At 33.7% G+C, this 72,089-nt stretch overlaps 1 pseudogene; it reads left to right on the top strand.

Annotated features, from left to right (window-relative positions):
* The first annotated feature begins 47,923 nt into the window (after nt 1-47,923).
* Nucleotides 47,924-49,375, top strand: LOC101715504 (tRNA-splicing endonuclease subunit Sen2 pseudogene; annotated as a pseudogene).
* The last annotated feature ends 22,714 nt before the right edge of the window (nt 49,376-72,089 follow it).

Raw genomic sequence — 72,089 nt, forward strand, 5'->3', positions numbered from 1 at the left:
CTCATAGGCTAGTAAAATTATCCTAGAAAAATGTAAAGATTATTTTTCAAAGAAATAGAGCCATTACTTACCATGTGGGTTTTCCTTTTTATTTTCTGGGTATCTGTTTCATTATCTATAAATTTTTTCTCAGTTTCACAGTGACACTGTTTATGTGGGTTGTATGAAAATAACATTGACATCCTGAAATGGAATGTTGTATATAAATGAGATGTGTTATTTTTACAAAAACAAATTATTTTGGAAAAATGGGAACATAACCACTTAAGGGGTGGAACATAGCAGCTGTTGAAGAATACACTAAAGAACTACAGTACAATTGGGAAGAGGGTGCAGAATCTGCTGTCTAATTTTATTTTTCTAAATGAAATTACTAAGAGAATTTAGTTCTGTAAAACAGCACAATTATCTTAATAGGAACTGGCCAGGGAACAAGGGTTAATAACCTCATTTATTTCAGGGTCTTGGTCTTAATTTGATACCATAAAAAAGAACTGATTTACACATTACAAAAATGAAGCATAGATTAATAATACACTAATTTTGCCAGTTTCTGTACAAAATTTTGGCTATTTTCCTACAACTAGAGGCTAAACCATTTATTCTATTGAAGTAAAATTTATCATATTCTCAAAGTTCATAACCTTAAAATGTTAGTTGGCAGAATAGTATGAATTTCAAAAAGACAGCAAAGATATAATGCAGATGGGTGATTATAATTCCTTCTTTTTCAATCCAGATGGACTCATGCAATCTCTGGTAGAAATTTTCTCTTATTTTTTCACTCTAATATCAATTTCATCAACCAAAAGATATTCAAGAGATACAGGCTAATTCAGTATTGAGAAGGAAATGGGATAAATTTTACTAGGAAAAGAGGCTTAGAAAGAGAATTGATTGGGTTGAAAGCTTAAAATTTATAGGTAAGAAATTTTAATTGCATTATATATGGAATAACTGTTAATATTTTTCAATAATTGAAATATTCAATCTGATACCCCCTTCTCTCTTTCACTACATAGATCTTTTTTCCCACATAATTTAAATGTGCATACATTAAAATATATATATTATACAGCTGTAATATGTTCCACATGATTTATTAAACTGAAAAATAGGAATTAATATAGTTTGATGGAATATTTTTTTACATTATAACAATGTAATGGATGATATGAGTTACACTTTTTCAGTATATGTATATAAAATATATATAATTTATACAGTTATACACTATATATAAAGTGTACATATATAATGAACATATATGTTAACATGGGCAAGAAAATAATCAGTAGCTCTGTGACTTTAGATACTTTAAATTGTATCTAATTTGGTTTTCATTCTTGCATAACAGATACAATGGCATCTTGAGTTTTAAATCAAATCATTTATTGGAGCTCATTTAGAGGAAGAAAAGAGGAAGACAATCACATTCTTGGAGATCTATTTTGGCAGTAAAACACTACTGGTCAACAATACTCCTGTTCCTACCTCTTTGTCACATGAGAAGAAATTGCACTACACAGTAGACATGGTAGTTAGATATCCCCTTTTCCACCATGGAAAATCTGGAGGCCTAGGCTATTAGGGTTGTTTCATAATATGGTACTGTTCCCATAAGCTTAGGTGCCTGAGTGGCCACAATAAACATGGCTGTCAAATTATTGTTGGACATGTAGGGTGAATGAGAAATTGAATGCTTTTAAAAAAATAATCAATTCACTGAGGGCTGGCATTGTTGCTAAACACATCATATTAGCCCTTATTTACTTTTAGACTAATTTGGATATTATTAAGAGCAGGTTGTATACATAGGTTAACAGCTAATAAAAGATACAGTCAGAATTGTAAACACATAAAAATAAATGGAATCAGAAGAACATAAATGGCTGTCTTAATATGGAATGTAATTGATTGTCAATCTGTTTTGCCAAAAAAAAAATAAATATGTAAATAGCCTTTGTAATAAACATAAAAATCCTCATATAATTTAAATTAGGTAATTCATTTTAATCTACTTTGAAAAATTTACAGGAGAATTTTATAGGCACTTTCATTGCCCATCTTATTTCCCTATATGTTCTGAAGAAAGGTAAGGATCATTAACTTTTTCCAACACACTAATAAATTTAGCATAGATCCAGTTGTTAACAGATGTAAGTAAGGATTGAAATATGGAGCATTTTTATATTCATGGTTATATATTTTACAGTGTAATTATATATTTTTTGTATTAAATTCTTTTATTGGTACATTGTAGGTATACAACACAATTACATTTCTCATTGGGAATTATACCTTTACATAATGCATCTTGGCTCTTATTTTTTCCCCATTCCTAGCCCTCCCTTCATGCCCTCCACCCTTCCCTATTTACAAAGACTTTATTGCCATTTTTTCCATTTCTCATCATTTTTCCTTTCCCTTCTTTCCTTTGCCCTGCCCCTCCCACTACCCCTACCCCTTTGGACCTTTTCTTCCTATTTTACATTATTGATTATTCATTCTAATAATTGGTACATTTTAGGAATATAATATAATGACATTCATCATTGGAAATTTGCACCTTTACATAGTCTCTCTTGGTTCTTGTTTTTCACCCTTGCCCAGCCCTCCCGTCAACCCCTCCAATCCTCCCTATTTACAAAGATTTTGTTCCTATTTTTCCATTTTCTCATATTAATCCCATTCCCTTCTATCCTTTCCCCTAGCCCTCCCACTTCCTTCCCCTTTGCCCCTTTTCTTCCTATTTCACATTACCTATTATACATTTAATCCTTATTTACACTTTCAGTTTCTCACACCCAGTGTAATTATATTATTGGGAAATATCTACTTTTCTATATCCAAAGAAAAATAAAGATTACAAGAAATGATTTCATCAAAGATATTTAAAATTTCTTTTTATGAAACTGAAATTTATGAATCAGATCTAGATGCCCACGACAAAGTATTGAAAGAAAAAGCTTAGATTTTGTTAAATCCAAGATGTGGAAATACAAATTTTTAACTAATCAATCTTCAAATTACTGATAGTCTATTGCACTGGAACCTAGATTGATATACTCCCATTTATTGATGCAAATCCAGCCAAAGATTTTGGTTATTGTTGTGAAGGAAATATTTTCTGTATTTTTAACATCTCATCCTACCTCAGATAAAAAATTAAAATTGATATTTGCAAGACAAAAAAGTAATGTAGTGGATTTATTATTTTTTTAATGAGAGTGATTGCCTTTTAGGTCAATGTCAAAAATAGCACACTGTTAGGGTCTAATAAAGAGTTTCTCCTAGTAGCCCTGGCAGGGCTTCAGTAGAATCACAACTTGTCTCCATACTCAAATGGAATTCATCCATAAGTAAGTAAAACCTATAAAGCTATTTGGAGGTTGAAAGGATAGAAAAAGAAGGGGTAATGAAATAACAAAAGCCAGTCTTAACACAACATTGCATATGCTATGGACCTACTGAACCATGAACAACATAGCTTCTGCCTTGGACCCAACAATTCTACATGTGCCTTTAAATTTTTCCTACTTACTCTTCCTCAACATCACCCCAGTAGAGTATAAGAAAATCAAGTGTTACAGTATCTATTTTGATACAGTGTACTTTAACATTCTCTATATAAATCACACCATAAAGTAAGGGGTGAGGTAGATATATTGGGAAACTAGTGATATGAAGCTGCACATTGTTTATACACAATGGTCCTTATAAGTGCTCAGGTTTGTAACATGTGCATAAAGCATGGAAACTAGAGTATATCTAGAAAGCATTTCTGTGTATTCACTATTGCTTGGTTGGCTAAGTAAACCTCAAAACAAAGATATCAAGATTTCTCATGCTAAATGTATATTCACTGTCTTAGTTACTTTTCTCACCTTGCTGAGACAAAATACCTGATACCCAATGTTAAAGGAAAAAAAAAATTAACTCAGAGTTTGTACAGGTTTTAGTTAATAAATGGCTGGCTCCAAGGCAGGGTGGATGGCAGACAAGCATTGCAGAGGAGAAACAGTTCATGGTGGCAGAGCATAGCAAAGCAAGCAAGCAAGGGTCAACCACAGCTATTTCCATCCCTTATATCTAATCCAGGCTACTTAGGGTGGGTAACAGTCACACCCTTAATCCTAGTTCCCTTGATACTAGCATTGCACCATGAATCAATTCCAAGATCACCTACTCTATATCCAGCCATCTCTGAAAAAGCCCCACCTATGACTGCATGAGCCATATCATTCACTTTCAAACAAATTTTGTATTTATACTTTGTTTTTCTTTTTCTTCTTTTATTTTTTAAAACTAATTTTATTGTTACATTTTAGGGATACAATATAATGGCATTCATCACTGGAAATTTGCACATTTACATAATCTCTCTTGGTTCTTATTTTTTCCCCATTCCCCTGCCCTTCCTTCAATCCCTCCATCCATCCCTATTTACAGAGACATGTCCATTTTTTCATTTTCTCATATTAATTCCATTCCCTTTCTCCCTTTCCCCTACCTCTCATACTTCCCCTTCTCCTTTGTCCCTTTTCTTCCTATTTCACATTATGAATTACATCTTTTAGTCCTTATTTATACTTTCAGTTTCTCAAACTAGAGAAACTATGCAGTGTTTACACGTGTGTGCTATTTATTTCAATTAAGAGTATCACCTCAATGTGCAACCATTTAGCTATAAATGTCTCTAATTTCTTATTTTTTTATGGCTGAGAACTCCATTTTATTAAAAAAAAAAAACCCACATCTTCGCTATCCAATCTCCAGTTGATGGGCAATTGGTCTGCTTCCAAGCTTTAACTATTACAAATTGTGCTGCTATGAACATGGGTCCACATATATCACTGTGGTATGAGACTTTTAATTCTTTGGGGAAGATACTCAACAGGGGAAGAGCTGGGTCAAATGGGACTTCCAGTCCTAGTTATTTGAAGTATCTCCATATTGATTTCCACAATAGTTGCACCACTCTACACTCCTCCCAGAAGTGGAGCAGGGTTCCTGTTTTGCCACAACCCCACCAGCATTTGTTATTGGCTGATTTCATGATAGCAGCCATTCTATCTGAATGAGGTGGAATCTCAGTGTTGTTTTCATTTGCATCTCTCAAATGACCAGTGATTTTGAACATCTTTTCATATGTTTATTTGCCATTTCTACTTCTTTGTGTGAGAAAAGTCTGTTCATTTTAGATGCTCATGTATGAATTGGGTCTTTAAACTTGAGAGGTCTGATTTTTTTTAAGTTCTTTATATATTCTAGATAGCAGACCTTTGAGGAACAGTAGGTGAAAATTTTTACCCACATTATGGGTTGTCTCTTCACACTGTTGGTGGTTTCTCTTGCTGTGCAGAAACTTTTGAATAAGAAGAGATCCCACTTGTTGATTGTTCGTGCTAGTTCACAGGCGACTGAGGCTTTGTTCATAAAATCTTTTCCTAAACCAATGTCTTCAAACGTTCTACCTAATCTCTCTCCCAGCTAGTTCAGTGTTTGTGTTTTAATATTTAGATCTTTAATCCATTTTGATTTTACTTTAGTGTATGGTGAGAGACATAGGTCTAGTTTTAATCTTTGGCAAGTTGAAACCCAATTTTTTCCAGCACCACTTATTAAAGAGGCTATCTTTCCTCCAGTGTGGGCATTTGGATCTTGTGTCAAAAATGAGGTGATTGAGCATGTCTGGAGTTCTTTATGAATATTCTAATCTGTTCCACTGGTCCTCAGACCTGTGTCTTTGCCAGTACCATGCTGTTTTTATCACAGTAGCTCTATAATATAGTTTCACTTGCAGATTGTGATACCTCCTAACTTGTCTTTGTTGCCTAGAATTGATTTTGCTATTCGAGGTCTGTTTTTTCTCCAAATGAATTTTTGGATTGTTTTCTCAAGGTCTATGAAGTGTGCTGCTGGAATATCAACTGGGATTGCATTGAATGTATATAGCAGTTTTGGAAGTATGCCCATTTTCACTATGTTTCCTCTTCCTACCCAGGAGAAAGGGATGTCTTTCCATTTTCTGACATCATCTTCAATCTCTTTTTTCAGAGTGCTATAGTTTCAATAGATGAGGTCTTTGATTTCCTTTGTTAGGTTGATTCCTAGGTATTTCAGTTTTTTGGATGCTATTGAGAAAGGAATTGTTTGCCCTATTTCTCTCTCAGTGAGTCTCTTGTACATGTAAAGGAAAGCTATTGATTTTTTTGTTGACCTTGTATCTAGCTACTCTGCTGAATTTGGTTTTTAAGTCTAGAAAACTTTTCATGGAGTTCTTGGGGTCTTCTAGAGTATCGTGTCATCTGCAAATAATGACAATTTGATTTCTTTCATTCCTATCTTTATTCCTTTTATTTCTTTCTCTTGTCCAATTGCTGTGGCTAATTTTTCCAAAAGTATATTTAACAGGAGTGGTGATAGTGGACATCCTTGTCTTGTTCCTGATTTTAGTGTGAAGGATTTCAGTTTTTGACCATTTAGTATGATATTGGCTGTTGGTTTTTCATAGATGGCTTTTATTGGATTGAGGTAGAGATCACTTATTGCAACTTTTGTAGGGTTTTTATCATAAATGCATGTTGGATTTTGTGGAATGCTTTTTCTACATATATTGAGATGATTATATGGTTTTTGTCCTTGGCTTTATTGATACAGTGTATTACATTTATTAATTTGTGCATGTTGAACCATCCCTACATCCCTGTGATGAATCCCACTTGGTCAGAGTATATGATGTTGATGATCTTCTTCATTCTATTTGCCAGTCTTATTAAGGATTTTTGCATCTATCTTCATTAATGAGATTGGCCTGCAGTTTCTCTTTTTCAATTGGGTTATTCTCTGCTTTGGGGATCCAGGTGATGCTTGCTTCCAGGAATGGATTTGGGAGTATTTCTTCCCTTTCAATTTCATTGAAGAGTTTAAACAGGAGTGGCAGTAGTTCCTCTCTAAATGTCTTGTAGAATTCAGCTATTAAACCATCAGGACCCAGGGTTCTCTTGGTTGTTGAGTTTTCAATTATGTTTTCAATTTCATTGATTGATATTGGGTTGTTTAGAATTTTTAGGTCTTTTTCCTTCATCTTTGGTAATTCATACTTATCTATGTACCATTTATTCTCTATTTCCATCTTATTGGCATACAAGTTCTTGAAGTAGGTATTGATGATCCTCTTGATTTCTGCTGGGTCTGTTGTAATTTCACCCTTTTCATTCCTAATTGCATGGATTTGGACCTTTTCTTTCCTTTTTTTGATAAGATTGGCTAAGGGTTTGTCAATTTTGTTTATTCTTTCGAAGAACAAACTCTTGGCTTCATTGATTTTTTGTATTGTTCTCTTAGTCTACATTGCATTAATTTCTACTCTGATGTTTATAATTTCCTCCCTTTTGAGCTTTGGGTTTGTCCTGCTCTTCTTTTTCTATAAGCTTGAGGCTCAGCATCAGGTTGTTTAATTGGGCTCATTCTGATTTCCTAATATGCATATTCACTGCTATGAATTTCCCTCATAAGACTGCTTTCATTGTGTCCCATAGATTCCGATATGTTGTATTGCCATTGTCATTTAAATGAAGGAACCGTCTGATTTCTTCTTTAATTTCCTCTGTGAACCACTGGTTATACAGAAGTGTGTTGTTCAATTTCCATGTGTTCATGAAATTTTTGCAGTTTCTGTTGCTATTGATCTCCAATTTCATCACACTATGGTATGATAATATACAGGGGATAACTTCAGTTCCTTTGCACTTACTTAAACATGTTTTATGAGCGAGTATGTGATCTCTTTTGGAGAACAACCCATGTGCAGCTGAAAAGAATGTATATTCTGATTTTGTGGGGTGGAACACTTTGTAAACATCTGTTAAGTTAATTTGTTCAAAAGTTTGATTGAATTTCAGTATTTTGTTGTTTATTTTTTGTCTAGTTGATCTATCTATTTGTGACAGTGGTGTATTGAAGTCCCCCACTACTATTGCATTAGTACTTATTTGGTTTTTCATGTCCATTAGTATTTGTTTTATACAGTTGGGTGCACTAGTGTTTTGTGCATATATATTTGTGATTGTCACCTCTTCCTTTTGGATTCTTCCCTTTACAAGGATATAGTATCTTTCTTTGTCTTTCTTAATCAGTGTTGGGTTGAAATCCACTTGCTCTGACAAGAGGATAGCTACTCCTGGTTTTTTTAGGGTTCCTGGCACATGGAGAATTGTTTCCACCCTTTAACTTTCAGTCTATAAGCTTGTATGCAGTATATTTTTGGATCTTGCTTCTTGACCCATTCTGCCAGTATATTTCTTTTGATTGGTGAATTGAGACTATTAACATTGATGGTTATGGTGCAAATTTCCAATGATGAATGTCATTATATTGTATACCTAAAATGTATCAATGATTAAAATGAATAATTGATAATGCAAAATAGGAAGAAAAGGTCCAAAGGGGTAGGGAAAGTGGGAGGAGTAGGGGAAATGAAAAAAGGGAAAGGAAAAATTATGAGAAATGGAAAAAATGGAAACAAAGTCTTTGTAAATAGGGAAGGGTGGAGAGGATGAAGGGAGGACAGGGAATGGGGAAAAAATAAGAACCAATATACATCATGTAAAGGTCCAATTCCCAATGATAAATGTAAATGTATTGTATACCTAAAATGTACCAATAAAAGAATTTAAGGAAAAACAAACAAAAAAACATTGATGGTTATAACTGATACATGTTGACTTATCATTGCTATAACTTTTTCTTTGTGTTGGATTCTCTCCCTTTGCATTCAATTTCTTGTCCCACCCAATGGATTCATTCTGCTGGGCTACCTGGGGTTGTGATCCTTTTTTCCTAGGATATTTTCTAAAATGTTTTGGAGTGCTGGTTTGGTATTCATGAAGTTCCTAAGGTGCTCTTTGTCATGAAAGTATCTTATTTCTCCATCAATTTTGAAAGATAATTTTGCAGGGTACATCCATCTGGGTTCCAGGCTGTTTTCTCTTAGGGCTTGAAATACTTCCCTTCAGGTTCTTCTTGGCTTGAGGGTTTGTGTTGAGAAGTCTTCTGTGATTTGATGGCTTTTCCTTTGTATTGATTGGGGTTTTTTTTTCTCTAACTGCTTGTAGAATTTTGTTCTTCAGTTAGGTTTCTGAAATCTTAACTATTGTATGCCTAGGTGTAGTTTTTTTTTTTAGCATGGCTAGTTGGAGTCCAGTGTGTCTCAGTTTTCTGTATGTCAAGTCATTTTCCCCTGCTTGGGAAATTTTCTGCCATTACTTCTGTGAACAGTTTTTTTTTTAATTTTTTATGTCATCTGTAGTCTCTCTTGTTTCTTCATTGACTCTGATCAGTCTGGTGTTATTCTTCCATGCATTGTCTAGCAGCTGCTGGACTGATTTCTATTGGTCCCTTACTATTTTAAAAAAATTTTCTTTACCTGGCCACTAATTGCAATCTTATCTTCCATATGTGAAATTCTGTCTTCACATTGGCTTATTCTGCTGCGTAAACTTTCAGTGGAGTTTTTAATCTCCTGGAAATCTGTTTACATCTGTTTTATGGATTCTATTTGTTTCCTATGCTGGGATTTCATCATGTTCCTCAGCTCCTCTATTTTTTAATCTGTGCCTGCTCTAGACTTCTTAATCATGTCTCGTACTATGAGCACAATCTCTGGTGTTTCCTGAGAAATTATTTCTGATTTCATTTTTTCCAGATCCTCTTTATTTGCCAGTTCAGGGAGTCCATTTTGTTTGGTATCAGATTGTTCCATCTCATTTTCCTTTGGGGTTGCCTTAGGTGATATGGTAGTCTGGTTTTGAGACTTGTTGAGGTGTCTTCTAATTTCAACAGATGCATCCTGCTGTGCCTTTGAGGCAACTTTTTGCTTACCTGGTGTTCTTCACTTCTTAGCCAGCCACTGAGCAGTCTTTTCTCTGCTGCTCACCAGTACATTAATTTCTGAGTTCAGAATAGTAGTCTTCTGGATCCCTGAGCTGACCTGTTGTCTGGGTGGGCTTCTGGCTGGGGCCTGTTCACATTTGGGATGGTATCTAGGTCTGCCCCTGGCTAGGGCTCCTAGGTACCTATTGTTTTTGAGGGCCTTTGGCTGGGGGCTGTGCTCCCCAGCTCCTGTTGTGTAAGAAAGCACACAAGAATGGTATCAGGGGAAACCTCTGGCTATTGCTTGTGCGGCTGTGTAGCTCTGTTCCAGGTGGACCCTTGGCTTATGCCAGTGTGTCCCAGCCTCTGGGGTCAGGGTGGAGGCCCAGCTGGGATCTGCTTGCAGCCCCACTGCTCTGGTCCACACTGCTGCTTCCCTAACGAAGTTGGTCTGGTGTGCCTTTATTGCAGAGATTTTCTTCACTTTTCCAGTGGGCTTCAATTTTCATCAAGGAGTCTCAGAGAGGCCCTCTTTCTGCTCTATCTTCTGGAGCTCAGACCAATGTCCTTTATGACCCATCCAACTCTGCAGTGTAAATCCACCTGCTTTGTATAATTAACCCATTTACTTTCAGTGTTCCATTTTTAGAATGCCACAAATAATGGAACAAATTAAAATTTTTTTCTCTTCAAAGTCATGTTCCTTGAATTTTTCTAGGTAACGTTTGGGAATTTCATGTAAAAATAAAAAGAATAAAAATACTACAACCTTTGGCATGTATGAGTTAAAATAATCTATTATTATGCAACAACACTGCAATTCTATAAAATTTCAACCAAATTCATTATTTTGTCTGCCTTCAGTAAATGAGTATATAACAAAATTAAGGTACTTTACTTTATCTTCTACTTCAAAGAATAAATGAGAGAAAGCTACACTCAAAATACTTCTCTATTTTCTACCACTTTTTAAATCTCTTTTTGCCTATCTGCAGACCAAAGGGAAGTAATAGGGCTATTAATCATACTAGTCTTAAATGGACACCACTGTCCTCTTCTGACTGTATTTATTGCTGTGTTGCCAAACCTCTTTATGCCTCATCCTCTGGCTTCTTATGGCTTTCCTAATTCTCCACACTATAAATTATTTAGCACAAGCATATTATGCATCTATTCAAGAATGATTGTTTAGGTTAAAAATCAATATACAGATGATCTTTTAAAAAATCTGTGTCACAACAGAAGATAACAGAAAGATTATAATCTGTTTTGTACCTTGCACAAAAGTGACTATCAATGGCCAGTTAGAAATCACTTGTAAAATCATTTGTGTACTTAGCAGTAAAACATAATCACATCAAGTCTCCAAATTGAAAATAGGTTTGTATAGAGGATATAAATTCACCCTCTAATAAGAGATGCTTTTGAAATCTCAGATTTGACAGACAAGAACAACAGAATTACAGTCAATTTTTTGGGCATTCATGCAACTTTATACCTGACACCCATAACTTGAAGGAGAAAATGGTTTACTTTGTTCATGGCTGTAGGAATTTCAGTCTATGATCATCAAACTACAAGGAGAAACATCATGGTGGAAAGGCATGGTGGAACAAAGTTGCTTAATTCAGGGCAGCCAGGAAACAGAGCAAGGAAACAGTAGAAGAGAGAATAGAACTAGGTGCCAGATGTAGATCCCAAAGTCATACTTCCAACCAATCTAAACAGATCCAGAAGTGTGCTTTCCTAATCCCATAGGTGGCTCCCTAGCCAATCAAGTTGACAATTAATCTTAATCATCACACTATGGTTTTCAGTGACTGAAAAAGGTCTTTTGGCTGTCGCCTATTCACTTATAATTAAAGATGTTCCAGAAGAAATTACATCACAGATAAAATTGAAATGTGCCAAGTACCCTCATCATTGCTCTAAATCACAGTATTAAATTGCTTCATTTTTTTGTGTGTTGTTTCCCATAATTGTATTTCTTTCTTTCTTTTTTAAAAATTAATTAATTGTATTGGTACATTTTAGGTATACAATATGTTGACATTCACTATTGGGAATTTGTACCTTTACATAATATATATTGGTTCTTATTTTTTCCCCATCCCCCTACCCTCCCTTCACCTCCCTCTACCCTTCCTTATTTATAAAGGCTTTGTTTCCATTTTTTTCATTTCCTCATATTTATTCCTTTCACTTCTTTCTTTTCTCCTACCCCTCCCACTTCCTCTTCCCCTTTGGATGTTTCCTTCCTATTTCACATTATCTATCATACATTTTGATCCTTATTTACACTTTCAGTTTCTCACACCAGAGAAACTGTTCAGTATTTACACATGTGTGTCCTGTTTATTTCACTTAAGAGTACAACCTCAATGTGCATCCATTTATCTATAAATGTCTCTAGATTCTCACTCTATAAAATGGAGTACTACTCAGCCATAAAGAGTGAGAAACTAGAGACTATAGCCAAATTGCTTCTTAATGTGTTGGAAAGACATAACCCAAGTCAGATAATTTGGGTGACCTAAGCAAGTAGTTTTCTTTGGAAACCACAAGAGATATTTCAAGTCCTTTAAGTGTGTTTAGTCACAGTTTTCTTTGAAAGAGCAGCCTCCAAATTGTAATTATTGCTCCTTTCCCTAACTGAATGCCAGGTTTCTATTCTACCAAATGCACTGACTTTGGAATTTATAGCATGATACTTAGCCAACAATTAAGCCTGTCCCAAATAGTCCCACCAGACAGTGCAGTAGAAGGAAAATACACTACTGAATCATTTCTGACACTGCAGAGGGCATATTTGATAACAGACACTCAGCACCCTTGAGATTCACATGGTTACTTATTTTTTTTTCATTTTATGTTAATTTTTAATTAATTATATTGGTATTTTATGTTAATTTAAAAAGAGACGGGGATGGTTGGCTTCACTCAGCTGAATCTTTCTTAAAGAGGAAAAATTAGACTGTAGACAGATTAAAGAAATGGCTTTGCACCTACGAGAAAGAAATTTAAAATTAAATTTATATTCTAGGAAAGCAAGGAATAGATTGCAATAAAATTACTTATAAGGATATGGAATCAAAAGTGACAGTATACAACATGTGAAGGACAAAAAGTGATTTTAACATTTACTGCCTGGACTAGATAGTTACATTTTTAGATTGGTTCTTTTTAATATGCGATCTAGTGGCAACTGTGATTTTGCTTACAATTCCCTGTAATGGCTAAATGGAATTAAATACAAGAGTAACAGTTCTTGTAATATAAAAGGTAAAAAGAGGGCAGTTTATGATTTCAGAGTTTCACATGTCAGGAAATCATGACTTTTTGAAAATGGAGCTTTGCTTATTCCTATGTTGATATGTTCAGTAGAAATATAGAAATGAGTCAATTTTCTAAATATATTGCATCAAAACACTTTTTGATATAGTTTTTTTCCTTTCATTTTATTTTTCTCCAACTAAGCAGTAAATCATGTTCAAATATACTAGTGGAAAAGATAAAGATGATTTTACTTGCTCCCAGATTTTGTCTTCTAGAAATGTCAGATTTAAGGACTGAGAAATAATACCACTAAAAAATATGAAACAACAGGAACACTCCACCACCACTTTAATCACCAATACCATTTCTGACTTTGTAGTATCAGCTAATACTTATCCTCCTTACTTTGTATCCTCATTTTTATGAATTTTTGAATGATAATGTGTTTTTCACATTAGAATCTAGTGATTCAATGAGAATGCAGAAAGAAAAATTTCTATATGATTTGGACAGGCAATTTGATGCAGACACATATATGAAGTTACATGAGCCCAGGAGAGAGGCACCTCATTCCCACTGACTATTTTTCTAAATATTAGTTTCATATTTCCTGCAGAAAAGCAAGATTATTTTCTATTGAAAAATACTAATACTTTCATGTCTGGATTCTGATAAGGACAGTAGTTAATAGAAATCATGAAAGTTGTGAAGAATAGCCACTGATTGTACTACTTCAGAAAATAAATATTCAAAGGTTGTTTGCATCCAAATGAGTGCTATCACCCATTTTCAAATAAAATGAAGAATAAGGTGATTTTTACTCACAAAGGGAGCATAGCTATCTGTGGTTTTGTTAGTCTTAGGAAATTCAAATTAGCTTTATGCTGCCTTGTACTTGAAACAAATCTTGAAAACACTTCTATTAGATTCCTACTGCCCTAATAGTAAGAAAAAAGAATGCAACCAAAATACATAGAGTAAAAACAAAGAGGGGTTTTCCTGGGCAGAGTCTTTTAGCTTTTACCCCAGAGATGCAGGCAACAAAAGCAAAACAGATGAATGAGATTATATAAAATAAAAAAGTATTTTTTACAACAAAAGAAAACCTTAACAGAGCAAATAGGCAACCTATGGATTGGGAAAACATATTTGTGACCCATACTTTGCATAAGGGGTTAACATGGAAACTATACAAGAAAAAATCAACTGTATAGAAAGAAAACAAATCATTTGACTTGAAGAAGGTAGCAATGGAGCCAATAAACATTTATTAAAAGAAGACATAGAAATTCCTAATATCTGTGAATAAATGTTTAACATCACTAATAGTTATGGAAATGCAAATTTAAAACATATTCAAGTATAATTTCACAATTATCAGAATGGCTATTGTCAAAAAGATAAAAAAACACAATGTTGGACAGAATGTGGAGGAAGGGAATCTTTTCCCTCTGTTGGAAGAAATGTAAATTACTGCAGCCATTTTGAAAAACAGTATAAAGTTTCCTCAAGAAAACCAGAGGTAGAATTATTTTATTGTCCAGGAGTCCTACTTCTGTGTATTTATCTAAAATATTGAAATAAGTACATTGGAGAGATCTCAGCACCCCCATGTTTGTAGCAGAAGTACTTACAATAGTGCTACAACCCCAGTATCCAACAACAAAGGAAAGGTTAAGAAGTGAGGAATATGTACACAATGGAATATTCTTCAGCCTTAAAAAAGAAGTTCTGTCATTTTAGTTTATATATTCATGCTTTTTTTAAAGAAAACTTTTTAAAAGAAAGTTGCTAAGAAATATGAAAAACACCAGGGTAATGGAATCTTCCATTGTAACAACTATTTTTGATAGAGAAATGCCCAGAAATTTTGATTACTATTATCATAATTAATACTAAATTGATATGACTGCATTTTGTTGGTGATACTTTCACATATATGTAGATTCTCTTTTAAAAACTGATGATTATAGAATGAACTATAAGCTATTTCTCCTTATTGAAAATATTTTCAAATGAAACCTATTAAAACATCAATTATTTCTAATATGTAGCACATATTAATATCTTGTGTTCTTACATCTACCATATAATCAACATTTGTATAATGTCTTTCAAAAGGGATTATAAATTTCTTTTAAGTATACTTAAATAATGGGTATAATATAACTTCATGGGTGTAATATAATTTTAAATACTAGGTATAATACAATGATGGGTTCAATGTAAGATTAATTTAGATGGTACATTTAATATGACAATATAACATTCAAAAAGTGATTGGCATTTTCTTTATGTGTTCACACATTATTCTCTTAAACATTAAAAATGGTTGTACTTTTCACTGCAGTCATATACACTTTTAATGATATATTTTTTAACATTAAATTAACCAAACAAATTAATATGCATAAAAATCCAAAACCAAATAACCCCCCCCACACACCTCTACCACCAAAACAAAATGACCTTGCCTCTGAATGTAACTCTCTTTTGGAGAATTAATCTGTTCTTTAATATGCCTTACATTGTATGTTTGGCCACATATATATGGAAAAACATTAGTTTTATTTACTTTTTATTTCTTGGCAACATGTGAAAACATGCTTAAAGTTTTTAGTACTATAAGATTTGTAATATTATTGTGCTGATAATGGAAATAACTTAGGTGTTAACCTAAATATTAGCATCATGACAAAAGTTATCATGCCTAAATCCAAAACTTGGACATTTTTAAGAGAATACATTCTTAATGAATTAATAGTTTATTAGGCAATTTTGTCAACTTACTTCAGGTAAATTCAGAAAAATTATTATTGTACTTATGGCAATTAGAAGATTTTCTTATTGGGTAATATCACTATATAAGGGAGAGATTTTATAGACACAGAATAAAAAACTAAAAAAAAATATTGCCAGTAATTATAGTAAAGAAGTTTTGCTCATATTTAAATAGATATTTAGGGGCAAAGCAGAGAATTAAACTTAAATAAAGAAGGTTTAATTCTCATATAATATAAACAGCTGATTGAAACAATAAAATTTATCTTAACTAGATGTTTATTTATTGGAGTCAATGTCAGCCAATACTTTGGGATAGAATTTAAAACTGGACAGTTTTCAGGCCAGAATGAAAATCTATGAATTCATATTAATTATGTATTGTGATTGATAAAACAAAAGGTACAAATAAGAAAAGATATTAATGTATCACAAGGAACCAGGAGAGAATATTCTAGTTTTAACTCTGCAGAAACTACCTTTGGGGAAAGATGTCTTTAATATGCCTGTTCTTTATTTTCTTAATCTCTTTATTAGCAATAAAACTCCCATCCTAAATAACTAACTCTGGATTAATTTGAAGATTAAGTTAGCAAAAGCAGAGGAAAATCCCTTGTAAACCACAGTGCACCATATACACATTTTACTTGGAAACTCTTGCTACTGTATTATTCATAGTCTATATATCAGTGTTCTCAGTTTAAATATCACATACCAACTATGGATAAAATCATTATAATGATAAAATATGATAGCTAATTACATAAGTTTATTCAACCATGAAATTACTTTGTTAATACATAAAGGAACAGATTTGTTACATGTGTTCTAACAAATGAATACATCTGTATAAATAGTGACCTTCACAGGATATTTCATTTCTTTCTTTATTCTTTTCCTAATAAAATAATATTTGCAGATATAACTATATTTTTCACTTGTAAACACAATAAAGTTCATCTAATTTCACACCCCTGGTCATGGACAAAAATGATGAAACATGACACTATTAGTGTAGAGTACAAATAAGGAATGTAAATGTTGTTTCCGCTGGTTGAATAGCTATTTTTCTTTCATTTTAATTACCAGTACCAAACTATTACCTTAAAAATGAGAGAGATCAAATACAGTGTTCTTTTTAACCTAACATATTCCCTTGTGTCTTCCTTTGAATTATTTCATTAATTGCCTCACTGCCTCAGTGGAATGCTTTTATGAACCCGAAACCTTGATAAAATTACAAATAATATTTAGGTACCTCACATAGAATGTAGGCTATGGAACACAAATCACTTTGGGGAGTTCTCATTGAAATTTAAGAAAGTCGGCTATAATTAAGTATTTTTGTTTTTCTACTTGCTTCCTGTATCCTTTGCTACTCAGGGAAACTGCAGTTTTTGAAGTAATTTTTTTAAAGTAGAAAATTAAATATCTTATTAGTAATCTTTGGAAATTATGAGATAAAGAGGAAGTGTATGAAACAATAGTTACTTCATTCTAGATTTGTGACACTCATCTGTCAGAGCTAACAAGGTCTCTGTCTTTCATGGCTTAAAATTGTTTCTGTTTACTTTTACTCTCAGTATGTAGTAAGTAATGAGAGGGAATATTAAGAAAAGAGCATGTTTTACTTGCTATCAAAGAGATAATGAATATTAGAAATAATTCAATGACAAATTGAAAACAATGTTTGTGGAAATACTGAGTTATCTGGAAAAATAGCAAAAAAGAACTGAAGAAAATAAGAATAAAGATCTAAAATAGACATGAAAATTCTAGCTTGCATTATTTATTTATTGGGGGGGGGCACTGGGAGTCAAACTGGGGACCTCGCGATTGTGAGGCAGGTGGTGGAACCACTGAGTTAAATCCCCAGTCTTAACTTGGGTTATTCAGTAGAACCTGGGCAGGATTTGATGAATACTGAAGAAAAAGGAAACAAGGAAGGTTATCATGGCAAAAGGTGATCATGAACTTCTGTTAGCAAAAAGTCATTCTGTTATTCAAATTTAATTTGTTGGACAGTGGCAGTTTGGGGATTTTGAAAACCAAAAAGGGAATTTAGGAACACTGTAGCCAGGCATAGTGCTGCATTCTGTAATCTCAGCACATGAAAGGCTGAGGCAAGAGGGTCACCAATTTGGGGTCAGACTGGATTACATAGGGAGTTTGAAGTCAGCCTAGACTACATACCAAGGCCCTATCTAGAAAACAAAAGGAAAACAAAACAAAAGCTGTAAATGATCATTGCACATTGCATGTTTGCTAGCAGAGGAGACTAAAATGAAAATTGTGTTAAAAAAGTAATAAACTTGCTACCATGGGAAAGAATATTTGTCATTTTATTACAATCAAAAAAGAAACTATAGTTTTTAAACACTGAGGTTATGCCAAACAGTATTTGAAGTACTTCCATGATCTTTACTATTCACATTGACTTCATAAAATAATTCCTAAGTATTATTCTTACAAATAAAAATAATTAGTAATGAAACACCTACCAACTAAGAAAGGCCCAGGTCCTCATGGATTCACTGCTGAATTATACAAAAACTTCAGGGAATACCTAACTCCAGTTCAAGATTTTTAATGAAATTGAAAGGGAAATATGCACAAATACTAGAATTGTTTTTTAAATATTTATAACATGATCCCATTTTTCAAAACACACAATGAAAGAAATGAATAAATGCATAAGAATATGAAGGTGGATACTTCTGAAAAAGTAAAGTATATGTACTTTTATGAATGGTTTTACTCTTACAATCTGTCAATTATATTAAAATAATAATTTACAAAGGCCAAAAACAAGTACAAAACACAGTGGAATTCAAATTTAGCTTGTCAAATATATATATAATAACATAAAATTTGTAGAGCAGTGTTATATGCCTTGTAGGAGGTGGATATACTCAGCATACAACTGACATTCATTAAGTGCTAATAACTATGGTTTGTTTTCAGGTGGAGATAGTGTTCATAGTGTTGGAATAGTAGTAATAAGATCAGTGGAAGTGGTATGGAAACAACAGAAGCAACCAAAGTATAAGAATAGCAAAAGTAGTAGTTATACTAGCAGTATATAGTTTCCAGCTGAACATCAAAATCAGAAATATAGATTGTTTAGTGTTTATAAATGTGGTACACTGTTAAAAATAAAATCAGAGGTGCCATAAACTAGAGGTGCCACAAGATTATTATGGTCTTTAAATATCTAACTGGCTGATATTGATGTTTCCTCACCTATAAGACAGGGTGCATAACAATATACTTTATATATATAAATATATAATATACTATATATTTTCATGGCTTGATCTTCTTATATAAGAATGAAATATTATAGTGGCTAACAAGCATGTAGAATAATACCTGACAGTATAAGAAACTAGTTTTATTTTCTCTTGTTTCTTTAAAATATGTTACAACTAATTTTTTTCATGAAATAATATTTATCATTTCTTGTTAAAAAATGTCCTTATGGATTTTCTACTCAAGATTTGACAATTTAGATTTTAAATAGCAATATATATTTGTGATAAATAATTAATACATTAATCTTGGGTGAAAACTACATACATATATTACATCTTTTTCTCTTTTTTTTCCAGTAAATTTATTGGTACATTTTAGGTATTCAATACCGTTACATTCATCATTGGGATCTTGTACCTTTATATAATGTATCTTGTTTCTTATTTTTTCCTTTATCAAAGGATCTGAACTACTCAGATTGTCATACATATTGGTCCAATAGCTCTGTATATGTAATAAAATCATTGCCCATTTAAGGTTTACTATTTAATTAAGCAAATGAACCCATTTTAAGTCCAATTTGTGATGGTGTATTGTGGTACTAAATTATCGTAATATATACAATACATTGTTTAATAAATGTGCATGCTAACTGATGAGCATATCAAAGAGCTTGGACCACAATTTTTTTTTTGCTTAAATTCTTTTATTGGAACATTTTAGGTATACAATACATACACATTTATCATTGGGGACTTGTACCTGTACATGATGTATCTTGATTCTTATTTTTTCCCCATTCCCTATGCTCCCCTCACCCCCTCCACCCTTCCCTATTTACAAAGACTTTGTTTCCATTTTTTTCTTTTCTCATATTTTTTCTTTCCCCTTCTTTACTTTCCCCTACCCCTCTCATGTCCCCTACTCCTTTAGACCTCTTCTTCCTATTTCACATTATCAATTATACAGTTTGATCCTTATTTACACTTTTAGTTTTTCATGCCAGAGAAACTATTCGATATTTACACATACGCGTCCTATTTATTTCACTTAAGAGTATTGCCTCAATGTGCGTCCATTTAGTTATAAATGTCTAGTTTCTCATCCTTTATGGCTGAGTAATACACCATTTTATAAAAAACAAAACAAAAAAACCACATCTTCTTTATCCAGTCTCCAGTTGATGGGCAACTGGGCTGTTTCCAAGTTTTAGCTATTGCAAACTGTGCCACTATAAACACACATTACATCTTGATCCTTACCATTTTGCCCTCCCCTTCCCTCTCTCTTGTCCTCCCTCATCTTCACAGACTACCTCCCTGTTTTGTACTGACATGAAGACAGACATGTGAATCATAACACAACTGAGGATGCAGGAATGATCCCACAAACATCTAGTCATCTAATCTTTGATGAAGGGGAAAACCTAAATTTTGACATCTTTAAAGCATGCTACCTCCTCATTATCCTTTTTCTCATTATGATTTTGAGTGTATATTTTTCTCCTAAGAAATGGAGATATCTTCCAAAGAGGCTGAAAGTAATATATTTCCTACTCCTATCCTAAAAATGTGACTGGTAAGAGGTCGCTACAAAGGAAGTGTGTATTTATTTATTTCTTTATTTTAAAAATTGAACTCTAGAAACAACAATGAAAGTCTTTTATTAATGAAGCAAAATAAATAGATTAGTAGTGTGGTTTGAAGGTAATATTTTAAATTGGAAATTTGTAACTATGAATGCCTAGGAAATGGCATAAAAATGGAATTCCCTGGAAATACCTAAAAGGAACTTCAACAAAGTGTAAGAAATATTTTCAATGTAGATAGTGTTCTAGAGTAATTATGTGTCATACAACTACAGATTGTCACTCTTAGTATATAGTCAATGTCTTGAGAAAATCATCTATGTGTACTGGTTTATTTGAGTAGATGGGGAATTCCAGAAGGGATCAACTTAGCATCCTAAAAGAAAAAAAAAAAGATAAATTGAAAACCACAAAAGAACATCAATTCAGTGTCAAAGCTATTCACTGAAGAAATTGATTCAGAAATATAGAACAGTTCTGTAACAATGACATTTGCAAGAGATACTACTCATTTCCTGAAGAAAATCCAGAACTTCTAATGAAGCAGAAGCAGCAGTTTTCTTCATCACAGAATGATGTCTGTTTATTGGCATTAATAAATTTGAGAATCTGGTTACAAACTTTAAAGGGGAAAATAGTATGTTTCATAAGAAATGATTAAAAATAAAAGTTACTTGTTGTAGGAAATCTGGACTGGGAAAGACAAGCCCACTCAAAAGAGATGGAGGAAAGCCAAGGTTTTATTTTACTGGCCAACCCAGTGGAGCTAGGTATTCCATAAAGACCTGGGCCCCCAAATTTTAAAATGGGAGAGATTTATACAGTAGTTTAAGTTGGGCTGGGCTTGGGATGAGTGATAACATACTGTCTTGAGGTTGGGGCTTTCTTTAGGAATAGAATATTCACACACCATAACACAACAGGATGCATATTGTGAACGTTGAGGTTAACTGGATATATATTCAAGGCTAACAGAGAGGACATAACAAGATTTGCATTATGAACTTTGAGGCTAACAGGATATATATTTAAGGTTAACAGAGAGGACATCACAGGATATATATATATATATATATATATATATAAAATATATAGTGTGAATACTAAAGCTAACAGGATATGCATGTATATAGATTCTATAAAGTAGCTCTCATTGGGAGGGGTTGTGGATCTGCCTGCTTCTGGGTAAATAGGAACAACTTAAGGGCCTGTGAGAATTCTTAAAGTTTGAAGCCCTCAAAGTTTAAAACTTCTGTATTAACTGTGTTTATTGATAACAAAATAGATCCAAAATTTGTAACTCAAGCTCTGAAACCCTTTGGATTTGTGGAGTGCAAAATGTATGCTTTTATAAGCTGGCTCAATTTATCCATTTCCCCCCTAGCCATGGATATAGGGTCCAGCTATATACAGCTGCAGCCCAACAGCATCTAATATTAGCAGAACTTCTATCGTTTTTCCATAGCAGAAACTCTCTTTCTACTTCCACAATAACTACTGATATCCACCAACTGATTTTAACACATGCATAAATTTGGAATTTTCAAGAGAAAGATTTGAAAACTATGATATGAAAGCTGGATAATTTTCTTGTTCCAGATTAAAACTCTAGGGTACATTCTACAGTTTTCTTAGGATTATCCTCTGTGAAATTGTTTCCCTTTGGTCCCCACCCCCACATTCAATAACAGACCTTTCCTTCAATTTACTCTTTTTAGTCACCAATGGTTTTTAATCACTTCCCAAAATAAATCTCTTGCAAGGAAATATTTGTCTAATACTCATCATGAAAATTAGACATAATAGGTAGAGACAATGGTGTAAAAAGCAGAGCGTTTGAATGGGATTCTGGATCTGGAACTTCCACTAACCAAGAATAAATATTCTGTTGTTGGAAATTGAGAAGGTGACAAATCCTGACCCAAAGAAGTATAAAAATATTCAATAAACTTATAAACATATTTATCATTCATAATAGATTAGAAATATATACAGGTGGGATCTAAAGTTCTGGCTGCTTTTATAATGTGACACTTAAAATTAACCAATAGTATTTTCTTCTTTTTAGTTGTTTAGTTATTTCAACAGTTCATAACTTTTAAAATAGTCAGTGATACTTTTAAGGGCTGTGGTAATGGCAGAATTTTGTTAGTACCCTTTGAAGTTTTTTTAAAAAAGAAAATGATGTTTTTATGAATTTACAAATTATTAATTGAAATGTCGCCATGAGGGTACATAAGAGCACTTTATCTTCAGCTAAGACAAGGTAGACTTTTGATGATGATACAACTTGGTTTGTGTGATACTACCCATGACCATAGAGCTATGAAAGAGATAGAACACATGATCAGAACAGGTTTTTTCAGACAAACTCAGTTCTTCAGCAGAGAAAGAATGAGATTTTATGACTTGAAATGTAGACATTTTGGCAGAAAAAGTTGAGAATCTTTAAACCTAAGATTTCTTAAATATTTCAACATAGAAGATGCAATTTCTTCATCTTTCTGGATCAGCTCAGCCTCGTCTCGCTTAAAGACTCTGCAAGAATTTTACCTGGGCTTTATAGGTCACTGACTGGTAGGTGCCATCCACAAGATATGGTGCCATCTCTATTCCTTGCCTCCATATCAATAATTAGAATCACTTCACAACTATTTCTTCAGTTAAAATGAGTACAGTTCTTGCTATTTCAAAAATAGCTTACTTATTTAAATTATTGCTTAAATATATATTTCTCATATATAATGACAAGATTAAAGGAACATTTCTGGAGGATTCTAGAGATGATTTGACATGGAAAAAATGGAACAGAAAGTGATAAAGGGGGGTATTTAATACGATTATGCTTGCCATCTAAAATTTTCTGCTACATTTAATGTATAATATTGATCCATCACACCTACTAATTAAACAATGAGAGAAAATTAAGAGACTTCCTGGATTTGAGTTATAATAAAAAATTTGAGAATTTAAAAATTCAATGGCTATTAGTCAAGTATAGAGAAACAAAGCATGTGGAGATATTCTTAGGTTAAAGGAAAATTTCATCAATATTTAAAATAATACATGTTCCTCTCTGAACACCTTAGAAGAATTTGCATAAATGTGAGAAAAACAACCAAAACTGACAACATTTTGCTTTAGCAGTGGGATATTGTAGACATTGTCAAAATGATCATTTCCATCCCTAGCATATATTGCTTTCATTTTATGAATTTGGCTCAAAGAAAAAAGCATAAATGCCATAATTATAAATATTTATATTTCAATTTGAAATTCTCAATGTAAATTTGGAGAAGTATTATTCCTCAATTATAAAATGTTGATTCAGAGAAATGTTTTATGAATTTCTGTGCCATTCTTACAGTTTTATTCCATTTGAAATACTTAGCATTTTAACAACTTTCTGATTATATAGAACCCTCATAATTAGATCATTACTCTGTTTTGTGCTAATACTCACCTACATGCTTATATGCTTTGTAATTCTGTCAAACTTTAATGTATTTCTTAATTGCTGCAGTGATCTTCAAATCCTGCAGATTTTTTTTCACTCATGTAATAACCATCTCTGAAGTGTAAATCAGTATATTTCATTAACCTCCCAAATTAACAATTATCTGTAAAATCTGTAGAATCAATTGTTAATTCAGCAGCTCTGGCCCATTGCTGTTGTTCTCTGACCTAACTGTAGGGATGAAAGCCTGTAGCATGCAAGGTTGATTCCTTTCATTCACTGATTTGATGACTATCATGCTGGTCAGTATATTGAGAAGGCTTTCAGCACCACCAGTATTTAAGACAGATGGTCTCTCATCTCAGGTGTTCCAGGGGCAATCCATGTGCATTTACATGAATACTAAGCAGTATCTGTCCTTCTCTAGTCCCCCAAGGAGCTGTCTTCTACACATAAGATTTTTAAATAAGTTCCAGATTGATGATGCTCTCATGTTTTCTACATCAGTTACAACCAATAGTGCATGGTCTTAGGAACAAAGTTCATCTGAAACCAAAGTTAAAATGATGTTGAATGACATTAGGAAAAGATTTGCAGTTAAAATTCTCTTAATTCCTGATGTAAAATTGAATAACTAGTTATATTCCAGTATTAAATGAGATATTGCTCATAAAGTGTTTAGTGTACAACTTGACACACAGTAGTATTCAATAAGCATTAGCAGTTATTGCCATTACAACAATAATGTAGAATTCCCAAAAAAGAATTGTTTCCATTTTAATAATTAGAAAACAACTAGAGAAATTAAATATCATATGTTTTTAAAACCCAAAAAGTATTACTGGCTCAAAAAAAGTCAAGGATTAAATTTCAGAGAGCCTCCCCCCCACCTCATGCTGCCCTGGCACCATTGTGCGAAGGTTAGCCTCCCCTCTCTGGACCACTGTGCTGGCCAACCATATCTGGATTGCACTGGAGAGGCACCCTGGGCCATAAAGGCCATGGTTATGATCTCCGAAAGATAGAGCACAGAGAGGCTCCGTGATGAAAATTGAAGCCCATGGGAAAGTGAAGAAAATCTCTGCAATAAAGGTGCACTAAACCACCTTGGTTAGTCAGTTGGTGAGATCAACATGTTCCAATCAAAATCTGGACTCATTTCAGGGGAAGGGCAGTGGGAACCTGCAGTAGATTCTTGCAGAGTTTAATCTAGCAGTAGGTCAGGGACCTCAACTTGGGCCTTACAGCTAGAAATCAGCCCGAATCTCAGTGGACTATGGTTGGCTTGGTGAATCTAATTGACTTAGATCTGCACACTGCTGCCCACATTGTCTACCAAGACAGCAGAGACATACCTTGAAGGAAGCCCTTTTTATTTTGGTTCTTTTTCTTGCTCTTCCTTCTTGTTCTTCATTTCTCTCCCTTTTTGTTCCTGTTCCTACCCTATGTTGGATTTTTTTTCCCTCTCTTCCCGTCTCTTTATTGTCAGTATTTTTATAGGTTCTATTGCTATTAGTTTGTTCTGTTCTTCTCTTTGTTCCTTCACTCTATCTTTTCCTCTTGTCTTCAACAGTTCCCCAAACTTTGGATAATCTTACTGTGTCCTCTAGCCTCAGTTCTTTCCCTCTTTCCCTCTTCTATTTCTCTATCTCTCCCCCCATAACTTCTTCCAAGTCCTCACACTGAAGGGTAAATTTACTATATTGAAGGGTTTATTTACTACAAACATATCTTGGGCTGGTGATCAATTATGATCTAGTTCACATGATTAAAGGTGACAGATTAATAGATACTACAAATTGTCATTTTCTAAGTTGTGTTTGATACTACTGTTGATACTGATTTCATCACTTGGGCTAAGGTGTCATGATTGAGCTAATGAGTTGTCTTTCCTGGTATACTGAAAACTAGATTGCCTAAGAGTCATTAGAGATTTAAAACATGAAGACCAGCTATACCTGGAAGACACCTATGTGAACAATAATTCTGTAGGGGTGGTGCTGGGGATTTAGCTCAGTGGTTTCACCACCTGCTGCAAAAGCACAAGGACCCGAGTTCAATCCCTGGTACAAAAAAAAAAAGATAGTTTAATAATTCTGTAAGGGTTCTGAATACAAGCAATAAAGATAGTCACAATAAGCAATATTGAAGTATCAACCCAGGAATTAAACCAAAACTAGCAGCAACAACAAAAAGAGAAATGAGAAGGCACCTAAACAAGATCCAAACTGAGACTTCCAGCTCACTTCAGGCAAATTCTGGGGGCAAAGAAGTGGAAAGATCTGATAATCAAGAACCTTGACACACTGAACTGATAGCACAGGAAGCAACAAAACAGATGAATGAGGCTCAAGAAAAATTCAAAACAAATAATTTCACAGATAACTATAGAGATGGTGAAAAGAATGAAAGATATGATTAGAGACTCTAGAACAGAAACATTAAAAAAAAATAGATGAGCTTAGGACTATGATGGAAACCATGAATTCTCATCATAGGAAAGAAATGGAATCCATGAAACAGATTCAAATATATATCCAGAAGATTAAAAACTCCATTGAAAGTATTTGCAGCAGAATGACCCAACGTGAAGACAAAATAGGAGATATAGAAGACAGGATTGTGGTTAGTGACAATGAAAAGAGAGATCTCTTAAAAATAACAAGGGACCATAAGAAATTTATCCAGCAGCTTCTAGATGATGCAAAGAAGAATAACATAAGACTGATAGGAGTCCATTAAAAAACAAGAGAAAGTAAAAATGACATAAAAAACTGTTCACACAAGTAATGGCAGAAAACTTCCCAAGCAGAGAAAAATAATTTGACATACAGATAAATGGGGCATATAGGACCCCAATTAGCCATGATCAAACAAGTCTACACCTAGACATACAATAGTCAAGAACCCAACAGAAGAACAAAATACTACAAGAAGTTAGAGAAAAGAAACAAATCACATACAAAGGAAAGCCCATCAGAATCATACCAGACTTTTCAACACAAACTCTCAAGTCAAAGAGAGCCTAGACTGAAGTATTTCAATTCCTAAAAGAAAATAAACTCTAACCAAGATTGATGTATCCTGCAAAACTGTCTTTCAAAATTGATGGGCAAATAAGATACTTCCACAACAAAGAACACCCAAGGAACTTCATGAATACCAAGACAGCACTCCAAACAATTCTAAACAATATCCTAGAAAAAGACAATGAGGGTCACAATTCCATGAGGCCCAACAGAGCAAAGCCATCGGGCAAGACAAGAAATTAAAAGGAAAGGAGGGAAAAATAAAAAAAAAAAGAGCAAACAACATTAAAACATTATGACAAGGATGAGTCAATATCTATCAATTATAACCATCAATGTTAATGGCCTCAATTCACCAATTAAAAGAAACAGACTTGCAGAATGGATCAAGAGGCAAAATCCAACAATATGTTGTATACAAGAAACACACAATTCAAAAAGAAATTCATAAAAGTAAAAGGATGGAAAACAAGTCTCCATGTGACAGGAACCCTGGAAAAAGCAGAGGAAGCTATCTTATTTGCAAAGTAGATCTCAAACCAAAACTAATTAAGAGAGACAAAGAAGGTCACTACATCTTTGTAAATGGAACAATCCAAGAGGAAGAGATGACAATCATAAATATATATGCACTAAATAATAGTGTACCCAACTGTATAAAACAAATATTAATGTATATGAAAAACCAAAGAAGCACTAATACAATAGTACTGGGGGACCTCAATACCACACTGTCACAAATAGACAAATCAATTACACAAAAACTCAAAAACAAAATACTAGAACTGAACCAAACTTTTGAACAAATGGACTTACTAGATGCCCACAGAGTGTTCCACCCCACAAAATCAGAATACACATTCTTTTCAGCTGCACATGGTTCATTCTCCAAAATAGAACACATGCTAGCTCATAGAACATGTTTAAGTAAATGCAAAGGAATAGATGTTATCCCCTGAATGTTATCAGACCATAGTCCAATTAAGTTGGAGATCAATAGCATAAAAAACTGCAAAAACTTCACAAACACTTGGAAATCGAATAAAACTCTCCTGAAGAACCAATGAGTCACAGAGTAAATAAAAGAAGAAATTAGATATTTTCTATAACTAAATGATAATGCCAATATACAACATACAGCAACCTATGGGACACAATGAAAGCAATTCAATGAGAGAAATTAATATCAGTGAATGCCCATACTAAGAAAACTGAGTGAGCTGAAATAAACAATCTAATGCTGAACTACAAGCTTCTAAAAAAGAAGAGTAAGACAAAAACAAAGCTTATACAAGGGAGGAAATTATAAATATCAGAGCAGAAATCAATGCAATGGAGACTAAGAGAATGATACAAAAATCAACAAATCAAAGAGTAGGTTCTTTGACAGAATAAATAAATTTGACAAACCCTTAGCAAACTTTATCAAAAAAGAAATGAAAGAAAAGGCTCAAATCCATGCAAATAGGAATGAAAAGCATGAAATCACAACAGTTCCAGCAGAAATCGAGAGACTCATAAATACCACTACAAGAACCTGTACTCTAATGAAATGGAAAACATAGAAGAAATGGAAAGATTTTTAGATACATATGAATTACCAAGTTGAATGAAGAAATAAAAATTTTATATACCTCAATTTCAATCAGTGAAACTGAAAATGTAATTAAAAATTTAGCAACAAAAAAAGCCCAGGACCTGATGGCTTCACTGCTGAATTCTACAAGAAATTTAATGAAGAGCTTACACTACTACTTCTCAGGAACTTTAATGAAATTGAAAGGGAAGCAATACTCCCAAATTCATTTCTGGAACCAAGCATTACTTTGATTCTAAAAGCAGAAAAAGACCCAACCAAAAAAGAAAACTGTAGGCCAATTTCCCTCATGAACATAGATTCAAAAATCCTCAATAAGATACTGGCAAACAGAATACAGAGGATCATCAAGAAGATCATACACCATAACCAATTCAGATTCATCCCAGGGAGGCAGGGATGGTTCAACATATATAAATCAATAAATACAATACACTATATTAACAGAGTCAAGGACAAAAACCATATGATCATCTGAATAGATGCACATAAAGTGTTTGATAAAATCCAACGCTCATTCATGATAAAAAAAAAAAACCTACAGAAAATTGGAATAGATGGTCTTTATCTCAATCTATTAAAGGCTATTTCTGAAAAATCAACATCCAACATCATACTAAAACTGAAATCTTTCATGTTAAAATCAGGAAAAAGACAAGAATGTCCACTATCACCACTCCTGTTCAATATAATTCTGAAAACATTAGCCACACCAAATAGACAAGGGAAAGAAATAAAAGGAGCAAAGATAGGAAAGAAAGAAGTTAAACTGTCATTATTTTTTGATGGCATGATATTCTACATAGAAGACCCAAAAAAACTCTAATGAAAGACTTCTAGATTTAATTTACAGATTCAGTAAAGTATATAAGGTCAACAGTCAAAATTCAATAGCCTTCTTGAACACAAATAATAGGCTCACTGGGAGGGAAATTGGGGAAACAATTACTTTCACAATAGTATCCATAAAATGAAATATCTCAGAATCAATCTAAAGAGTGAAATAAAAAATCTCTACCTTGAAAACTCAGCACTCTGAAAAAAGTGATTGAAGAGGATATCAGAAAATGGAAAGACATCACTTGCTCCTGGGTAGGAAGAATGAACATAGTAAAAATGGCCATACTTCCAAAACTGCTACATAGATTCAATGCAATCCCAATTGAAAGCCCAACAGCATATTTCACAGAACTAGAGAAAACAATCCAAAAATTCATTTAGAACCAGAAGAGACTGAGAATGGCAAAAGCAATTCTAGGCAACAAAGACAAGGTAGGGGGTAGCACAATCCCCAACTTGAAACTATACTACAAAGCCACTGTGATAAAAACAGCACAATACTGGGAAAGAAACCGACCCAAGGATCACTGGAATAGATTGAAAGATGCAGAAACAACTCCAGACACAATCAGCCATCTCATCTTTGACAAAGGAGCCAACCACCCTCATTGGAGGAAAGATAGGCTATTTAATAAATGGTGCTGAAAAACTGAATTTCAACCTGCCAAAGGTTAAAACTAGACCCATATCTTTCACCATGCACTAAACTAAAACTGAAGTGGGTCAAAGATCTAAGCATTAAAACAGAAATATTAAATGTGCTGGAAGAGAGGTTAGGTAGAACTCTTGAAGACATTGGCATAGGAAAAAACTTTATGAACATAACCTCAGTAGCATGGGAACTAGCACAAAGAATCAACAACTGGGATCTCATCTTGTTAAAAACTTCTGAACTGCAAGAGAAACCACCAACAGAGATAAGACACAACATACAATTTGGGGAAAAAAAATTTCCAGCTGTTACTCAGACAAAGGACTACTGTGGGTGGTCTCTCTAGAGGGAGCCTGGAGACCCCGGAGAGCACTGACCTTTAAAGAAAGAAAAGGAGACAGCCTGGGGGATGAACAGCAGTTTATTCTCCTGACACTGTTCAACAATCACAAAGGAAAGAGGTAGGGCTTTTATACATGTAGGAAAACAGCTTAGTTATTCTGGCTGTTGTCTTTTTGGTTTTAACATCTGGTGATAACAAGAGACTTTAAGTGACTCATAAAATCTACAGGCAAATTTACATGTCTCTTGTTTCCGTTCACTGATCCATACATCTAAGAGTGCACTGCAGCCCTCCTCTTATCAGATGGTATCAAGAAAGCAGGGAGACTTCAGCAGAAGTCAAGCCCACCAGCCCACTGCAAACATCACAGATGTACATAGTGAATCGTATCTCTCTCACCACCCATAGAGTCATTGGGTTGCAGTCCTCTGACCCCAGACAATGGTTACTAAGAAAACTAGGAAAAACTGTTTTTCTCCCATAAAACTTTTACAACATCTCTTAAAGTTTCCTGGAATTCTTTCCACAGGCATGTGGAAATTCCCAGAAACGACTTCTTAATTTTCTCAGTTGACAAACTTCTTGCGATCATATTCTTACAACTAGATAACTAAATTCTACAATTTCCCACAGATTACTACTATCTAAAATATATAAAGATCTTAAAAAATCAGGTCCCCCAAATTCAAAGACCCAATCCAAAAATGGGCATCTGAAATGAACAAACATTTCTCAGACAAAGAAGTAAAAGCAGCAAATAAACATATGAAAAAATGTTCAACCTCACTGGTCATTTAGAGATGGAGATGAAAACAAAACTGAGATTCCACCTCACTCCAGAAAGAATGGCTGCTATCAAGAAATCAACCAATATCAAATTCTGGCAGGGTTGTGGGGAGAAAGGAACTCTTTTCCATTGTTTGTGGGAGTTCAGACTGGTGCAACCACTGTGGAAATCAATATGGAGATACCTCAAAAAACTAGGATTAGAGGTCCCATTTGATCCAGCTATTCTTCTGCTGGGTATCTTCCCAAAAGAATTAAAAGAATCATACCACAGCAATTTATGTGCAGCACAGTTTGTAATAGCTAAAACACGGAAACAGCCCAATTGTCCATCAACTGGAAACTGGATAAAGAAGATGTAGGGTTTTTTAAAAAATAAAATAGAATACTACTCAGCCATGAAGAATGAGAAACTAGAGACATTTACAGCTAAATGAATACACATTGTGGCCATATTCTTAAGTGAAACAAATAAGACACACCTATAAATACCAAATATTTTCTCTGGTGTGAGAAACTGAAAGTATAAGTGAGAATCAAAATGTATAATAGATAATATGAAACAGGAAGAAAAGGTCTGAAGGGGAAGGGGAAGTGAGAGGGAGGGGTAGGGGAAAGGAAAGAAGGGAAAGGAACAATATAAGAAAAAGAAAAAATGGAAACAAAAGTCTTTGTAAATAGGGAGGGATGGAGCAGTTGAAGGGAGGGCAAGGTAATGGGGAATAAATAGGAACCAAGATATATCATGTAAAGCAACAAATTCCCAATGATGAATGTCATCATATTGTATTCCTAAAATGTAGTGATAAACATAATGAATAAAAAAATTCCAGAGAGGCATGAGTGTTTTCTGAAACCCAGAGAATAGTAGTTGTTTTCTCTTTAGTATATGCTGAATCTTGACCATGGCAATGTAGAAGCTCAAGCTTACCAAATGTAAAAGGACACTTCAGAGAAAAGTACAATCCAATGGAATAGTTAATAACCATTTGAGCTAATGTAATAGATTAGAGTATGTGGAAGCTCAAATCCAGTGCTATTCTCATCTGTCTACTAGGTCCCCTTTAGAGGAAAAACTCTACAAGCATAGAATAAAAGGCTGGGGGATGGATTCAAAAGAGCTAGAAGTTTTTGAAGTTCTACAGGACATGCCTCACAATATACTGCTGGATGGAGTGTCATATCTTATTCTCAATAAATATAAAACTAGAGTTTAACTAAAATTATCTGAGCAGCAAAAACATATTTTAAAAGCCCAAAGAGAAAATGACAACTTAGCACTGCACATTTGAAATGATCATCTCCATGTAACTGCATAGTAAAGGAGGAAAACAGAATTTGGTCCAATCGCCATTTTTTTCTTAAACAAAATGCTTGATACACAATAAAAATTTTACAGGATACAGAAATAAATATGAAAACAAGATTCTTAACAGGTCAATAAGAAAATGAGAATAATAGATGAGTTAAATGCCGAAATAAACAAAAAATAAACACTCAAAAATAATTATGATAAATATATTTAAGGAATGTTAGACAGAATTAAAGCATGTATTATATTAGCATAAATTTAAAATTGCATTGAAGATCCTAGTGCATTTTATTAAATTAAATTTTTTAAAATATTAAGTAAAAATTTCACTGGATATGGTAATAGCAGAGTTGATATGCTAAAGAAGAAGGTCAGAATTTGAAGATATATCAATAAAACCAAGCAAACTAACTTTTAGTTGTACAGACTACTTACAGACCAACTTTTAGTCGTACAGAGCAACTTAGAAATGAAAGAAAAAACTAAACAAAATTATCAAATATACCCTTACTTAGAAATGACAAAAATCATATAAGATGTCTGGGATAATGTCCAATATTCTTATATACTGAGACAGAGAAGAACAAACAAAGAAAGCAAAGCAGCAGAGATTTCTGAAGATAAAATACATAAAAATCTCTTAAATTTTATTAAAATAAATTTCTACAAGCTCATTAAATTCCAATCAAGTTTAATACAAAACATACACACTGATTATACCACAGTTAAATGCTTCCTAGAAATGTAAGAAAAGAAATTTTAAATATAACCTGAGGATAAAAAATATATTTGATATTTCACAGCAATTGAATATAAATTATTAAAATGTCAGATGTTATCAGCACAGATAATGAAATCCAGAATTCAGAAGAAAATGGACTGACATCCTTAATGACCTTTTTGAAAAGGTAAGAACAGAGAAGAAAGAAGAAAATGAAAGAAAAGGAAATCCAGCCAACCAAAAAATAAAGAAGATAGAAAGATATCTGGAAAAATAGAAGCTGAAAAAAATTTTTTCCATCAGATCTGTGATAGAAAAAATATAACATATTTCCTTAGGTTGTACAAAAACATAATTTACGAGAAAGTATGATGAGAATGATAAATATAAACTCAGTAAAAATGTATAGTAAAAATTTAAAAGACAAAGCAATAACTATGACAATGTAATATAAGATTTATAATTTAACTAGAATAAAGTCTATTTCCATATCTAACTATGAATGATTGCTTGATTGATGGATTGAACAAAGGATATTTTTATTCGCTGATTATTAAAATACTAATTCAAACTGGACTTAATTTGTGACATAAGTTAACAAGTGCTAATGAAAGATTTAAAACAGAGAAAACCAATACAGTTGCAAAATGAGAAGATTTTTTTCAAAAATGAAAGGATTTTGAATGTTCTCATCACAAAGAAATTATTAATGTCCAAAGTTATAGACATATTAATCAATCTTATTTTTATCATAATAACGTATTCTTACATTGAAACTACACATTTTAGCTCATGAGTGTGTAAAATTATTATGTCAATCACTGAAAAAATTATAGAGTCAGGCCTGGTGGCACATGCCTGCAATTTTAGTACTGTGGAGGTTGAGGCAGGAGGGTCACAAGTTGGAGCCCAGCCTGGGCGATTTAGCAACTTAATGAGGCCCTGTCTCAAAATACAAATTAAAAAAAACAACTGGGGATATGCTCAGTGCAAAAAAGTTACTGGGTTCCTGAGTTCAATCCCAGTAAAACACTATATATATTGTTAAATACACTATATATATTTATATATATATATTCATTTTTTCCCAAATATGTCAAAAGAGGGCAAGTTAGAAACTTAGAACCCCTTTTGTGATTCACTAGTTTTCAGAACTTAGAGTGAGAATAATTTACTAACTGAAAAAAGGGGAACCCATTCTGAGAGCATCAAGAATTCAAAGTCAAAATATGCTCATCACCAAACACTGATGATTAGGACTAAGAGAAAAAAACTGATTGAATTCAATTTTGAAATAATAATACTACTGTCAGAAGCATTAGTTTAGTTAACGGGGGAGAAGGGATGATTGGATGCTGTAAATACCCAAGTGATGGGAACCAGGAATAATGCAGAAAAGAGGCCATGTTCAATTACTCAATACATGCAGAATGAAATGGTAAGGAATATATCCAGTCATAGACAGAATACTGTATGATAGTATTTTCACAGGGTATTTATATATTTCTTTTACTAGAATGGCATATTTTAAAACTTGGAAACAGAATTTAGAGAATAATTCCTTCTTTTCTTGACTATTAGCTTCATTTACACCAAATACATAAAGTAGGACACTAAGAAGATTGAAATATAAGAGTACTGAAATATTCAGAATTTAAAATTTAATGTATATGAAATTATGTGATTTTTACATGACATAATATCTCATAAGGTAGTTGAAAAATAATGTTCACTTGGTTGAAATCAATGTAAATTGTAAACCATCTTCAAAATCAATCTAAAGTACTAAAACAAAACTAAATGAGTTACCATGGTGCAATATTTGATGTCACAGTTATTTAATTCCATGACTTCTTTTAATTTTAATTTGTAAATTTTTCTCATAATTATTGCCTTTGATGTTATATTGCCACATCAGTTACTGTTTCTAATACTGTAGGATGTTTTCAGTTAAAGAACAGTCCTTTATACAAATTGCCTATGGATCTGAGAAGATTAGGGTTGCAAGACTTGTGCAGTTTTCAAAGTAGAATCACCATTTACTTCTAAGAAATGTAAGGAGGGGCAGAGGAGAAGGGGATGATGAAAAAATGTAAACTATGTTTGGAGGTGCACCAACTCCAAAGAGGAATGTAATCATTATATACTGCAAATATGTATCAATAAAAACATAAATCCTGAAAAATTAGATTTTATGGGAAAAAATAATGATAAGACATACGTGTCTTAAGTAAGGGAGATTTTGAGGTGGATTAATGACAATGTACCCTCTACTGTAATAACTTTTTAAAAATTTAAACATTGACTGTATATGTTGATCATCTCTTTTATATGGCATGTGGGAGATCTTGAACAAGTTGTATTTGAAATAAATACCTAGACATTTCATTTCAATTAGTGATTAAAAATAAGATTTACCTAGGAATAAACCCTGAAATACAAGGTAATGAGTATAGTTCAATTTTTATCTATGTGTATATTTAGTTGCATGAGTAATGTTCATGTCTTTGAGTGTGCTTGGAGTAGGCACAAGTATGTGCATAACGACAACACCCAGATGGAGATACAGGAACAAGATTCCTATACAGCAAGATTTCTTTTCTATATCATGTGGGTGAAATATATTTTCTTCTATTTATATGTTCTGATGTTTTCCCAAATTTCCAAAAATGAAGGTATTATATTTCCAAAAGAAAAATTGGTAGAACACAGCTATATTTTAAAAATTAAAATAATAACATTTAGAAAATTTGTATATTTTAAATGTTAAATTTGAATTGAGATTTTGAATCATTTTTTTCTTTTTGCCAAAATACCACTGAGGAAAATAAGCATTACCCTTCTCTTCTGATTCATGGCTTATTTAAAGCTTGGAAAGTTACATTTTAGTTTGAAAGTTTCATTTCGGTTAATACAAATGTTCTAAAACCAAGCTGTAGAATAAATCATTGTTTAGCCCCAGAAAGCACAAGTAAAATTTAAATTCTGGTTCATTTATTTTTAAAAAGGAATTACTTTCTCACTGTTCTCTCTGGTTCACTATGTAGCCATGGGTCTTGTGCAGGCTGCTCACTGTTACTGAGCTGTGCCTTACTGTTGCATCCTGTGGAGAAGAGGAATACTGTGCCCTCCCTGGGTGGAAGGCAGAAGCACAAGCTAGCGGAAGGTCACATTAAATGTCCTTTATAAAGGCCCTGATCACTCTGACATGGGAGAAGCCTTCATGACTTTACCAGCTATTCAAGGCTCTGCCTGCTCATACTACCTCATTGGTAACAACTGAATTTGGAAGAGAGCACAAACAAACAACAGAGTTTCTCAAAAATTATTTTGCTCTATAATTCCTTTTGTTCATTACTCTTTATCTCTTTGTGTTAAGATTTTAAAAGAACAAATGAATTCAACAATTATAAACAAAACCAAACACTGAATAATAACTAGCAATGACTAAACACTATGTTTTCATCATCGTCTATTTTATTTTTATAAAGGTAATGGAAAGTAGAGCCTTCATGACTGGGATTACTGACCAAATAAATGATACTCCAAAGAAATATGTAGTCCCTTCTGCCATGTGAGGAGGCAGCAAGAAGGTGTGATCTATGAGCTATAAAGTGGATACTCACTAGACACGAACTTAGCTTTCATTTTAAAATTCTAAGCCACTAGAATTTTTTAAATTTTTTATATTTCTGTTCTTCTAAACAATCAAGTTTATGATATTTTATAGAAACACTGAGTATGATAGGTATTAAATATAATTTTTCCTTATTAACTAGCAAAACCTATCATTTTCCTTCAAAAATATGTATCTTTCTAATAACTAAACTTTCACCGGAAGTCACAAGATAGCAAAATAATCATAAATTTAAGAAATAATTCATTGAAATGATTTCCATTCAATCTCAGTTTCCACTAACTCACGGGATATTTATACATGTATACATGTTTGAATAAAATACATCAAATAGTTTGGTAAAGTTACATATGCAGGGCTAGCTAGGTTCTTAAGTCAATTTTGTCTCCTACAGCAATAGCAAAAGAAACTGCAAAAATTTCATAAATGCATGGAAATTGAACAACATACTCCTGAATATCCAATGGGTCACAGAGGAAATTAAAGAAGAAATCAGACAGTTCCTTCAATTAAATGACAATACAACATATCGGAATCTATGGAACACAATGAAAGCAGTCTTATGGAGGAAATTCATAGCAGTGAAAACTCACATTAGGAAAACAGAGTGAGCTCAATTACACAACCTGATGATGAGCCTCAAGCTTCTAGAAAAAGAAGAGCAGGAAAATTCAAAGCTCATACGAAGGAAAAAATTATAAAGATCAGGGCAGAAATCAATGCAATGGAGACTAAGAGACTGATACTAAAAATCAATGAAGTCAAGAGTTGGTTCTTTGAAAGAATAAACAAAATTGATGAAGCCATAGACAAACTTATAAGAAAAAGGAAAGAAAAGGCCCAAATCCATGCAATTAGGAATGAAAGGGAAGAAATTACAATGGACCCAGCAGAAATCCAGAGGGTCATCAATACCTACTTTAAGAACCTATACACCAGTAAGATGGAAAACACAGAAGAAATGGACAGATTCCTAGATATGTATGAATTACTAAAGTTGAATGAAGAAGACCTATTAATTCTAAAAGACCCAATATCAATCAATGAAATTGAAAATGTAATTAAAAATTTACCAATGAAGAAAAGCCCAGGTACTGATGGCTTCACTGCTGAATTCTACAAGACATTTAGAGAGGAACTACTGCCACTCCTGTTTAAACTCTTTAATGAAATTGAAAGGGAAATAATACTCCTGAATTCATTCCTGGAAGCAAGGGTCACCTTGATCCTCAAAGCACAGAAAGACTCAACTCAAAAAGAGAACTATAGGCCATTCTCACTACTGAACATAGATGCAAACATCGTTAATAAGATACTGGTGCACACAATGCAGAAGATCATCAAGAAGATCATATACCCTGACCAAGTGGGATTTATCCCAGGGATGCAGGGATGGCTCAACATATGCAAATCAATCAATGTAATACACTATATCAATAGAGCCAAAGACAAAAACCATATGATCATCTCAATAGATGCAGACAAAGCATTTGACAAAATCCAACATGCATTTATGATAAAAGCCCTACAAAAAAATTGGAATAGATGGTCTCTACCTCAATCTGATAAAAGCCATCTATGAAAAACCAACAGCCAATATCATACTAAATGGTCAAAAACTCAAATCCTTCACACTAAAATCAAGAACAAGACAAGGATGTCCACTATCACCACTCCTGTTCAATATAGTTTTGGAAACATTAGCCATGCCAATTAGACAAGAGAAAGAAATAAAAGGAATAAAGATAGGAAATGGAGAAGTCAAATTGTCTTTATTTGCAGATGACGTGATACTCTATATAGAAGACCTCAAGAACTCCACCAAAAGTCTTCTAGACCTAATAACCAAATTCAGCAAAGTAGCTGGTTACAAGGTCAACACACAAAAATCAATAGCTTTCCTCTACATGAAAAACAGACTAACTAAGAGAGAAATAGGGCAAATAATTCCTTTCACAATAGCATCCAAAAAAACTGAACTATCTAGGAATCAACCTAACAAACGAAATCAAAGACCCCTTCTCTGAAAACTATGGCACTCTGAAAAGAGAGATTGAAAACGATATCAGAAAATGGAAAGACATCCCTTGCTCCTGGGAAGGAAGGATCAACATAGTGAAAATGGCCATACTTCCAAAACTGCTATATAGATTCAATGCAATCCCAATTGAAATCCCAGCAGCGTACTTCACGTACCTTGTGAGAACACTCCAAAACTTCATTTGGAACAAGAAGAGACCTAGAATAGCAAAAGCAACTCTAAGTAACAGAGACATGGCAGGGATATTACAACCCCCAACTTGAAACTATACTTCAAAGCTATTGTGATAAAAACAGCATGGTACTGGCAAAAGAAACAGACCTGAGGACGAGTGGAACAGATTAGAAGATATAGAAATAACTCCAGACACACTCATTCACCTCATCTTTGACAAAGGACCCAAACACCCTCACTGGATGAAAGATAGCCTCTTTAATAAATGGTGCTGGAGAAATTGGGTTTCAACTTGCCAAAGACTAAAACTAGACTTATATCTCTCACCATGCACTAAACTAAAATCAAAATGGATTAAAGATCTAAATATTAAAACAGAAATGCTGAACCACCTGAAACAGGGGTTAGTTAGAACTCTTGAAGACATCAGTGTAGGAAAAGATTTTATGAACAAAACCTCAGTTGCCCATGAACTAGCACAAATAATCCGTGAACTAGCACAACAAGTGGGATCTCTTCTTACTAAAAAGCTTCTACACAGCAAGAGAAACCACCAGCAGTGTGAAGAGACAACCCACAGTGTGGGAAAAAATTTTCACCAGTGGTCCCTTAGACAAAGGTCTACTATCTCAAATTTATAAAGAACTTAAAAAAAAAAAAAATCAGACCTCTCAAATTTAAAGACCCAATCTGAAAATGCCCTTCTGAAATGAACAGACATTTCTCACACAAAGAAGTAGAAATAGCAAATAAACATATGAAAAAATGTTCAATATCACTGGTCATTGGAGAGATGCAAATGAAAACAATACTGAGACTCCACCTCACCCCAGAAAGAATGTTTACTATCAAGAAATCAACCAGTAACAAATGCTGGCCAGGCTGTGGGTAAAGAGGAACACTACTCCACTGCTGGTGGGAGGGTAGACTGGTGCAACCACTGTGGAAATCAGTATGGACATACCTCAAAGAACTAGGACTGGAAATCCCATTTGACCCAGCTCTTCCCCTTCTGGATATTTTCCCCCAAAAATTAAAAGAATCATACCACAGTGCTATATGTGCACCCATGTTCAGAGCAGCACAGTTTGTAACAGCTAAAACTCGGAAACAGCCCAAATGCCCATCAACTGGAGACTGGATAAAGAAAATGTGGGGTTTTTAAAAATAAAATAGAGTACTATTCCGCCATACAAAATGAGAAATTGGATATTTATAGCTAAAATGGATGCACATTGAGGCTATACTTTTAAGTGAAATAGGACACACATGTGTAAATACCATCTCTAGTGTACAGAAACTGAAAGTGTAAATAAGGACTAAAATGTATAATAGATAATGTGAAATAGGAAGAAAAAGGTCAAAGGGGAAGGGGTCAGGAAAGGAAAGAAGGGAATGGAATTAATATGAGAATTTTTTTAAAAAGAAGCAAAGTCTCTGTAAATAAGGAGGGATGCAGGAGTTGAAGAGAGGGCAGGGGAAGGGAGAAAAATAATAAAGAAATAATTAAATAAATCCTTAAAAAATGGAAAAGAATGGAGGGCCAGGAGGACAGTGATCAAAGATCAGACCAGGACATAAATTATAGTTGTTATTCAATTATTATAAGTATTTTAAATCACTAATGATTTATGAACACATTTTTGGGTAGAAAATTATATTTTAGATCATATTGGAGAAGAGTATGAATAGTATGAAAAAAAGAGAAAGGGTGAAACTCAGAAAGAAATAAAAGCCCCCCCAAATTAGTCATTAGATATGTACCTAGTTATGATGGTTTCATTAAGACTATTTATTATTTCACAAAAGCTTATTACTATTCTCTCTAGGCCTTCATTTTTCCAAATTAAATAGTTTTGCCTTTTTGTTTTCAAAAAAAAAAAAAAATTGTCTCCTAAAATACTTGTTCATTTACAAACTATCAACTAGAAAATGCGGTGCCTCTGTTGGAAAATATGTACTCCTGAGTATAATATCATGCTGAGTATATCACACTTTTTATAAACATTTCATTAAAGTTCTCCTATGTTATTCCTATCTACTTCTCTACCTCTCTACATATCTAATTATCTATCTATCTATCTACTTATAGATATTCCTATATAGCTTTATTAAGATCTATGAGAGAATTTCTGTGTATTTTCACATATAAAACCTATAAATATGTACATATACTATAAGCCATATATGTGCCATTGGACCTTTACCTTTACTTAGGTTCCTTTCAGTGTTTTTTGCTTGCATAACATGAAAGTTATGAATAACTTTTCATTGAACTAGTCAGCTTAGATATGCTGTATGGATTGGAAGATGCAGGTGCACCAATTATGCACATGTATAGTGGTGAGAATCCAAACATGCATGCTTGACTACTCATGCACAGATATGGAAATATGTCTGTGAAGCAAAAGGGTCTCAGCATCTTCCCCATGAACTGTAGCTCTCATTAATTAAAACCATTTACTCTGTTTGAAAATGTCATCAATCTAATGATTATGTGTTTCAGGTCCAGCTGTCTAGTCATGGCAGAGTGTGAGGTTAAAAAACCTCAAATAATAAAAAATAAACTTGCTAACACTGTGGCAGAGTTCATTCCAATGTGGAGACATTCCTTTGGAATTGCATTTTGGGTTTGTGATTTAATTTCTGGGCACAGTTACAATATCTGGCAAAGCATCGTATATTCAATCCTCTTTGAGAAAAAAATATTTAATTTATAGTTTCTTTCCTTCATGCTATTGTTCTCCACCGTGGCATATTCCAGCAGCATGGATTGATGAAATCTTGCCAAAGAATTTTGTTGTAACTCTCCTTTGCCAATAAACTCAGCCAGATCCAGAAAAAAAAATTGTGCTCTTACTTTCCAGTTTCACATTGCAAGCAGCAGTCATTGTTCAATTGCCCCTAACATATTGCTAACTAGAAAGCTTAACTTAGTAGGAGAAAAAAACAATCACTAAGAAAATAGTGAAGTTAAAGTAACTTGTTTATATACATCAGAGCTTTTGTATCACACAGAAAGAAAATAATTTTTAAACCTTGTCTTTTGTTCAAAAATAGAATATTTGCAGAAATGGTTTGAACACAGTGACTTATATCACAATCCAAAAAGTACTAATTAACTATCTGAAAATTGAGAATGAAATCTTTGACTATAAAAACTGATGTTTAAAGACAGTTATCTATAATGAATTTAATGAAATTGTTCATTTCAGCTGGCAAACTTCAAAAGGTACAGTCAAATTGTGCCACTGAACAAACTGGAAACCCAAAATCCCAGAGACTTGTGAAAAAAAAACTTGGAGTGTTGCACAGCTCTTTCCTTGGAAAAGGTCAAGGTAAGTGTAGTGGCACAGTCTTAGGGACTGTTGAGGAAGGCCTGTGAGTACTCAGGTCTCCAGGATCTCTGGTACCTCCTGTGCTGGTGTCTTCAGGACCTTTTGATTTCCTACAGTCTCTGTGGCTTTCTCTTTAAGATAGTACTTGTCAGGTTGCCTTCAGAGCAGTCAAGCATTCCTCTCTAACAAGCTAGATGTACACAGGTATCCATGAAGGAAAACCTCCTACTATTTAGCAGGATTTAAAAGAGTCAGAAGAGAAGTGATGATCTGAGAACAAAAGAAGCACTGTAGATGGTAGGGAAAGGATCCAGTTGTTTGACAAGAAGATGCTCCTTTTTAGGTAAGTGTATTAGTTACTTTTCAATGGCTGTGACAGAATACGTGATACCTGCAACTGAAAGATTTTTTCAGAAGTTTCAGGAGACTGTCTGCTAACTGGAAAGCAGAAACAGGATGGCAGAGAGACCTGGTAGAGAAAAACTGCTTAACTCAATGGTGGCCAGAAGCAGAGAGAATAGGAAGAGAGTCAGGAAGAGATACATCCTTTCTAAAGGGACAATCCCAGTGAACTGCCTCTTCCCACTGGGCCCTACCTCAGCTGTGAATGAACTCATTAATGGATAGCTATCAATGAATTTAATGGTTCTATGATTTAACTGTCTTCTGAAAGCCCCACTTCTGACTGTGAGTCTTTGGGGAACATTGTAGATCAAATTCATAAAAGTAAACACTTGAAACTTAATGTTAATATTATTCTTGCATTAATTTTATTAGATATACTTTTAAAACTCTCCTATAAATCATCCGATCACATAAATGAACACCTAGATACAACCCATAGCTCATTGGGATAAAAAAAAAACTCTCACAAGGATGAACAAAAAAAAGAGAAATGAAATCTGATTCTATGAATAGTTGATTGTTGGAGAAAAAAAAAGGAACCAGAAATACTTGCACAGCAAGGTAAGAGCAATTTGGGTAAACAGAAGAGCATAACACACTAGAGGAAAGAGAGACCTGAGAGGACAGTATGGTCCCAGCACACCACGGTTTTCTCACAACGCACTGTGTGCATTAGAAATGATTATCCACATAGAGATTGGATTCGTATAGTTTGAATTACATGGACTGTACATAATTCACTCAATTTTCATTATGACATAATAGAAGAATTTGTTTTACTTAAACTATTTTTTCCTTGCTTAAGAATAAAATACAACAGCAGAGATTTCTAGTTCCAGGGGGTTTTTAAGCAAGCGTTTCTCTCCAATTCTCTCCAAAATGATGGAAGAAATGTAGATATATTTACTATTTTCAGAAAACTGGGAAGAGTGCTATGCACAGGTCTTCAATATAAAGAATTTCTGCAAGTAATAAGGCAGAGAAAATTAGGTAGAGGATGATGTGATTACAGATTTATCATCTCTCCATGTGATAAAATACTGTAGGAGATAGGTCAGGATCTGGAACAAAATCTTACAAATCCTCCAAAAGTGATAAGCTGAATAGAAATTGGAAGGACTACAGTGACACAAGGGTGTAGGAAATGCAAACCCTACTTCTAACTTCAGGAACAAAATATGTTCTGTGACTCTGTGCTTGTAGTTGCAATGAACAGTGTGCAGAGTAAAGTGGAGATCCCAGCAGGGAAGACTACAAATGAAAGCACTCAAGTCAGTCAAAGTCTTTCCCCACTTGCACAGAAATGCTTATTGGAATGGCTCACCAGCCTGCTAACATCACTGAGGATGTTTTTCCTTTGAGCATATAATGAACATCAAGATGGACTGAGACAAAGGTGGACTGAGACTCTAAACCAGTTGTTCACCAGTGAGGCTGGACTCTACCAGAAAGGCAACAATGATCCAGGAGGGTATAGGAATAAAACTTTAGAACTTTTGTTTGGATTAATTGTATTTGAGAGAGTCTGTATGTATGTATATATGTATAAAAGTTTAGATATTGCAATACAAAAGTTTGAAAGCTAAAATTTTAAAGTGATTGCTCATCATTTTTGGTGGAAACACTTCATTCCTCCTATAATATAATATGTTCTAACAATATCTCTACTCAGAGAACATCTTCAGCATTGGAGAAGAGATTCTTAAATTTGTATCACCTTTGAAGACAATTTACTCCAAGATGTGCCCCAAAGTTCACCTTGACGACATGGTAGGAGGTCTATATGGTTAGCCATATTATATTAATCAAAGTCCTGCTGTAGTCCTTCAGAACAAAGGCTGCATAAACTAAGCGTCAAGTTTGTAAGATCAATCTCCAGTCCCTTCCTCCTCCTCCACTATTCCTGGGCATGCTGTGAAATGGTGAATATAGTGGCATAATGTATAATGCATTTTAAGGACCAATTATCCAGTTGACATCCCTTGCCTCGCATATTGTCACATATTGTAAAAATTCTAGCTGAGGTCTGAGCCACATTCATGCATTTTTGGACTGATCTTGATGTTCACTTTTAATCATAGGAGAGAAAGAGTCATAAGAACATCAGTAATCTAAGGATATATTACAACTGTGATGTAACCCAGGTTGTAACAAAGCTTTTATGTTCACATGTTTCTGGGAATAAATCTTATCCTATAAGAATACTTGCACAGCCGGGGATTTAGCTCAGTGGCTTTGCTGCCAGGTATGCAAGTGCAAGGACTGAAGTTCGAGCCCTGGTACAAAAAAAGAAAAAAGAAAAAAAAAGAAAAAGACTACTTGCTTCTGTCTCTCAAGTGTTTGGCTGGTTCAGTGTAATTATGCACAATTTTCTCTATTTTTTTCAGGGTCCAGCAACCCCTTAGAGTCCTAGAGTGGCAGTGAATCATCAGGAGGGAGTTGGAGCGATCACATCACATCACATTACATCACTGACGTCTTGGTAAGGCAGTGCTGCCTCTCACTGTGAAGGTGGCTCCTTCATGCCAGGGCTGTTCTTTCCTTCTGATGATGCCTCAGGTTATGGCATTGAAAGTTTCCTGTCAGTGATGCTCTCATTATGTTTTTGGCCAGAGATCACTTTCAAGCTAGGTGAAAGCATCTAGTCCCCTGAACCTCCCTTCACAGCTCATTCTATTTCCCTCACTTAAAATGCTCATATTATCTGTTCTCATATGGATACTAGTTCATAGTTTGATTTTTTCTAATATTCTGCTTCAGTGCTTATATGAAAGATTTTTACTTTCATCAGAAAAGATTCCATAGCAAGTTTTCGGATTTTATTTTATCTCCTTACGTGCTAAAGAGCTGCCTATTTTCATATAGTACACTGGTGTACACTCTTCCCTTGGAGGGAAAGCCAATGTTTTTCATTCCTGTAAATCACATTTTGATAAAAATATCTCTCACTCTCATTTTCTGTCTCATCATTTGTCTCCTTCTCCAGCCTCCTCTTCTGTCCTCTCTATTCACATGCCCTCTGCTCTTTCCCCCACATATTCTCTTTCATCAAAACCTTATCTAGAAGATGATGGAGCTCCAGGACAGAATGAGTCTGAATTCATGAATTATCATTGAGAGGTGAGCAATGCAAGAGAGCTACCAACTAAGAACTGTGGCATGGAGAAACGGGTAAGCAAAGGAAACTACCAGACTTAGGAAATGGCATAGAGTTGGCTCTTCTGTCTCATATAATTTCCTTTCATGAATCAATTCTAATATTCTTTATTCAAGCCTTTTATTTAATTGATATATTATAATGCTACAGTTTTAGTATTTTGAGATTGGTATTTTATACCTACCTATTCACATTATCTTCTTCATTTACTTCTGTAACTTTATGTCAAAGAAAATCATTTTTCTAGATTTAATAATTAATAGTACGCATGAGCAACTGATCTCATCTTATATTTCCTAATATTATTTTTTGCATATTTTATCTATTATTACTATATATAATATTAATTCATTTTAGCATATAAAACCAGAATTTACTCATAATTTATTGCTGCAATCTACACCTTTATGTAAAAATGACATGATATATTTATTGGTTCTTTGATTAATGGAAGTTGGGAGTTCTTACTGAGCCACAGTGTAACCACCTCTTTGTACCTAGGCTTGATGCAGATAAAATATCTTTTAGGAATTTTTATTCATATCTTCCTAACTATTAAAGAATAAATGTCATTTTATGAGATTAAATGTCACATTTCCTCTTTTATTACATTCTTGTTAAACCTTTAATTTATTTATTGATCATGTCACGTATCTCAAGTTTCTTTTACTAACAAAATTTTCTACACTATTTGTCTTTCTCATATTGGATGTTCGTCATTTATATATTCTTATCATTAATCTTTTTTATTTGAAGATATTTAATTGATAAAGATTGACTGTACTCAATGTATTCGATGTCATTATTTGAAATATATAAACACTGTGTAATGATTACTGCAATCAATCTAATTAACACATCCTTACTATCCATGTATACAGTATATCCCCAAAACTTCAGAGTGAAGGAAAAAGAAGTTGATCACAGGGTAGTAAATAATTTTTAATAAGCTTCCAATTTCTCTCATCTTGATGCAGTTTCTATTCTTTATGATAAATGTAAATGCCAACCAGTTTTTATTTGATAGTATTGATTTCCTTCATCTTTCAATTCATTATTAGAACATGAATTACCTTCTTTAAAATATTTCTCTACACAAATTTCAACAAGTTGGTTTCTTATATTACATTTGGATGTGTTAAATTTACCTATTTGACATCACATTTCCATCCTATCAATTTCTATTTTTATTGTTTTCCTTTTCTTAGATTATTTGAATTTATTCTACTGATCTTTTCAACTCCTTACCTGGAGTATTTAGCTTATTGATTTTCTATGTATTTCTCTCAGAATACATACAGGCAGCCGCAACAGTGAAACTACAGAGACTCACAAAGAGGACTTTCAGAACTGCTTCAGAAAGTGTCAAGCATGGTTGAATAATTGTGTTTGAAGTGAGAAGGAGTATTTAGAGAATTAATAGCAATGTGTCTTTTAATGTATTTTTTAAAAAATTAAACCTTCAACTTATTTTTTGCTCACACATCATATATCTCGAGTTTCTAAGATGTTATCTGACACATATTACGTCTTCAAGAAAAACTTTTAGGGCCGAGGGATCCGCCCCCAGGCGGTGTTGCCGGGTGACGGCGAGCACGTGGACCGAGGCAGACCACAGTGCTTCCCAAGACGGGATATAAATGATCAGAGTATTATTAACCGTTTCTTTAAAGAGCTCTTGCCCTTGAGGGATGGCGGAGGCTGTGTTCCATGCCCCAAAGAGGAAAAGAAGAGCGTATGAGAGCTATGAGTCTCCTCTGCCAATCCCACTTGGTCAGGACCCAGGTCCTCAGAAGGAATTCAGAGCATTCCGTGCCGAGATGATCGACAACCACGTGCTTGTGCGGAGCCCTGCAGACATGGGGCAGCTGTATGGGAAAGGCTATTTTGGAAAAGGCAACCTCTCAAGAAGCCGGCCCAGCTTCTCAGTGTCGGACCCCAAGCTGGCTGCTGAATGGAAAGATGTGGAGACAAACATGCCCATCATCCCTTCAGAGAAGTACCAGCATCGTCGGTCGTGGACAGCAGATCTCCTTTGCAGACAGGGTCAGGATGAGAGCACCGTGTGCCGAGTCCTTGAGGAGTAAACAAGGCCACTTGAGCATCTGGGCAGAGAGAGCAGTGCAGAGGGGCGACCTCGGGCTGGGCTCATGGCAGAGACAGGGGGACTTCTGGGGATGGATGGAGCCTCTGGAACCACGAAGGAGACAGGAAAGCCTGGCCTGGGCTCTGGGCCTGGCCCACTGGCTGCAGCCAGCTTCGGACAGTGCACAGGAGAGGACCCAGCACCTGCGTCCCGGGTCTCCAGCTGTGTACTGGATGCGCTTAGCCCACTGTGTGGCCTTCTGCCTCTGGACAGCAGCCTCCATGCCAGAGAGAGGGAGCCTGGCCCCGAGTTTGTGCTGGTGGAGGAGGGAGCGAACGGCAGGAGCAAGGGGGAAGACACCCAGGCAGTGGAGGAGGTGAAGAGCATAAAGTTGGTGCAAAGGAAGAGATTAATATGCAGAAGAAACCCCTATAGGATCTTCGAGTATCTGCAGCTCGGCCTGGAAGAGGCTTTCTTCCTAGTCTGTGCGCTGGGGTGTCTGAGTGTCTACTATGAGAAGGAACCCCTGACGATCGTGAAGCTCTGGTAGGCGTTCACGGCAATTCACCCCACATTCAGGACGACCTACGGGGCCTACCACTACTTCCGGAGCAAAGACTGGGTGCCCAAGACGGGGCTCAAGTATGGGACAGATCTGCTGCTATATCGGAAAGGCACTCCCTTCTACCATGCAAGCTATTCTGTCATCGTGGAGCTCGTGGATAAGCGCTTCACCGGCCCCCTCCGCAGACCTTCCACTTGGAAGTCACTGGCCACCCTCAGTAGAGTTTCTGGCAATGTCTCCAAGGAACTTATGCTGTGCCACTTGATTAAACCCTCCACCATGACAGATGAAGACATGAAGTTCCCAGAATGTCTGAGGAGAATCAAGGTCCAGGAGGTGATTCTCAGTCGGTGGGTGTCTTCCCGAGAGAGAAGTGACCAAGACGAACTGTAGCGACCCAGCCTCGGCCCTCCTGTTCCATCAAGAGCCAGGTTCTGGGCGAGGTAGAAAGCCATTCCACTGGGATCACCCATTAATTGTTTGAAAGGGGACAATGATCTCAGCACCAGAAAACTGGTCATATTGTAAAAGACAAAGTTACAGCAGTCAGGGGTGGAACTCAAGAATGCGAACTTAGCCTGCACAAGGCCCTGGGCTCCGTCCCTAACACGGAAACAATAAAAGATGAGATTACACAGAAAAGGAAAGAGAGGCCTGTGCTGGGACTACAGATTCTATCCTCAAGCCAGCCACAGACCTCCGACTGAGCCCGAGCTTTCTGCCCCTGTCCTCACCCAGGCATCAGAGGTGACGACCTGACTGCACAGAGGATTCCCCTTCAATGAAGGGGGTTTGCTCTCAAGTTTACCTGTAGATGGGACAGCACTGTACAGTTTATAAAACACCTTTGTACGTAGGTATCTCTTGCTGCCCACATCTAATCTATTCCAGAGAGGGCATCAGAGGACAGATTCAGGGACCACCAGACCCCGTGTTCCCATTACTTCAAATGGAAAATACACCAGCATGTCTCAGCTTTTCCAAGGACTTCAACCACTGAGGCATACACAGAGTTATATTGTGTCAGAGGCAGCTTCAATCTGTGACTGCTTTATCGTGAGAACAAATATCCTTGATGTATTAACAGTGAATTTGATGGGTGTGGACCCTAAATTCAGGGTGCTGGAATTCACATCTCTGATCTGCCATGTACAAGTGTGGTCTGGGAAGTCGGCAGTACAGCTCGTCATCTCATCCGGAAACTGCATGGTCACATTTCTGGTGCTAGAGACATCATGTGAAGAAAATGATAAATGAATGCAAACTGAACATGGACATAGTGTGTCTACAGAAACGATGGCTGTTATTTTCATTATTTTGCAGTTCCTCATACATGTGACTTGGGACACCTAATGCAGTTCTCTTAATAATTTATCAACCCTGTCCCTACCCAAGGAGAAAAGATATAAAAATTACCAAAATGTGGCATATATTTGCGATCTGTGTTGAAAGAACTCATGGGATGTTAGGTCTCTTCCTTAACGTGCCCAAGGCAGCGATATGCATCACTGAGTCTTAGTGTAGTCACGTCAGGGTAACCAGCCTTTCTGAGCACAGTTCATTATCAATTAGCAGAGACATAGTGTTAAAAATTGTTTTTTTTTTCCTTCAGGCTCTGAACTTCCTATTTATTTATTTAGCAGCACTGGGGCTTGAACCCAGGGCCTTCCCACTGAGCTACGTCCCCAGCCCTTCTTTCTTGTTTGAAGACAAAGTCTCACCAGGTTGCCCAGACTGGGCTTAAATTTGTGATGCTCCTGCCTCAGCCACCGCACCTGACGGTGTCTTCATTTTAGAATTTTGGAAGCTAAAGTGGGAAGAAGTTAACAACTTGGGAGTGGCAGAGACTGGGCAGGAAAGCAAACCATCTCCCTCCACCACCCCGATCTCAGGAAGTTGTGGGTGCTGTACAGAACCATTGTTAAAATAGAGTCAAGGTGAATCCATTTTAAGGCTTCTGTTTCAGGTTTTATTTAAAGACCCCAACTTTCCAGCTTTCATCTGTCTTCCATTGAAGAAATATTTCTCCAGATTTACAAGGTCTAATCATAAAAATTGTACTACAAATTTCCTGATCTTTCTGTGTAAAATGCACACATTTTCATTAATTCCAGCCTTATAAATATGAGGTACATTGTAAAATATTTCTAGTCACATTCAAAAAATTACACATATGAAAATTAAGAGTGAGGGGATGAATTTCTGCTTGACCCTTTAGACCATGTAGGTCCCTAATGTAAGCCATGAAGGAAAGGCAGCAGCTTTAAAGACTCACATACAAGTGGTAACCATTTAAAAATTCAGCTGTGGTAGATACTTGGTCAAAGTATGAGAGAATGCGGATTACCTAAATAGAAGATTGTATGGCACTATCAGAAATGTTAAACCTTTTTGTAAAATAAATTTTATTGGTACACGTTTTACATAATGAGACATAATGATCACATTCACCATAGGGAATTTGTTCCTGTACATAATATATCTTAATTCTCTTTTTTCCCATTCCCCTCCCTTCTCGTCAACCTTTTTTCCCCTCTCCCCTTAGAAAACTGTGTTTCTTTTGTTTTCCTTCCATTCTTTTTTATTTTAATCTCTAGTTTTAATCTCACTTTTTTAAATCTCTAGTCCCTCCTTTCCCTTTCTCTTCCCACCTCCCTTGTTCCACTTGAACATTTTCTTGCTACTTTCCAATGTCTTTTATCCATTTTGATCCTTATTTACCCTCTGGGCTTTTCACACAAAAGAAAGAGTGCGCTATTTAAACTTGTGGCTCTGATTTCACTTAAAATTATGTTCTCAAGGTGCATCCATTTTCCTAAAAGTGTCTCAAGTTTATCTTTCTTTATGGCTGAGTAGTACTCCATTGTATATAAAAACCACATCTTCTTTATCCATTCATCTGTTGATGGGCATCTGGGCTATTTCCAAGATTTAGCTATTACAAATTCTGCTACTATAAACATGGGTGCACATATATCACTATGTTATGATGCTTTTAACTTTTTCAGGAAGATACCTAGAAGGGGAACAGTTGGGTCAAATGGAACCTCTAGTTTTAGTTTTTTGAGGAATCTCCATACTGATTTACACATTGGTTATACCAGTATACACTCCCTCCTACAGTGAAGAAGGGTTCTTTTTCCCCACAGCCTCACTAGCATTTGTTATTGGTTAATTTCTTGATGATAACTATTTCTAGAGTGAGATGGAATCTCAGTGTTGCTTTAATTTGCATTTCTCAAATTATTTCTTCATCTGAGAAATGTCTATTCATTTTAGATGCCCATTTTTGGATTGTGTCTTTAAATTAGGGGGGAGTCTGATTTTTTTTGAGTTCTTGATATGTTCTAGATATTAGTCCTTTGTCTGAGAAACACCTGGTAAAATATTTTTCTTGTTCTGTGGGTTGTCTGTTCACTCTGTTGGTGTTTTCTTTTGCTGTGTAAAAGTTTTTTAATAAAATGAGACCCCAGTTGTTAAAAAAAAAGAAAAAGAAAAACTTTTAAATGGAAGAAATGGTTGAAAGCTCTTAGAAATATTGGATAAATATGTGAATAAAGAATTTATAAACAAGACATAGCCAATAAAAACAAATGGAAGAATGTCCATGTACTCCAGAGGAAAGAAGAAAAGTCAAATAAATTAAAAGAAAATAATTTTATCCAGTCAGACTAATGAGTCACATAAATAATGATAATAACTATGTTATGGCAATGATGTAGCTGATGACAATAACTCCATGTAGCAGCTATGGATTAATTCTCATACAGAGCTCATGAGAGTTGGAAACTCTCCTTTTTGCATGGCTTTCTGTCTTTGAATTTAACACTGCTGCATAATGAAAAATGGATAGCTAGAACCAACTAGGACTCAGACTGGTATGATGTCACCAGTTCCAAACCATTCTGTGAAACACCAGGGGAACTGATTTCACTTTTTCTCAGTCTAGAGTTTCTTCCTGGCAGTGGTGTTATCAGACAGAATGGTGAGGTCCTTTGAAGGGAAAGCTGTTCTCATTAATAATTTATGTGGACTTTTAATTCACTGAAAGACGTAATAGGTACTCAAATACTTCCTTGCTTATGGGCTAAAATGATTCTGCTCTACATACTCGCAAATTTCTCCTCCATGACACTATTCCTTTTCTGGTGTACTGAATTCAGTCACTCTTTCTCAAGGAGTCCTTCAGGTTTTAGCCAACAAGGCCACATTTCTTAACATTACTTTGGAAAATATATGTTTCATATTATACATGTATATATATATATATATATATACACACACACACACATATATAGTCATTACTATACAATAATTAACACAAGACACATAACCCATATTCCAATTCATAAACAGTTTAGTTTAAAATGAACCATCTGCTTTATTTAGATAAATTTCTAAAGTGTAAGAATGTATATATGATGTATGTAATATAATATATATTACATATATTATATATATGACATTATATATACATATATAACCATTATAATATGTGGAAATAACTAAGCTGTTATTTTATTTATACTCCAACAAAGATTCAGTGACCTACACATTTCCCTAATTTGAATAACTTCATAAAATATTAATCTATTAAGACTATGAATACTATATTCATTTCCTTTAAAACATATACTACTTCTGAATTTCTTGTCCAGTTACTATTATTCATCACTTAAACATTTTCTTTGCTGTTAATCTTTTTTGTCAGTCTTGGAGATTGAATTAAAGGCCCACATACTGAACTCCATCCCCAGTTCCCCAGCCCTTTCTTATTTTTTATTTTGAGACAAGGTCTGAGTAAGTTGTTAGCTTGTCTAGGCTGTCCTTAAACTTGACATTCAGATGCCTCAGATGCCCACAGTACCGGTATTACAGGTGTGCACAACCACACCTGGCTCTGTTGATATTTCTTAGTGAAAATTAAAAATATGTTTTAAATTTTTTCAAATGCATGCACTATTGTAATATAAACAACACAATTTTAGGAGTTTATCCTAATAAACAACTCTACAATTTTGAATAGATGCATGACCAAATATTTAAAATCCCAAATCAATCAGAAAGGTATATATATGTATATATATACATATATGTATATATAGTATATATACGTATATATACGTATATATATTCTACATTTACTTTAAAAATGATTATGTATTTATATAATATATAACTATTAAAATTATATTAGAGAACTACATTTATTTCCATATAGAATACCCATGACACATGTCTCTCTTGATTTATGATTTTCTATGAATGTAAAATTTGTATGCATATTAAAATAGCACCATAAAATTTACAATAAACATGTAAACTAAATGTATAATCAAACCTCCTATAAATTAACACCTTTCTCTTCATTACTTTCATTTTTCTGAACTGCAATGCAGCCATAAAAATTGTATATGACTTTCACAAAAGAGGAATAAAATTAACTTCATCTGTGTATAAGAATATATTTTAATCTAGTGGAGACAAGAAAATCAAGCCATAAATGAATTGAATTAATTATTCTATATTTTGACAAATTTGAAAAATCAAACTGACTGTCACTAGTTTTCATATCAATTTTGAATGTTTGGAATGTATGAGAAAATTTTATTGCTGTTAGAGAGTATGGCAAGCCAAGTTGAGCTATATCTGTGTATGTGTGTATTAGTATATGTAAGTACATACATGTAAATTTTCATAGTTCTGCACTCAGAAATAAACTAAAAAATTCAAAAACCTAGCAAGAGCTTCATAAAAAAATCTATTGAATGAAAAATATCTAAATATTAGTTACTGGACTGACAGCTTAAGATTTCAAAATTTTTATAAATTAATGTATAACTCACACAATTACTCTTAAGTATTAATATTAAGAAACTTTGGCTTAAAAAAAATTACTCCATATATATTCATATAAATAATGAAACCATGACAATCAGGACCATATTAAAATCATGTATTGGTTTTTGGGTAGAACCAGGCCATAGATCTCTGGGACTCGAGAAGTATCAATGTCATCTTCAAAATTCTCTTTGTTCTTTTCCATTTTAAATAATCCATGAAATGGCTGAATAAATGACTTAGAAAATTAACATCTGTTGCTTCTAAGCCTCCTTACTGAAGACATGGAAAAGCAGGAAGGCTTTCTCTAGTGGCTCTGGCTGGGATCTGCACCATGCCTGTTTTCTCTACTACACAGCAAGATAAGAGAGAGGGCTTGGATTTAAACTCCACATCCAGGGCCTGGGGATTTAGCTCAGTGGTGCCGCCGCCCCCACAAACACAAGGTCCTGAGTTCAATCCCTAGTACCAATAAATAAATAAATAATAAAATAAACTTCACATCTAAGCTTTAACTATTTGATCAAAATAAAAATGATTCAAAAGACATTAGATATCTGATCCAAAAGGACACCAATAAAAAAAAGAGCACTTATTGAGTAAAACAGAGGTAGAACAGGCGAACAAAATATATTTTCTGTCAAAATGCAACAAACTTTCAAAAGTATGTAGAGAAATTGAAAAACCAGCATAATTGATTTGTCTTTATTACATAAATGTTTTTGCATATTAAGAACAGGGTATTCCAATTCTTAGAAACCTAAGACACCAACTCTAAGGCCAAAATCCATATTGCAAACATGCTAAACCTCATCAACAGCTAACAACTGTCAATTAATGAGTGATATATTTTTGTGCTCTAATATATTTCATTAAAATTACAAAGCCATTATTTCTCTCTCTCTCTCTCTTTTTTTTTTTTTTTGGTACGGGGGATTGAACTTGGGAACTTCCGCTTGCAAGGCAGGTGGCAGAACCACTGAGCTAAATCCCCGGCCCTAAAGCCATTATTTCTAAGATGCACTGTTACGTTTTTTAATACTAAAGAACATAAATTACCAATCATATTAAATATAGCACAATGCTCAGAAACCTGTTTGTAAGTTGCATTTCTGTTTCAGAGATTGTAATGTAAAAAGTGGATGGAGTAGATAAAATATGACAGTTACTGGTAATTAAATAGACTATTTGAAAAACATTTTAAAATAGAAGAAAGGTAGCTAAACAATTCAGTGGCCAAGGAAACAACACTTTACAATGCGCTTATGTCATACATGATAAAGCATGTTCCGTAACATCAGTGGGAATTATTAGAAGTATTAGTGGGAAGTGCTGGACATTCATATTAGAGGACAATGTTATCTTAGTTGATTATACATGGTTCTGGTTAAGTTAAATACAATAAATTGTATAGAATATTTATAATAAACAGGTTTTTTTACATTAATTAATTTATCTTACTGCATTCAGTATTTGTTTCTGTGTGCATGTAAACGAGAATAAAAATTTATATAAGGAAATTATAAAATATAAACTAATATATAGAAAAATAGTACTCAAAATTATTATCATGCTACTTTAAGTATCCCTAAATGCTTCTTTCCTTCCTTCCTTCTTTTCTTCCTTCCTTTTTGTTTTTCCTTCTCCTCCCTTCCACTGCTCACTCTCTTCCTCTTCTTTCTTTTTTTCCTTCAGCAAAGAGAATGAGAGAGGAAAATATATAAGTAGTTATGGAAAATATGTAAGTATTTATTTTAGAGATAAGTTGGCATATGGAAAATTAGATGAGATATTCTGTCAAGTAAAATATAAATTAGGGTTGAGCCTTGTTCATGAGATGAATCTATCTGACCCTCTGGATGACTGAGTCACATTGCCATCAGTGTGTTTATTCAGTGCTCATTGGCCATTGGAGTTTGTTCATGGTTGATTGAAATGGAGTAGATAGGAAATGAAGGAAGGGGCTACCTCAAATGGCCTTTTATTTCTGATTTTCTTTTTCTCCCTCAGTCCGAAAGAAAAGGCACCATTTTATAGCAGCCTTTCTTCAGAAAGGAATGTATGACACGATGTATCTGAGATTACCACATGCAACCTAATATCAAAAACTTTAAGTGAAGGGGCCGGGGATTTAGCTCAGTGGTTCCACCACCTGCCTCGCAAGTGCAAGGACCCGAGTTCGATCCCCGGTACCAACCCCCCCCCCCACAAATCTTTAAGTGAAGAATTTAGGAAATCATAAAAAGCACTTACTGTTTTAAATTACCTTATAAAGTAAGCATTTTTATTCCACTTCTTTGGAAAATAAAATCAACTTATATATGTTAAGTGATTTATGGAAAATCATTTAATTATTCATTCAATCATTCTATTTATTTCACACTGAAAAACAGAGCTCATATTTGTAAAGATGTTTAAAAAATCTTCCAAAAAGCACAAAAATATAAAAGTGAAACATTTTAGTCTAAGCTATAATTCAAAAATATAGTAAAATAGCTTAGATTTTTAAATATCATAAACAGAATTTTCATCAGAGTGTGTTTTGTTTTTAAGAATGATTCTATGACTAAAACTATTGTTTATGTTTAATTTAAGGAATTAATGGAGAAAATGCAAAAGAGATAAATCATTGCCTGAGATTTTTTTCATTGAGAAATAACCATTACTAACTCAATTGAATATACTTTTAGACACTTCATTGCATATACATTTAAAGATAATCAAAATTATAGGCAAATAGTCAATTAAAAATTAGGTGATATTCAAACATTTAAAATAAAAAACAGATTTTACTTTTTCTTTAAGTTTTAAGGAAAAAAAATAACACTTAGATGAAACCAAATTAACTGTTGGATTTTAAATGTTTCTCTTAATATATTGTATTACTTGAATATTCTCCCAAAGTAACTTGAAAAGATTATTGAACACATTTTGATAATAAAGTCATTTCTTAAACACCATGTTTGAAATTTAGGAAGTACTACTTTACCTCCTGCTCTGAAAGACAAATAAATCTCTCATATTGCTTTCCAAATGCCCCCTGTTCATATCTGAGTGTGGATAACATTATACCTTAATATGGTTTATTTATTTCCTTTTTATAGATTATAAATATTTTTCTTCTGAATTATTTAGCATGAATCCTAGAAGTGAAATCAACATATTACCATTCTATTTTTTTCTCTGATTCAGTTATTTTGATTCATCACTAGATTCAATTTTTAACTTTGTTTTCTTTAATTTTTACGTATTGGTACAGGTTTGCAGTTTGAATTAAAAAATTTCTCTCCCTCCTTATTTGCATGCTTTTTTGGAAAGACAGGGGATATTAGCACTTTTGGGAATGTGTGTGTACATTGCCTCTGTAGTTTAACCACTCCTTAAGTGAATGTTTTCATTTTGACTCACCTTATTTTCCTCAGAATTTTGCACACTGCTCCACTGGCTTTTGGTATCAGATGTGGAAATAACAAAGAAAGCACATCAAGCACATGGCCATGACCTGCACAGCATAGGGTCTGAAGTTGGGTAGAGTGGTGGGAGATGAAGAAAAAATGAAGAAGCAAAGACTATTCTTGAAAGTTGGGACCAGGTGGAACCATAGCTTGTTGGGAGCTAATAGGCACCTGGAGTCCCACAGGCCCTTTACTTATAGTGGAAAACAAACAGGAAGAGAAGGCAGGGCAAATAGTGCCTGGGCCTATTGGCCTACAATACGTATGTGGCCTACGTGGCCTGGGCCAAATGTAGCATGATTGTTTTGTGATCAGGGCATGTGCAGTAAGAGAACAGGGAAGGAAACATAATGTAACTGTCTCCTGGGGCTGTGCTATCCAGGGTCTACAATAAATAAACAGACACCACAATCTGTTTGACTATCTAATCTATGGAGAAGGGGAGTAGGGGGAAGAAAGGGAGTAGGGAGGAGGCAAAGGGCTATCTTCAGGCTTGACCTGAAGCAGAAAACCAAGAACATTTTTGGCATACTTGACTCCATGTATGTCTTATATATTTCAGTGCCTTTTTTAAAGAAAAAAAGAGGGAATAGTGTTTTTATATTTTTCTGGTTCTAAGGATTGAACCCAGGGCCTTCACATTGAGCTACCTACCTTAGCTCTTTTAATTTTTTGAGACAAGGTGTAGCAAAGTTGCTCAGGCTGTCCTCACACTTGGTAACCTGTTGCCCTACCCTCCTGAGTACATAGTACACCATCACACTCAGCAAGAATAGTGTTTTAATCAGGCAGTTGTGACCTTTTTCCATTCTTATTTAAGAGTATGAGACTGGATATTACATTTTGTACATAAGGTATCATACCTTTTTCCTTAGATTTTAAATGAATTACCTTGACTGCCCTGCTTATATTAATGGAGAAATCTTTTTGTCTCTTGCAGTTGTGAAATTGTGATTTCTCCTTGGTTAAGGATGCTTCCTGCTTTAGAACCTTAGCCATTTATATCCTGATGTTTTTAGTCTTTTGAGTGCTTTTGTTTTATTTCTGCTTCTCATTGCCCTTCTTAAATTCAGTAGCATTCTTTTCCCATTGTGTCCCCTTCAGTTAAATCTGTAAAATTTCACAACTGGGGACAATTATGTTACAATTTTTGGGGCCTGAGCAAGGAAAATTATTTCTTAAATTTTCCTGCATAATGACTTGGAATGCATGTTTCTAAAGTTCTAACAGCAAAAACAACAGTAAAGTAAAAGTAGACAGGGTGGGGGTGATGCATGTCTGTAATCCCAGCATTTGGGGAGTCTGAACCATGAGGATCTCAAATTCAGGCCCATCCTGTGCAGTTTAACAATTTAGTCTATCTCAAAATTAAAAACTAAAAAGTGCTGGGGATATTGTTCAGTTGGATGGTCCTAGCTTCAGTTCCCATGATGATGGGGTGGGAATGGGGATCCTGACTGCTGGCAATCATCAGCTCACAGACAACTGATAAGTAACTTCTGAAACAGTAAAAACATTTCCAATAGATTGTTTGCTCCCTTTAGCAGTGACAAGACACTGGGGTATTACAGGCCATTACAAAAGCAACAGTGTCATGTTCCTCTGTTATCAGGTTGACAAAGGAAAGCAGTAGAATATAGTAATGGCTAATTAAACTTTCCTTAGTTGGAATATAGGCAAACTGATATTTATGTTAATTTAGTTCTGAAAATTCACAATGCAAATAGCACTGAATGAGAGTACTATATTTAGAATATCTTCAAAAACAAACTGTTAGCAAATGAGCAAATAAAAAAAGCAGTGATTTATTTGTAAATAATGTGTTAAATTAAACTTTTTCTCATCTAGTAAGTATAGCATCATTACTAGATGACAGCTATGGGTAGCTAAACCATATTTATTTTGTGTTTAGTTAATAAACATTAAATCTGAAAAAAAATTTGGAAAGAATTCATGATTCTGAATTTTTAGTAATTCAAACGGGCTTTCTTCCCAAATAAATCATTCATTTATTTCATTTAATAAATATTTCTTTAACATCTGCTATGCATGTAACAGTATAACAAAGTATATGTTTTTCATTATACTGCTCATTAATTAGTTAATGTACAAATTATTATTATTATTTATTTTTGGGTACTGGAGATCGAACTTGGGTCCTTGCGCTTGCGCAGCAGGTGACGAAACCACTGAGCTAAATCCTCTGCAAAATTATTTATAAATATAATGAAAGACCTTAAAATTTGTATGTATAAACTGTAGATAAACAATATGCCAAAATATAGAGTATAATTTTGTCTATATACAAACAGCCTTAGAGGATTCCCACACTTCTGTGTATTTTCTATGTGTCTACTGTGGTTGTGGGAGTCATAGGATCAGAGACATGTGTTATGTCCACCACAGTGGATATTGTTCTTGGAGACTGTTCATGACAAGCAAATTCTAGAGATTGATGTTAACTTTATAATTTTTATTATTGATTCACAATAAATTTATTTTTAATGTCAAGATTTGACTGTGTATTAATTTCTTTAAATAATTTGATTTTTAATGGCTTATTGATAATATAAAGACAATGTTAAGTATTTATCTATATCTGATTTTTTCATAAATGACATGTTATGTGGAAAAATATAATGCATAGTCATTTTTTCCTTTAAACAGTTATACCAGTTCTAATTATCTCTTAGCTTGTAGTTTAAATGTTTGCTAAAACATCAGCTAAAAAGTATCTACATCAAAGTATACTTAATCTTGAAGAAATATACAACTCACCTATTATTTGAAATTTTTGAGGATATCACACAGCAACTAGAAAAATTCAGGCATCAATCATAGAATTAAGAGTTGAATTACATAAATGATTGACTGCTCTAGCCATTTCATTTATTTTTTTGTGTTCAAAAGGGGATTTCATTTGTCTCATCAGTTCATATACATTGATTCACATAAGTTAAAAATATCATTGAGTAAGAGATACAATATTACTCAAAATTGTGAACTAGCTATCAGAAGCATGGTCATTAAGTAAGGATTTGATGGTAAGTGAAATTGAAGGGCTAAAGTATAGATAAAAACTAGTCATTTAAATAAAATAATAATAGTTTTATAATAGTGGTTAAATTTTAAAGGACATTCATTATATCTCTTTGGTTTTTTAGGGTTTTTTGGTACTGAGGATTGAACTCGGGACCTTACACTTATGAGGCAGGCAGAGGAAACACTGAGCTAAATCCCTGGCCCTGCACTCATTATATTTCATACAACTTTAAAAACATATTAATACTTTCAAAACTGAAATATGACATGTACCATCTTATTTGATATAAAATCTAAAATTCCTAAATGGACTAAAGAATTTCCTAGTCATGCTAGATCTCTGAGCTCATCTACAGTTGTACCCCTTTACCTGCTAGGAATACATTCAAAGACACTAGATGGATGTCTGAAACAACAGATAGTACTGAATCATATATACTATGTTTCTGGATATATACCTATATACCTATGATAATATCTAATTTATTAATTATTCATATTAAAACAGTAACAATTATAATCAATAATAAAGTAGAACAATTACAAAATATACTATGATAAAAGTTATTTAAACTTGAATTTTTATTTTTAGAATTTTCCATTTAATATTTTTGCACTACAGTTGAGTGTGGATAAATCAAGCCATGGAAAGAAAAACCTTAGATTGGGGCAGTTACTGTACTTCCACTCTGTCACTCACTCTGGGCTCTCTACAGTGGCTTCTTCATTGTACTCAACTAGCTGAACTGTTTTCCACAAAAGCTTTGCATTCCCTATGATTGATTTCTTTCTCATTAACTTGATATCTCATCATATTTGTGAAATCTCTTCTAAACGACTCTTTATCAAATAGCAGCCAACCCTTATATTCACTCCAGGGAGTCCTTATTTTCTCGCCTCTTCTATATCTTTTCTCAGACACATTGATTGTACTAAATAATATATTATCAATTGAATTCATTTTCTGTCTTCTTCTACAACAATATGAGCTATCAGAAGATTTGTTTCATTTCATTGTATCAATAGTTCAGTTCCCAAAGCCTGGAACATAGCATTGTCCAAAGGTAACACCACAAAAATAAACATTTATTGAGAAAGGAATATTTTCAGCCAGGTGAGAGTAATTGTTCTGCAGTAAGAAAAATGTATCCACACTCTTAGTGAAATGTTGTGAGTTGGAAAAGAATATTTTTGGTGGCTAGATGCCTGTTTCCAAGTGTCTTTGGGACTTGAATGAGTTGTGGCTGCCTTGTGGTTTCACATCTCAACTAAATCTTTTCAATAAGAATGTTCACGGCACTAGTAGCCAACACATGGCACGTGACAAATCTCTTTTGTGTTCTGCTTTTCTCACTTAGTATCAAAGTCTCTCTCATAAATACACATAGAACACAATTAGCTCTCAGGATACCATGGAGGTAGTGAATTTCTACCTTTTTTAATCCCATTAGTATCTTTTTAAAAAATGCCTTTCCTTAATCAAAAAATAAGTAAAAGAAAAGAAGGAAAACAGTATCCCACACTCCATTTCTGCATACTTTGTGTCCTTGTACAAAATGGTGGCTACTGGGCTTCATGGTTCTTTTGAAATGTGCGGGCAGAGTCCAGAGGGACATTATTCTTCCTAAATGTTGTGCTGTTTCACGAGAATCAATATACATAGGTCAACAATTATTTTTTTCTCATCAAACTTATGGTCAGTAGGAATTATTTTAGGACACTATGAGCTGTGTATCACTTTTAGTGTACAAGACTGTTATACTATACTAGTGTTAGGTGCTATTTATTTATTTAGTTATTAGATTTTAGAGGTCAGACACTGGCAGAATGTTCATGACTAGTTGATACTCTGACTTAATTTAAAATGGAAGTAAACTTCTTTTTAAAGCTTGTACTACTGGTTTTAATGTATGTCATTTTAAAAGTTTCAGAGAATACTGCCCCATTTATTATTAAGAAAAACTGTTGCTGTAGCCCACAAACAAGGGCTATATTGCACATACAGATAACATCAAAATAAATTACTTATATGAATAATTTTATTAGGTCAGTACAAGAAATAATGATTATAAATCACATTCATGTATTAATAAACTTGGCTATATTTTTGCATCTTTAAAAGACAAGGAATAAAGGAAAAAGGGAAAGAGGAAGGAAAGGAAGTAAAGAGGAAGGTAGCAGAATATACTTTAGATATTGCATTGGCACAGCTAATTTTTTAATTGTTTCATTAATTTATAGCTGAAAAAGCAAGTTAGATTCTATAAGCTATAATGATCATTTGTATTACAAAAATAATTTGAACATGAACTGTTTATGGACATACATGCTATAATACCTAGCAATAATGCAAATAATAGCATAATAAAAATTATCATATGAATGTTGTCTTAATTACTTTTTCTGATTGCTAAGACAAAACACCCAACACCCAAAGTTAAAAGAGGAAATGTTTATTTTAGCTCACAGTTTGTAGAGGTTCCAGTTTATAGTCAGCTGGCTCTAAGGCAAGGTGGCATCGCAGAAGGGCATGGCAGGGGAGAAATAGTCCAGGGCAAGCAGGCAGGGAGCGCCCCTTTTCTGTCCCTTATCTTTTACACAGGGTATCTGCCCTAGGATGGGTGTAGCACTCACACCCTTAATCCTAGCCAGAACTATGCCAAATTTAATCAGTGATTGAGTAATCACAGTTTTAATCCTTAGTCACTCACTGTAAATCCAGTTACTTCTGAAAAGCGCCCCACTATGACTACATGAGGCTTTGGGGGGACATCTAGACATAACTCATAACTTGTTCATGGATTTACTAAATGTTATTGTTATTGTATGAAAATTATATACTATGAAAGAGTTTATGCATATGGTGCTAAAGATCTCTGAAGAAAAACTTTAGTCTATTTTGGTTCATATTACCTTTGGTTCATATTACCTGTTAATATTGGGTTGAACTATTAAAAGTTGACATGAAAATATATTGGAATAATTAAGAAGCAGTTTGTCAAAATCCATGAAACACTGAGAATTGTATGATAAAAAGCAAAAAAAATTTATAAATATTTTAAAATGTTTATGATGATTAGAGGTGTTCAACTTAGTGTAAACCTACAAGAAGAAAGAATGGCTCAACTTACAGATATATTTATCCATTTTGACTGTATTTGCAAGCATTAAAGGTGGTTAAAAAAGATGAAAATAGCTTAACCAAAGATGTTTGTTTTTCTTCTACATAATATATAGTCTGGATGAGCTAATCCAATGCTGGGTTGTCAGGAATTCCACAGAACCATCGTTGTGCCTAATTTCATTATCAGACCTTGCACAATCGAAGCAAGCGCTCTACCACTGAGCTGCATGCTCAGCCCAATCTTTCAGTTCTGCCATTTTAGGAAAGGGATTCCAATAATAAGATGGTCTGTTAATTTAAGCAGAGCTACTGAACCTCTTGCTCACAAAGAAGGAGCATTGGTCAAAAGACTCAAATATACAGCCTTATAGATTCAGGAAGCTTTCGTGGAAGGCTCATCATTTGCTGACTCAATTATATTTCACTGACAAGTCACTTTTTAAATGTTTAAATGTTTAGGAAGATATAAGTTTTTACCTGGGCATAATGATGACCTAACAATCTAAGAGTTTTTGAGTAAAGGAGGTAGGGTATTAGGCAGACAAACACCAGCCTGTTTTGCAATCTGCTATGAAAATTAGTAACACTAAGAATATAGGCACATCATAATAATCGGAGAAACTTTCTATAATGAAATGTCTTAGAGGGACTTTCGAATGTGAAATTCAATTTAATACATTTTAAGTAGTTAATTAGTGGAAAAGCTCTTTTCTCCCCTACCTTCCATTCCTTGCTATTTTAAAATCTCTATTGTTTTCTCCTTTGAAGGCATTAACAGGTTTCTAGTCTTTTTTAAATCTTTTATGTTTTCTCTTAATATTTTAATAAGTTTCAAAAGATTGAAATTTATGATTGGTCAGTTCTACTTTCTTGCAAAAGATATTGAAAATGCTATTTGAATTTTAGTGTAACTCTCCAACAGATTGTGGCATTTTTCCAGTATTTTAATTTTATTTCCCACCCAATTTACCACGTACTATTGCTACTTTAGTCTAAGATCAACATTAGGTTATATTTGGCCACTAGTTTCCATTTTCCTCCTTAGTCTGTCTCTCTCTATCTCTCTCCCAAATAGAGGTAAGATTTTTGTGTGCTTCTATAATTTTATTCTGATGTAACTCTGTGGACAATTTCTTTTCTCTAATTTTTTTTTTTTTGTACCGGGGATCAAACTTGGGAACTTGCACTTGTGAGGCAGGAGCCAGAACCCCTGAGCTAAATCTCCTGCTCTTTTCTAATTTATTTTATTTGGAGTTTCTTTCTTTTCAATCTGTGGTTTCATGTTTTCAATATAATTCGATATTTCTCTCAAGCATGATTATTTTACAAAAATATTGTCTCTGTCCTTCCTTTTTATTTTCTTTACCTGGAAAGCCAGAGACAGGTATAGTACAGACTCAGATTGAATTCTCCATCTCTTAACAATTTATTCAAATACATATTTTTTCTTACGTGTTTCAGTGGCTAGCTCCTGGATCCAGGAGCACTGCATGGGGAGAAGATGGTATCTGTTGGCCAGAGTTGTATTTTTTCTGCATTGTTGTGCATTATTGTGTAATGCTGGCCCTCTGGACTGGCACAATGTGCTGATATGGGTGATTTTCATGTGTGTAAATATTAGGTGGACATAGGATTAAGAACTTGCATGTGTACTGATTGGAAAATTAAAGAAATATATAATTACTTCTGTTCTACTCACACTTTTAAACCTTCATTGATATATCAATATCCACATATAACTGACAAATTTTGTAACATGTTTCAATGTAATTATTTAAACTATACAGACTCATAGATTTCCTGAGACAATCTACACCATTGGATTATCCTTGGTGATGCTAGCATTTTTACATTTAAGAAGTTTACATGGTAGACATAAATCCTGGATTTCCTTAGCACTTCAAATGACTCTTACTTTTCACTGTTAGTACCTGTGTATTTCCTAGACATTTTGAGAATCTGTGTAAGCTTTAAAGAATACTAAGTATATTTGTCCCCTAGGAAACTATAAAAGTAGCTATTTTAATTTTCTTTCATTTTAAATGTTTAAATCATGTAGTTATATATACTCATAAAATGTTATTGGTATTTAAATGTATTATAAGAAAGGGCTAATTTTATCAGTAAGCATAAATAATTTCCAAATTTTTATCATAGCCTGAGAGTTTCCAAAGAAAATTCAGTAGTTTTTTCTTATACCTCTAGTAACACATCCTCAATGTAACTACTTTTAATGACTTAATGTGAATCTTTTAAACAAAAATGTATCTATCCACTTCTGTATATATGTCATATATGCATATCATAGTTACTTTTTCAGCACTTTACATACTAAATGTGTTTTATTCTGTTATATAAATGTACCAGTTATTTTCCTATAATCAAAGTTCATATTATCTCATTTTTATGTTTGCTGTTGTAACATTGCCTTAGGAAATATTCAATGGTGTCACTGCATATATGTTAATCCAACTTCTCAATGGTGTACATTATACAAATTGGCTAAAAGTTTCAAGCAATTCTTTTTAGAAAGTACTAAGTTATTGTTCTTAGGAAAATTACTTATTTGTAGTCCAACCAGAAGTTTAAAAGGTTTGTCCTTGCTTACTCCATTTACATCACTGCTACCTTTGTGACCACAGGCAAAAATATCTCAACTTCTCTGTGCTTGCTTCTCTTTAAATTCAGAAAAATTATTGGATCTAACCCATAATACACTTGGAATGATTGAGATAATATGAGAAAAGGTAAAAAAAAAACAGTTTGGTACATTAATAAAGGTCAGCTAGAATTTCGAAGACCTAATATAATGATAAATCTTTAGCTTTCCCTATGTTTACTCTACTCATATGCCCATTTTTAGCATATTTTAAAAATTTGAGAAATTGTATATAATAACCACAATTATTATTTTAAGCCTAGAGGCGTTATTATTTATATTTCATCTTGGTGTACAGTGTAAATAAAAATTATGATTTAATTGCCTTAAATCCTGCATTTATTGTCCTACACAAAATAAAATTCTTTTGATTAGTTTGGAATTCTTTTTGTTATTTAGTAAGGGGTGAATAATAGAATTTTTTAGAATTTTTTCTTTTGGTAGTTACAAAAGACATGTTTGATTTATATCAAACATTAATTTTATTTATATGTCTTCTAGATTGTCCAACTATATTTTTTAGGATAGCAAATGCCATGCATATTCAACCACTTGTTTTTTTTCTAAATAGAATCTCTTATGCTATTGTGGAGTAAATGAAGCAGCTAAGTTATAATGTGTTTACTCACTTGCTTGGCTCATAACAAAAAATATGCAATATTGCTTTTTTGAATTGTTTTTCAACAAGGTGCTCAAATCTCTGGAAACTAGCTTTTTAAAAATTTAAATGTTGTGTGGCTGAGGATTTAGTTCAGTGGTTTCTCCACCTGTTGCGCAAGCACAAGGACCTGAGTTCGATCCCTGGTACCAAAAAAAAAAAAATTAATGTTGTGGCTACATTATATATGTACATTGTATCTATACTTCTATTAAAGTGAATGTGAATATCTTACAGTAAAATCTACTTGTCCCAAGGTGACAATTAGCAAATGCAAATCCCTTAGAGGCAGAGAATATAAGATTCACAGTGGAAAAAGTCATTTTAGAGAGTTCATTGTCAATAAAAGCAATGAGAAAATAGAACACTCTTGGTTAAGGTGTTTGCCTAAGCATCCAGAGCTAGTTACAGACATTTGAGATGAAAATCCAGATTTCCTCAATATAATCTCTATTCTATTACATTTTGATATTTTTCTGATTAAAATATATAACACAGATGTCACTTATAATATATAGGTAAAGACATGACCTTAAAATTTGAATAATTCCCTATTATAAGAAAAACAATATCACCTGCTCTTTCAATTGTTTTAGAGAACTTCACACATTTAACTATAGGAGTAGAGAGTGCTTATGAAAATGAGCAAATGTACATGGAAACATTTTATTTTCTTCCAAAAATGATTGATTCCACTGAAGTAGTTATTTGAAATATAAAATGTGGTAAGTTATCTGATTTCTTACCCAAAGTTATGTGTAAATTTATTAAGCACTAACGTGCCAAATAACTGTGAGAAAGGAATCTAACACCCCCCTTCCAGGCAGACAGGCAATGTCATTTCTAAGAAATAAAAACCTAACTTAGGAAAGTAGAATTCAACTCAGGCTTAACCTGGGGTAGTATTACTAATAATACCCCATTTCAGAGAAATAGAAACTTAAGGTTCCAGAACTTAGCTCAACCTATCAGGTAGCTTTGCTTTGTTCCTTTCTGCCCAATCCCCTTTACCCAACTCTCCTAAACCCAGAACCCTGGGTATGTAACCTGGACACCCGCCGCTAGGGGCCAATTCCTGGATTTATAACTCAGGTGTGTGGTCACCAGAGGTCATAAAACTTTCTCTTTAAATTTTCTCATGGCTGGTTATATTGCTGATGTTGCCATGGTTCTTCTGAACTAACACTAAAGATTTCCTTGTTTAAGGAAATATGGCCTCTGACAGTCTTGAAAAGGTTTTTTCAGGAATTAACCATTTACCCTTCCAAAAATTATCCCAGAGTACTCTATCCTGAACTTTAACATCAAGGTCTCAGAAAAGTTCCATTGTTTTTTTATCTGAAAAGTTCATTATGTTTTTATCTGAAACATTCAATTATTGATGTCAATCTGTATTGAAATGTTCCAAAGACATTCATTATCCCTACTATGGCCACATATATGAGAGAGATTTTCATTTCAAAAATATGAGTCCTGGAATAAAATTTTCTCCCACTACATTTGAATGCTTCATAATGATGTGGTGACTCAGTGTACATGACTTCTAAATAACTGTTTATTCTTTACTTCTTGAGGACAAAGAGATGTTTCAGGTGTTTTTCCTTTTAATTTTTTGTAATATTTAGAACAATTTACTAATAATAACTCAGTAGAGGTAATGTTGACTTAATGCTTGGATTAAAATTTACATTAATAAATCTTTAGTCCTACAAATTACAAAGGTAACATACCATCTCTAAATTTTAGTCATCTCAATTTCTCACATATTTAATTTGAAGTTTTATAATAAATATTATCTATATGATATTTTCATTTTTGATATGGTATTTTCATTTTTGGAAACAGTTCATAGGAAATACTTATAAAGTTGGATTTAAAGTAAAAGTACTTCAACACTTGGAAGTTTTAAGATAGTAACACTTTCAAAACTTTACAGATGAAAGACCAGTAGGGAAGGAGGCAGGAATGAAGGGAGGAGAGGGAGTGGGAAGGAGGGATAGAGACTGACAAAAAAAGGCAGAGAGAGAGAGAGAGACAGAGAGAGAAGACAGGAATGGAGGAAAAATCACTTGCCAAAAATCTAATATTTCCACCATCTGATGTTTTTTGGTACTAATAGACATATTTCCAATGTAGAATGGTTCAACAAATTATACTCTATGGACATAATTTAAATCACACTTATATTTATATGTAGGTGAGCTGATGAGTGAGCTGTATTAATGATTTTGTTTATGAAAATAACTATATTATATACAGCTATTTTTAGTGCAAACTAATGTGCTCTTGCATTTGCATAATGAGTCTAGTAGAACACTTGGTTTGTATACAGGATTATTTTCATAGTTTTTTGAAAGTTAAGCATAAATATCTCTATTAAGATGATAATAGTAATTATTATGATCATAATAATTATTATTAATAGGTTACAAGACTTTTCAGTGTGTTTCATATGTATGGTAATGTTCATTTCTCATCTCAAAGCCATGGATCAGTATTATTTTTAGTTTACAGAGAAGATATCTTAAAATTAAAATATATAATCAACTTGCTCATTATCAGACAACAAATGGTAATATTACAGTATATGTTCTCAATCAACAGTGAATACTAACTTTTAATGGTTTATGTTTTATGTGATTCAACAAAATAATTATAATTCAGTTTCTTTCTCTGTTTCTTAAGGATAACTTCTGAATCATGTTCCTAAGCCCTGTTGGAAATAACAGATTGGAATAGGTTTCTGGTCACTTGTGTCATAAGTATAGTGTAATTTGGGGAATACTTTCTCTTTTACTTTCTATTTCAAAAATAGTAAAATACAGCTTCCTAAAAAAGAAAATAGTATGAAAATAAATTACATGCATCACATATTCAAATAATACATATAAGTGTGTATCTGATCATATATTCATATGTGAGTGACCTTCAACCATCCTGGACCAACCAACCTGTACTTTTATGGACACATATCTTTATGGTGTGTGTGGACTGGAGATCTACCACCTGAGTTCTACCAGGAACTACTTGGAATGTATATTGCATTTCATATAATTTTCCATATACTGGGTATTCAGCACTTCTCAACTGTTTACAGTAATTTATTCTTTTCTGTGTACTTATTTTATTTTTTATCCTAATTTTGTCAGATTAGTTCTAACTTTGCAGTACTTTATCTTTGTGGGAAAAACTCAGTGAATTTTTCTAATGCTACAACAAAGGCTTGTTTCTGAAAAAGTTTGATTTTTCTTCAACCTGAAGGCTGAAGTTATAAGGCAATTATAATAATTTCCCTGGAAATAATAAACTATTTTTGTTGACACAAACTGAGACTGTGTCCCTATTAAAGTTAATTTCTCAGAACAATTTGTTTTCATCTTTAAACACACTTATTGTGAAGAGATAACTTTCATATTTTCCTTAATGTTCTAAAAACATCTGGAGTTATTTTGTAGAAGTGGATCCTTTAGATCCCAATCAGTGACTAATGAATTGAGTATCACTACTGTAGAATAAAATGTCTTTCTAATCATGTCTATAGTTTACAACCTTATTACTCAGTTTTCCAACAATATAAATAACGCAGCCCTCAACTATATTATATTATCAAATTTTAATTTAATGCAAAAATATCAGTATTATAAGAGTTTTAAGCATTTAGTGAAAAGTTCAGAGGAAATTGAATTTGGTCAATGTCTTAAAAATATAGAAATATGTGTATAAGTCTTAGCTAACTTTTTCTTTTTACTAACACAATGTAAACTGTATATGAGATATGCATTTCTAAAGAAACAAGGTTATCTGCTCTTTATCTTTTCCAATTTGATCACTAATTACTTTCAGGAGTCCCTAACTGTCTTAATTATAATGTATAAGAAATGCTCAATTAAGAAACATGGGGCATTTTTTATCTCCATATGTTGTAAAACATTTTATGACAAATATTGAATTTGAGACATTTGAAAAACCACATAATTTTATTCTAGTTCCAACAATTTCAATTAAGAGACATTTAACTTCATGACATCATCTAATTATTTTTAAAATATGTTATTTTATAAGTATATCCTGTTGTTACTTAATCTTTATTAGCAATTAATCTTATTTTGTTATACAGTCTCTTGATTATGTTATAATTTAACTTCAAAACTACCAATTGATTAAGGAGGCATTTGCTTCTAAGTGTTTTTTTCTTTGACTGATTAAGTAAACTCTTAGCAACAATTATTTTGGCCTTAATCAATAATATGAAATGAATATTAATTGCAAAAATTTGCACTTGAAGTTACTTTGTTAATGTTAATTACAATATGAGAACTATATCAGTAGTAACCTTTCTTTTAAATAAATGCATCAAAGAATTGACTATTATCAATTTTCCTTGAAATAGTTCA

Source organism: Heterocephalus glaber, unplaced genomic scaffold (assembly GCF_053883595.1).
Source record: "Heterocephalus glaber isolate CG9 unplaced genomic scaffold, H.glaber_assembly_v1.0 deba00001481, whole genome shotgun sequence".
NCBI lineage: Eukaryota > Metazoa > Chordata > Mammalia > Rodentia > Bathyergidae > Heterocephalus > Heterocephalus glaber.